We start from the raw sequence: 71,257 nt of genomic DNA on the forward strand, positions 1-71,257 counted from the left end.
GAAAGAACAAAACTCACCTTCATATGGAAAAACAAAAAACTCAGGATAGCTAAGACAATCCTGTGTAATAAAGGAACTTCTGGAGGTACCACCATCCCTGACTTCAAGCTCTACTATAGAGCTATAGTAATAAAAACAGCTTGGTATTGGCATAAAAACAGACATGTGGATCAATGGAATTGAATTGAAGAACCTGACATAAATCCACACACCTATGAACACTTGATTTTTGACAAAGAAGCCAATATTATACAATGGAAAAAAGAAAGCATCTTCAACAAATAGTGCTGGCATAACTGGATGTCAGCATGCAGAAGAATGCAAATATATCCATATCTATCACCTTGCACAAAACTCAAGTCCAACTGGATCAAAGACCTCAACATAAATCCAGTTACATTGAACCTGATAGAAGAGAAAGTGGGAAGTAGCCTTGAATGCATTGGTACAGGAGCCCACTTCCTGAATACAACACCAATAGCACAGACATTGAGACTGACAATAATTGGGACCTCCTAAAACTGAAAAGCTCTGTAAGGCAATGGACACAGTGAATAAGACAAATGGCAGCCTACAAAATGGGAAAAGATCTTCACCAACCCTACCTCTGACAGAAGGCTGATCTCCAAAATTTATAAAGAACTCAAGAAATGAGACATTAAAATACCAAATAATCCAATTGGAAAATGAAGTACAGATCTAAACAGAGACTTCTCAACAGAAGAATCTCATGTGGCTGAAAAAAAATTAAGGAATTGTTCAACACCCTTACCTATCCAGGAAATGCAAATCAAAACAACTCTGAGATACCACCTGTCAGAATGGCTAAGATAAAAAACATAAGTGATAGCTCATGCTGGAGAGGGTGTGGAACATGGGAAACACTCCTCCATTGTTGGTAGGAGTGCAAACTTGTACAGCCACTTTGGAAATCAATATGGCAGTTTCTCAGAAAATTGACAATTGATCAATCTACCTCAAGATCCAACTATACTAATCTTGGGCATATACCCAAAGGATGCTCAATCATAACACAAGGACACTTGCTCAACTATGTTCATAGCAACATTATTCATAATAGCCAGAATCTGAAAACAACCTAGATGCCCCTCAACTGAAGAATGGATAAGGAAAATGTTGTACATTTACATAATGGAGTAATACTCAGATGTAAAAACAAAAAACAATGATCTCATTAAATTTGCAGGCAAATGGATGGAAATAGAAAAAAAATCATTCTGAGTAAGGTAACCTAGACCAAGAAAGACAAACATGGTATTACTCATTCATAAGAATATTAGAAGTATAGGATTGCTGGGTGGTGGTGGCACACGCCTTTAATCCCAGCACTTGGGAGGCAGAGCCAGGCGGATCTCTGTGAGTTCAACACCAGCCTGGGCTACCAAGTGAGTTCCAGGAAAGGCACACAGAGAAAGCTACACAGAGAAACCCTGTCTTGGAAAACAACAACAACAACAACAAAACCCAAAACAAACAAACAAACAAACAAAAAAAGGAAGTATAGGATAACCAACCTACATTCTACAGTCCCAGGGAAACTAGATAAGGAGGGCCCAAAGAGGAATGTATGGATTTCCCCGGGAAGGGGAAATAAAAGAGATCTCCTGGTAAAGAGGGGGCCGGGGAGGGGGTGATAGAAGGATGGGAACTTGAGGGAGCAGTTTATGTGGGCTGGGTGTGGAAGGTTGATTGGAGTGGGACAGAGGGTGAAAGTAAGGAAAGAGACTTCTTGATGGGGGTGGGAAATTCTGGATTAGGGAGAAACCTATTGCCAGGGAAACCCACAAGAATCCAAAGATAAACCCAGCTAAGACTCCTTGCAATAGCGGAGAGGTTGGCTGAACTGGCCATCTACTATAATCAGATTAGTGAATACCCTAAACACCATTAGAGATACTCTATCCAGTAACTGATGGAAGCAGATGCAGAGATCCACAGCCAAGTACTGGGCTGACCTCTGGGAGTCTTGCTGAAGAAAGGAAGGAGTAATTGTATGAGCCAGGGGGGTCACGATGGAAGAACCCACAGAAACAGCTGACTGAGCTCATGGTCTCTGGACCAAACAGTTAGGGAGCTTCCTTGGGCCGACCTAGGTACTCTGCATGTGTGTGATAGTTGTGTAGTTTGGTGTTTTTGTAAGGCTCCTAGCAGTGAGATCAGGACCTTTCCTTGGCACTTAGCTGGCTTTGGGGAACTGTTCCCAATGCTGGATTACCTTGCTCAGCCTTGATCAAAGAGAGGTGAAGCATTTATCTAATTAATCCTTAACAATAAAAAATCAGGAGTCAAATATTGGAGTAAGAACCTGAAAGATCAGAGAAGCAGGGAGCAACATTAGTCACTTCCTACCTCTACTGTTCCTCCATCCAGAAGGGCTAAGGTCCCCTCTCAGCCTTGCCTTACTATTTCCTGTCTCCTCTCTGTCTCCAGTCCTCCAAATCTTTATGGTTAATTTTGGTCAGCCAGTGGCTGGCTCTGCCTTCTGACTCCAAACAAGCTTTATTTATCAGAACACATAGTATCACATAACATTTCCTCCTTTTTTGTCTAAACAAAAAGCAAAGGCTTTAACTAACATAGTAAAACTATATACAGTAAATACAATAACTATATACAAATATATACAGGCAACAATTAAATTAACAATGTCCAGTCCATTTGCATTTGACAAATAAGAGAAAATACTCCATTATCTATCCTATCTTGGTGAGTCCAAAGTGTTGTACATAATTCACTTTCTATCCTAACTTGTATTATGAACCCCAAACTATCTTTTATGACTCTCAGCCTTATTCACTTTATACCTCTTTTGTGAGTTTCTTTTCTCAACTTGGTAACAAGCAAAACTATAACTATCTAGTCTTCAGCTCCATCAGAGACTTGAGAAGGATATATTACCTGAGTTAACAGGAAGTGCAGAGCAAACAACTTCCAAAACTAAGAAATGACAGAAACAGCTGGTTTCCTGGACAGTCACCCAAGGTTCCCCATGTTGGAGCATCCATTTTTAGCCTACAAAAACAACATTTGCATTACATGTCTGTAGAGAACAGCAGAAACAAATATTTGTGAAGATTTATGAATTGTTATCCTGTTGGGAATGTGATGTATCAATAGGCCAATTTACTCTTTTTCTTGGGATATTTTTCTCTGGATGATTTGTCCTTTTTCTTCAGATGTCTCATTTGTCCAGTGGTCTTCAGATTCCTTAATTGGATGCCTTTATTCTCCTGGAAAGACAGAAACAAAACCCTGCCCCAACCCTAACTTCGAGGAGTTTCCCTTTTGGCAAATTATATCTAATCAAATGAAAAGCACTTCTTAGTCTTGTAAGTTAGTTTAGATTGAATGGTCATGCTGTTTGATGAACTATCGCCTCTTCTAATCAAGGTCTCTCCTGTTCGAATCTAATCTTTATCAATTTTGATGGTATCCATAGCTTTTCTTCTCCTGTGGAAACAAAAGCAAAACCTCTTCACCAGTGTAACACATATCCTGATTTCCATTCTGAGGTCAACACATCTTTAAAGTATACAGACTGATTTAATTCAGCAGTTTTTTTCTATTATCCAATGTCTCTCCGCAGCTGCCATTCCTTTCTTATTAGCATTTAGAAAATTTAAAGTTAATAAAGCATTGTGCAATCTATCTCTAGAGCTAGTCTCTGTTACCCCTTTCTGCTTAATAAGCACATTTTTAAATGTATCATTAGATCTTTCTATAACTGTTTGTTTTGTAGGTTTGTGTGGTATACCTGTAAGATGCTTTATGCTATAATAAGTAAAAAACTGCTTCATTTTCCCTTGTTCATCTGCATTCATTAGTCTAATGTGAGTCTTTGTCACACCTTCTGCATACTCCAGAAGGCAGAGAGACCTTCTTTTTTAGTTATCTCCAGAAAAAAAAAAAAACATTGTTTCTAGGAATGCCTTGCCTACAATCCCCATTGAAATGACCTTGCTTGCCACAGCCAAAACATTTAACAGTTTGTCTTTTCTTCAAACCTTTAGAGTTTACTTCTATTAAAGTTGCATCATAGGTATGAGATCCATTATCAGCCATATTTCTAATTCACTCATCTATTGGTGCCAATCTTGCCTTTAGTGGCCTGATCACCTTTTTGCATCCAGAATTAGCATTTTCAAAAGCCAAAGATTCAATTAATAGTTGTCTGACTTCTGAATCTGATGCTATTCTATTTACAACTGGGGGTCAATCTTTGCAAAAAAAAAATCAGTGAAGGCTTCTTTTGGGCCTTGTATAATTTTAGTAAATGATTCAGAACTCTTTTCTGGTTCTTTAACCTTGTCCAAAGCATTTAAGGCTGCTAACTGACACAGCACCAAGGTGTGGTCATCAAACTCAAATTGCCTTTGCAATTTGATGCATACTGGCCTTCAACTAGCAATTGATCTTGGGAAATATTAATACCTCTAGCCCTATTTTGTTCTATGGCCCTAGCTTCCTCTTTCCACCATATTTGCCATTGTAACTTCGGACCAGCTTCCAATGTCACTGATGCCAAATCTTTCCAGTCTTGAGGGATAATTCTGTTCTGAGTTGATCATGAGTTTAATATCCACTTCACATAAGGTGAATGCATACCATATGAAACAACATCTTCATTAAATCTCCTCAAATCTAATATTTCTAAAGGATTACATTTAACTTCTCCATAAAAATAAGGTTGGTTTTCTAATCACCTTGGGCCACCCCTCTCTAATTTTATAATGTAATGGTGAGATTGGTTCTCCTTCAAATTCCTTTGTCTTCATTTAAATATCTCATTGTCTGTTTCAGTAAGTTTTTCTAAGGCTTGTAACTTATCAGTCAAAATTGCATTATTTCCTTTAGTAACCTTTTCTAAGGCCTGTATCTTGACACTGATATCAACCAATTTTTTAAGGACTAAAACAAGAATTACCAAATAGATAATGATTATAATTGACATTATCTAAGTCCCAACTATGTTAATTATCCCCTCATTTAATTGTTCCACTTTCAAACCATCCATTGTAGAATCATACAGAGACCTAACTCCCTCCATCATAATATTGTTTCCCACTTTTAACGTGGGAATACCTCTTTTCCCTTTTTCTTCTTTTTTCAACTAATTCCCCCTTTTAAGAATCCCAAGTTGTCTCACCAAATCTGCTGACAATGACAGTGAAGTGTAAGGCTAGTACATCTGGGTGGAGAACATAGACAGTGCACAGCCTGGCTGAAGACAGCTACTTCTGATCCTGTACCAGCAGCTTAAGGAGGGACCCAGGGAAAGCCCATAACTCCCGTGAAAAGGAGCCAAAGAGTCAGCTGTCTGAAAGGCAGAAACAGGAATGTGTGAAAGCAGCATGTGTGACAGGTGGGAAGGGAGAGCACAGAGCTGCCTGAAGGCAGAGCTGGCCAGTGGTGAGGGGCTGACTCCAGTGGTGTTTGGAGCCCAGGCACCTGTGGAGTTTGGGGCTTGAGGAGATTGCTGTAGAGAGGTTGCAACAGAATAAATCCCAGACTCACTCAGAAGGCTTGGGGAAGAAAAGGAAAAGCCAGTCAGCAGCAGGTGCTGCTCCCACATGTAGCTCCTGCAGGGGTGGGCAGCTGCAAAGCCACAGGCAAGTGACTATCTCGTGAATTTGTGCCCCAAGAGTTGGACCTCAGATAAAGCATTTATCTAATTAATCTTTAACAATAAAAACTTGAGAGTCAAACATTGGGGTAAGAACTTAAAAGATTAAAGAAGCAGGGAGCAGCCACCAGTCATTTTCAACTGCCACTCCTCTCTCAGCTCTGCCTCACTACTTCCTGTGTCCTCTCTGTCTACAGTCCTCCAAACCTCTATGGTTAATTTGGGTCAGCTAGTGGCTGACTCCACCCTCTAACTCCAAGCAGGCTTTGTCAGAACACAATCAAAATATCACACAACAGGGAAGAGATTGGTCCTAGCTGAACTTGATGTGCCACGCTTTTCAAGCCCATGAGAGGCCTGGCCCTTTCTGAATGAAGGAGGAGTGGGAGGAGAGAGGAGTAGATGGGAAGGGTGGGTGCTACCAGGAGGTGAGGAGGGAGGGGAAACTGTGTTTAGTATATAAAATAAATGGGAAAAAAAAGTAATTTAAATACGATACAATAAAAAATGGCAAAAACAAACAATAACACAAAAGCATACTTGAGTATTATCACAAATAGGTCCCCACCCTCATCACACTAGCACAAAAAGGAAATTCCTCTTCAAAATTTACCAACTTCACATTTCTGCTAAAACCTCTGTTCAGTCTGAACCCAATGCAATTAGCTGTGTGATTCTAAAATTGTTTTTGGATGAAATCTTTTCCGTCTTTGATGTACTGTGAATGGAAATGTCTCAAGTGGGCATTAAGACCCTCCTTCTAGTTTCTCTATCAGGTAGCAATATTGTTTTTATTCTTGGGTTATTTGGTGTTTTACTGACTCAAATAGGGAAGAAATAAATTACAGAGTCCACTCATTAATCTTAAAGTATGCCTACACCAAAAATTTACATCCTAGCACTTGGGAGGTGGGGGCAGGAGAACCAGGAGTTTAAATTCACCCGTAGCCAGAGTTAGTTTGAGGTTAGTTTGGAATACATGAGACAATGTGTGTCCACCTTCCCAACTCTTTACACCAAAACTCAACCAGAGCCAATTAACTGTCAGGGAAAGAGGATACTAGTTAGGAGATTTTTCCACAGGAGGCAGGCACGGAGGGCAGAGGTTGGACAGGTGGCAGGCTAGCCCTACGGAGGCTCCATCTGATGTCTCAAAGAAATGTTAAGGGCAGCAGACAGTGCTCTTGGCTATCGAAGCTGCCCCTAGCTGCTGTATTTTATAAACGGCAGGAGTCACAGCCGGGCGTTGGTGGCTTTAATCCCAGCACTCGGGAGGCAGTGTTGTGCTCAGATCATGACCCCCAGAGAGACCACTGAGGACTATCGTGCCAGAATGCAAAAGCAAGGTTTATTTCCATTACAAGTCACGACAGGGAACTCATCTCAAGCACTCACTGGCCACAGCGCAGTGAGGCAGGGAGGAGTTGCTCTTTCTTGGGGAAGTTTGTTTTTATAGGCAAACCCCACAAAATTTCTTAGAGGGGAGGGGGTTAGTACGGGTCCATCCTTGATTGGTCCAGTTTTTCCCGGGGCCTGGACTTTGTCTTATTTCAGCTTATCTGTTTGCCCTGTCAGGAGTTTTACAACCCATCTCCGGGGTCTGGTCATGTTATCTCTGGTCATGTTATCTCCAGAGAGCATCTTGTGGTTAATCGGTCACCACCAGACATCCTGACTTTGTTCTTTTGAAAACACCTGACTTCACCCTCTCCAGGAGGGGGAAACTGACTCAATTCTGTTTATTTTAAGATATCTCAAGGCCAGGCGGTGGTGGCGCACGCCTTTAATCCCAGCACTCGGGAGGCAAAGCCAGGCAGATCTCTGTGAGTTCGAGGCCAGCCTGGGCTACCAAGTGAGTTCCAGGAAAGGCACAAAGCTACACAGAGAAACCCTGTCCCAAAAAAACAAAAAACAAAAAACAAAAAACAAAAAAAAAAAAAAAAAAAAAAAAAAGATATCTCTTCCCTCAGCTCTTCTGGGTTTTGGGGGGAACTGTGTCTGGACCTTTGGTGGGGGCCTTTCAGGCAGAGCCGGGCAGATCTCTGTGAGTTCGAGGCCAGCCTGGTCTACAGAGCGAGATCCAGGATAGGCACCAAAACTACACAAAGCCATCTTGAAAAACCAAAAAAACAAAAACAAAAACAGCAGGAGTCACACCATACGACAGGGCCCACGTGAGAGGTCTATTAAGGAAAGGGGAGAGAAGGGGGCGCTAACGGGCCAAGAACCACCTGGAGGAGCCTGAGGTGGCACATGGGAGCCACTCTTCTGCCAGACCTGATGGCATCTTGCTCCTCTTCCATTGCACATTTTAGAATTAGGGGAGGGTGGTGTTCAGAAGGTGAACTCGGGTCTGCGAATGGCAGCTTTTTGCAGGCTGAGCCAGAATGGTGGTGTTCCAGGCCAGTCTGGGTTACACAGAGGAGATACTGTCCAAAAAGAACAGGCTAGGCTCAGTTCCCCTGGAGAGCGGTTGCCTGACATGCACGGAACCTTAGGCTCTAGTGAGCCCCACCACCGCTAGACCGATGCTGACAGCAGCCTGGGGCCTTTCTGCCCAGTACCTGCTCAGTGCTCAGCTCAGGGTAGACCTCAGGCTGCGCAGCAGGGGGCTAAACCTTGGCTCCCCGCCCTGGTCCTCAGGCATTTCCGCCAGACTCTGAGCACGCCTCGGCATGCGCCTGCGCCTGCGCCTGCGCGCCCCATAATTAACCGTGCGGTTGCCGGCTGCTTCCGGCGTTCCCTCGCACACCTTCCCAGGCTGGTCAGTCGAGGTTCGGCCTCCTCCGCGTGGAAGCTCAGGGGCTGGAACCGAGCGGGCTAGAACTGGCCAACCACAGCGACAGAGGCCGGGCCGTTCGGACCCTGCGCGTGCGCGCCGAGGTCACATGACACGGGGCGGGCACGGGGCGGGTGGGGAGACTCGACCCAGTGAGAGGGAGGTTGCCTCAGAGGGACCTGCGGTGGCAACTGTACCATGGCCGCGCTCTATGGCGGCGTGGAAGGGTGAGTGCTGGACGGGCCGAGGCTGTCCCTTAGGGAGCGGCGGGTCGGGGGGCGGCCGCCTGCTCCACGTCCGGAGCCTCCGGGCTCCACGGTGCGACCACGCCCCTCCCGGCCGCCACCGTCCCGCTGTCTTGGGTCTAAGAGTTGTACAGAGCTGGGGTCAGGTGGGAAGTTGCCGGTCGCGCGTGGACATGGGAAAGAGGCGGAAGCCCAGACTGAGATCTGTGGCCAAGGGAAGCCGGGAGTTGAGCAGACCACCGTCTTGTCCTGGTGACTGGGACCCTCCGCCGCTGCTGGTTCCCACAGTCTCCTGTTGAGAAACTGGTCTGTTGGATTTTGGGTGGTAGCTCTGCCGGGCATGGCTTTGGGTGCGATGTCTGCCCTCTCTGGGCTTCAATTGCCACCTATGTAAATCAAGAACAAGGGTGAGCAAGATGGTGATTTGGCCTGTCCCCTGCGCATGATAAACTTTTTTTGTGGATCTGGGTGTGTCAAACCAGGACATGCTACGGGAGGGTCTGGTATCATTAACAGCTCACTGCTGACTTACCCTTAAAGTGTCTCCGTGAATTGCTAAGGTGGATGGCCTCTGGTGTTTTTTGTTTTGTTTGTTTTGTGACACCTTAAAAACAAACAAGGAAAAACCCTTAGCGGAATGTAGGAGTTTGCACTTAGCCTTGTTATAGTCATCTGGAAGGTAGAGCTTAATTTTCCCTAGTTTGTCAAGAAGTGATTTTGGATTCTTAGTCTGCTGTCTCGTTCGTTAATATCCCCTCCGAACTTGATTTCCTCTTTGAGTTGGATCATCGAGTTTTACATTCCAGGAAGTGCTGATCAGTAGGACATCGCCCCCTCCGAATGTCACTCTTCCTCTACGCCACTTAACTCCTGAGGGTTTAGTTGTTGAGGTCTGTATAAATTTCTCCCTGCCTGGTGATCATTTCTCCTAAGTGTCCTGAAGACCCTGGTGACAGGAGATGGGTCTCGAAAGTGGCTCTCAGCTGGTGCGAGAGGAGCAGGGGTCTGCTTTTCTCCTCTGATGAATTTACCCTAAGTTGCTTTGGCCGGGCCCTGGGCCGGTTAGGATATGGAATCGCTCAGGAGTTGTACCTAGTGGAGCTCATAGTGAGAAGCAGACACGAAACAACCTAATGCACTCCTAATTCAGAGCAGTCCTGCTAACCAGGGCTTACTGATGTCTGGAGAAGCCCCCATCAGACACGTTGTAAGGTCTAGGGGATGAGTGAGTGGGGTCTTGTAGGGGAAGTAGGACCTACAAGGAGAAAAGGAGCAAGGCTCCATTTCCCTTTCCAGAGTGTGGCAGACACGAAACAGGTAGGTTTGGAAGTAGAGGTTGGGTTTGCTAAAGCTGTCTCTCCCCCAGACTCTAAAATAAGGGACTGCTGTGCAAGCTTGGCTCTGTCTGCAGTGTTAGCAGGACTGAGTCGCCTCCCTCCCCGCTTGTGTTTTATAGGGGAGGCACACGGTCCAAAGTCCTTTTACTTTCTGAGGATGGGAAGATCCTGTCAGAAGCAGATGGACTGAGCACAAACCACTGGGTAAAAAGCCATCCTGAGGGGACCAGAGGGCTTGGTTCTTATTTAATGTGCTGTAACTCCTGTTCAGCTGGTGGCTGGGCCTCTTAGCAGCTGGTAGTGGCAGTACAGGTCCTGCCAGCCTTTTTAACTCCTCCTTCCCTGTTGGGGCCAGCTGATTGGCACAGACAAGTGTGTGGAGAGGATCAACGAGATGGTGACCACTGCCAAACAGAAGGCTGGAGTGGATCCTCAGGTACCCCTTCGAAGCCTGGTGAGTCGCCTGGAGCTGGGGCTAGCATCAGTGCTGAAGCAGGTGGCCAGTAGGGTTAGATGAGGTTGATGATGAGAGGAAAAGGTCTCTAGGGCCAGGACCCTCGATCTTATATAGCTGAGAATGTTTTTTAAGAGCATGGGGCTCCAGAGACCCATTGGTACCTTGATTTGAATCTCAGCTTTGCTACCCAGTGTAGTGTCCCTTAAATCAGTCACCTTCTCTCAGCCTCAGTTTCCTCATTTTGCAAATACAGATACTAAGAGTTGTTGGGAAAGTGAGATAGTGAGATTGTATTCCAAAATGGTCAGCACCCTGTAGCCTGGAGGGCTCTTTAAATGTTAGCTCTTCTTCTCCCAGGTTGCTGTGACTGTGGCTACTTCGCAGATGTGCAAGGGAGATATGCAGGCAGTTGATCCCCTGAATGTCAAGCCAAGTTGCTTTCTCCATATCCTCTCACCTTGCTCCTTTGCCTGGGTCTTCCTTTCTTCCACTCTTTCCTAGGCCAGGCTGTCCCTGCAGGCATGGCCTTCTAAGGGCTTACCGTGGTGGTGGGGGGCTAGAGTGGATGAGCAGAGTATAGCCGTATGGGTGTCAGGAGGAGAGGGGTTAAGAAAAGAGCTGGTCTGGGGCTGCTCCCTCCTTTCTCTGCTCAGCTGTCCCTCTCCCTTGTGGCCTAGGGCCTGTCCCTGAGTGGTGGGGAGCAGGCGGATGCAGTGAAGCTCCTGATAGAGGAGTTGAAGGGCCGATTTCCCCACCTGAGTGAAAGTTACATTATCACCACTGACGCAGCAGGTTCCATTGCCACAGCTACACCGAATGGTGAGGATGGGAAGGGGGTGGGGTTGAGAATGAACTGTCCGATGGAGAAAGCCCCTTACCTACAACTGGCACAACTTCTCTTACAAACATCTGGAAGGCAGCCACTGTTATTCTGTCCCAGCTGTCCTTTCCTGGACATATTAAAACCCTTGCTAGACCAGGGACCAGGGACATAGGAGGAAGGAGGGCAGGATAAGTGTCTGGGTGGGAAGTGAGGGGTGGAATCTCTGGGGGCAGAAGATGGCGGGTACTAAAGAGAAAGTGTAGGACTCGGTGGGTATGGTAGTATGCTGGTATATAACTGAGTCTCACCAGGCATGTCAGTGAACACCTTTTACTCCAGCAAGTTCAAGGCCAGCCTGCTCTACATAAATAAGTCCTAGGTCAGCCAGGGCTACCTTATGAGACCATCTCAAAATTGAAACTGGCTTAGGCTCTGACTTTTGAGAGGCCTTCCATCTTTGAGAAGTTGTGGAAGGGTTTTCACTTCTGTAGAAGTGGGAGTGGCTGGCTGTATGATTTAGGGTGTTGATGATGGTCACTGTAAGAACAGCGTCTGCCATAGTCTCTGGCATTAGGTACTCAGTAAACCAAGATCATTTGAAGTCTAGCTGGCAGGGAGCCATGTTCCCCTGAAAAGATGCAGATTTGTGTTCTTCCTCCATCCCCTGGACAGAAGCAAGTGGGCTGTTTGCTCTGGGAGGTGGGTGGTGATCCCTCCGCTGTGGGGCTGGTTTCTGTCCTCTTTTGCAGTGGGAAGCTGCTGCTCTATGCAGGCTCTTGGCCACACTGAGCCCCCATCCCCTCTCCCCAGGTGGGATTGTGCTCATCGCTGGAACGGGCTCCAACTGTAGGCTTGTCAATCCCAACGGCTCCGAGAATGGTTGTGGTGGCTGGGGCCACATGATGGGAGATGAGGGCTCAGGTGAGCACACGTAGGGCCTGAACATACCCCCTCCCTCTCCCTGCCCTCTCGGTCCCTAAACCAAAACAGATGTTCCTAAATAGCTCCTAAACCTGTTTCAGAGTACTGAGTAGTGATAGGAGAATCACAGTTACCGTCTTGCTCCTTAGTAGCCTCCCATGCCCAAGGTTCAGTTTATGGCTTGGTGGTGCAGCCTACTTCTGTTGACTTTTGGAGACCTAAGGGAAGGATTCAGACTGAGGGTTAAGGCCATAGGTGTCCAGAGATTCTCTGCCAGTGGGAAAGGGGTCTGGAAACACTGCCCACTGACACTACTTTTAGGGCAGCATGTATACATTTCTTTGGTGGCTTTGGGGTCCAGCTCATGATGTATCTGCAGCTGTGTATGACAGCTCACCACCCTTGTCTGTGAATGGGAGCCAGTGTGACAAGTTTACCTACTCAGTCTTTCCACCAGCTTTCCCTTGTCTGGGTCTGCCAGATAGTTTGGTTAAAAGCCCCCCTCCTACTGGGAGCCACTGATTGATCACTGACTTCTAACTGGGCTTGGGCTTGAGACTTCTTCTTGGTGAGGAGATGGCCTGTGATTGGCTGTCTTCTTTGCCCTCTGCTCCTGCAGCCTTCTGGATTTCACACCGAGCCATAAAAATTGTGTTTGACTCCATGGACAACCTGGAGGCAGCTCCTCATGATATTGGCTATGTCAAGCAGGCCATGTTCAACTATTTCCAGGTACTGCCTACCCCACAGTCATGTACACCTAGTGTAGGACACTGGGGAATCCACAGGAGAGGCTGCAGGAGAAGGGGATGGGGGTCTCCAGGTGGTCAGAACAGCAACGTGGAGAAGTGACAGGGAAACGACAGGATTTAGAGTAATGTGGCAGTGTGTTCAGACCAGTGTGGGTGCCACTGCCTCTTAGGAGTTTCAGCATTTTTGCAAAAATGTAAACAAAGCCAAATGAGACAAGTGTATAAAACACTTCGTAATGTTTCTGTAGACATATTTATCCCACCTCCACTAAAATGTACTCTGGAGAATCTGTATTTTTGGGGACTCAGAAGGGGGATGTGTTAGATTGGTGGCGGTGGAGGAAGACAGTTTGGGAGGTGAATCCATTTCTTGGTTGCAGCACTTCTCAGAACCCTGGTTTGCTACTCTGAAGTAGGGACTGTAGGGACTGCTCTTTAACTCAAGCAGTCTTTTTAAGAGTTCTTCAGTGAATTTGATCTTGAAGACAAAACGACTCAAGTGATAAATCTCAAATTCCTGTAATTTTTAAAGCTTTAAAAGTCTCAAAATATTTTGGTCATTCCAATGGACACACTGGGAAGGCCACTTGGGGTGACAAACTAGGGGTCTTCTGTGTCTGTTGACTGCTTGTGTCTCCTCCTCAGGTGCCGGATCGGCTAGGAATCCTCACCCACCTGTATAGGGACTTTGATAAATCCAAGTTTGCTGGGTTTTGCCAGAAAATTGCAGAAGGTACTGCAAGTGCCGGCTTGTTTGTAGCTTGGTTCCACAGAAGCATGTCTAATGGGAGGGTGGCGCGTGGTTAAGCCTGTGTGCTGGTGGCTGGCTCACCAAGTACCCTGGAGTCTGTGGCTCAACTTGGTGTGGTGGATAGGGCGAAGGTGGGACCAGACAGCACTGGATTGTCTTGTGTTTCTCTCCCTGGTGCCCATGTGGCTGATGCAATCCACAGGCCTGGGTTTGAGAACCTGAAGTGTGTCTGGTGGGCAAGTTCACAGAAGCAGGGATTGGAAAGTTCGGGCAGCTTGTATTGGCTTTGGGAGGAGCCTGCCTGTCACACCTTGTTTTCAATGTGAGGTCTGCCCCCCTTTAACTTGGATTCCTTGGCCCCAGGACTTATCTTAGAACTAAGGCTCGAAATACCAGCCAGGATGGGGCTGGCCAGCAGCACACTTTTGGAGTGCTGGTCACCAACAGGGGTATCAGCAGTCTTCTCAGGGTTCCTTGTCTGTAGGGCTGATACACAGCAATATGGTTTAATAGTTCACTGGAGTCTAGTCCTACTGCTCTGGTGGGGTGGGGGAGGATCTTCTCAAAGCTTAGTGAGCTGCTTCGGGCAGGGCACTGGAAGAGGAGGTATCTGGAATGGTGGGAAGAGGCTTGCTTTACCAATGTGGGCATCCAACCTAACACTGACTTGGCCTCTGCCTTACGGAAGGGAGAGAGCGGCTAGAGTAGATAGAGGCTGCTTCCTGTGTTCTCCAGCCCCTTCCTCTTCCATGCTCCAGGTGCACAGCAGGGAGATCTCCTTTCCCGGTACATCTTCAAGAAGGCTGGGGAGATACTGGGCAAACATATTGTGGCAGTTTTGCCAGTGATTGACCCGGTGAGTTGAAGCAAAACACCAAGGTGGGTGGCAGCTGGAGGAGGTCTGGCCCTTGGCCTAGGGTGGTGAGACTGCCCCATCAAACTCTATGTGCTTTGATGCATCTGAATCTGTAGAGACTGACTTCACGTGGTGCTTGTCTTCTAGGCTCTCCATCTTCCTACTCAACTTCTTCCCAATTGACCATTCCTTTCCTCTTCTCTGCCTTACTTCATGACTTCCGTTTTCCTCCTTGCCGCTCCTCCGTCCCTTTTTTTTCCTTGAGTCCACCTTTAGTTTCCCCACTAGAGGGAGAGTGTCTTGGACTGAAGTGGGTCTGAGGAAACATCCCAAGGTCCTGACAAGCTCTACTAGGGTCAGCTTGCAGTGTCCTATTTCTGCCTTCTTCCCAGGTCTTGTTCCAAGGGAAGCTTGGCCTCCCCATTGTGTGTGTGGGCTCAGTGTGGAAGAGCTGGGAGATGCTGAAGGAAGGTGAGTCTGCATGGGCATGTGTGGGTGAAGACAACAGATACAGCTGGAAAGGAGGGTGGCGTGGGGTCAGCGCCTGTGACCCCCTCCTGGGGTATGTGGTTGTTAAACCTGTGCTCTACTATAGAGCTGTACAGCTCTAGTTCTTGAGCTGGTGAAAAGATGTTCTATTCCAAGTGATGTATTCATCACTTTTGAAGATTTATTTACTTTTATGTTGTGTGGGTATTTTTGCCAGCATGTCTGTGCACCATGGGTGTGCAGTACCCAAGGAGGAGTAGAAGAGGGTTGTCAGAACTGGAGTTACAGGTATTGTGAGCCACCATGTGGGTGCTGGGTACTGAACCCAGGTCCTCTGAAGAGCAACAAATACTCTTAACCACGGAGCCATCTCTCCATCCCCTTATAGCTCAGGCCAGTGTGTGATAACCTGTGGTAGCCTTAGTCACCATTCTGGTCAGAAAGAATTTAGCATGGCAGCCTCAGCTCAGCCAGTTGCAGGGTTTACATTAGACTCTGAAACAGCTCAGGGTCCCTACCAGATTCTGGCACCAAGAAGTTGTGGGTGTTGCATGCTCTGGAGTTGAGTATGGGTTCCTTGGGCTGCTGGTCCCAAGACCCACAGCATCTTGGTGCCTCTGTGCTGGATGCTTGGGCATGGGGTCTCCAGCATCTCCACTGAAGCCCTAGCTGCTGATCTCTTCTCTATGTTCTCTCCAGGCTTTCTCCTGGCACTGACTCAGGGCCGAGAGCTGCAGGCCCAGAAATCCTTTTCCAGCTTTACCCTGATGAAGCTACAGCATTCTTCTGCACTGGGAGGTGCCAGCCTAGGAGCCAAGCACATTGGATACCAGCTTCCCCTGGACTATAGCATCAACGCCATTGCCTTCTTTTCCTATACCTTCTAGGGCCTGCACCCCCTCCCCCATCCAGCTGACAGTAAGTGTTAGAAGAAGGAGCTTTTTTGTTGTTAAAAACATACATGGAAGAAAATAAATGCACTTTACCCCCTCCCTAGTAGGATGGTATCCTCAACACATTGCTGTGCATGTCCTCAGCACTTCCAGCAGGTTAGCCTATCAGGTTCTGCGTTGAAAGATACACTCCAGGTGATTGTTCTGGTGCATGCACCTACCAGGCTTTTAAGCATATAATGGCCCCGCACTTCCCATTTCCACACCACGTGCTTTGGCTGCGAGGAGCTGGGACCCAGTTTCCTCTTGGCAGAGTTACTATTTCTTTCTTTTTTTTTTTGGTTTTTCGAGACAGGATTTCTCTGTGTAGCTTTGCGCCTTTTCCTGGAACTCACTTGGTAGTCCAGGCTGGCCTCGAACTCAGAGATCCGCCTGGCTCTGCCTCCCAAATGCTGGGATTAAAGGCGTGCGCCACCACCGCCCGGCTGAGTTACTATTTCTTATGATGGAACTAAGTTGTATCCATGCCTACCTCCCAGGGAATGACCCAAGATCTATCACATCCTCTCCCAAGGTTCCCAGTAGGATTTAGGGGACAGTACAATCCTAGTCTCAGTTTTGACTTAACCTTGGATTTGGGAGCTGTAGGTACACAAGGCATTTTATTGTTTCTTGTCTGAATGAATCCCTGTGGGCCAAGTAGCCTGCCTATTCCTCACTGCTGCTCATCTGGCTCTGGTTACAGTGGGACACTTCCTTCTCAGATCTTTATAGCGAGGCTGCTGCTGCCAGCCCTGGGGGGAGGGTCTTTCCTCTGGAGCTAATCCTTCTAGGAAATACTCTTGAAATGCCCAGAGACACTGTCATTCCCAGTACCAGTTGGCAACTAAGATTAACGAGGTCTGGATGTGCACAATGCTAGTTTTAACCTCTGGGTTCTGTTTTCCCTCTCTTCAACTCCGGCACAGTATACCTGTCCATACAGGTGGAAGGAGGGAACCAGGTTGAGCCAGGAAGGTGCTACCTCAGCATCTCAGCAAGTGCATTTATTCTCAGTGAGGTTTTAAACAGATGCCATTTGATTTGTAGAGCAAAACTAACTTTTCAGTAATCCCTCCACCCCCACCTCACCCCACACTTTTGGTGTTTTTAGGAAAATTGTTTTAAGGTTTCTGTGGTAATTTTATGTTTGGGTGTTCTGCCTACATTTATGAACACTGTGTGTGCACCTGCAGGGACCAGAAAAAAAATCAGATCCTGTCTGAGACTGGAGTTTCAGATGGTTGTAAGCCATCTGGGAATTGAACCAGGAACAACCATGCTCTTAATTGCTAAGCCATCCCCCCCAGCTTGTTTTTTAGATTTTAAAGGCCCTGTGAGCTTTTAAACATTTGCAACAGGGACTAGAGTCTAGAGTCTAGACCTAGGTTTACTGGAGGTGCCAGGCAGCCTGGGCATCAATAGGCTGCTTTGCTCCACTGGCTCCTCCATCTCCACTTTGACCCTCTTTCCTCTTGTGTACATCACCACCTCAAGAGTCTAGCATGGTGGACAACGCCAATACCCATGGACATGACTAGAAAGTTGCAGTCTTCAGCACTGATTCTGAGTGAAACACTCATGTAGTTTCATTCCTTGTCCACTTGTGCTCATTATTAAATGGGCCTCAGATGCTTCAAAGGTCTCAGAGAACTTGCCAAAGTAGATAGAGGTGGAGAGCCAGTAGAGCTGAGGAGGCTGAAACCCAAGCTTAAGGGGCTCTCTTACAAAAGTGCAGCGTATTCATCAACAGGAAACAGCTCAACATTGAAAGAACACCTCAAAAAAGGGCCAAATTAATTATAGTATTTGATACCACTGACATGAAATGTCCAGAAAAGGTGCATCAGCCACACCAGGGCCTGGGGACCAGCATATGAGAGAGCTGACTGAGAGAGACAAATGTGGTTGTTGCTACAGCGCTAAAGGAAATTCTTAAACTCAGTGACTTAGAGACACTTAAACCCGGTGAGTTTCATGATTTGTATGATAGGCATCATTAGGGAACTACCCCAGTTCAAAGCTGCTTTTTTTTTAGGGGCCCAGTTTGTACTTTTCAAGTACTACTTTATTTTTATTAACTTATTTATAGACAGTCTCATTTATGTAGACCTGGCTAGTCTGAACTCTGTGTTGGCCTCAAACTAGAGATCTACCTGCCTCTGCCTCTTCCCAAATCCTGATATTAAAGATGAGTACTGCCCACAATCTTTCTGAAGGCTCACAATTGGCAGGACAAAATTCTGTTTGTGTGTTTATAGAGCAAAACAAAAGTTACTACTTTACAGGAAATACATATGATAGTTAAGGGATATAGTTTGCTGTTGGAACACTTCCTCACCCCTGCATGACATCTTCCATTTAACCCCCAGCACTAAAACAATTTAGTAACAGTACAATATTAAGCTACTTAGGACAAACAGGTGGTCCACACCTATAATCTCAGCACTGGAGAGGCTGAAGCAGGAGGATCAGAGGTTTAAGTCTAGTCTGGACCACAGAGCAAGATTATGACTCAAAAAAAAATTTTTTTTAAAAATATCCTTACCCAGGGTAAGGATAGCTTCAGTGGTAGAATGCTGCCTAACTGTGTGAGGTCTTGAGTTTGATCCTAAGAACTACCCCTCCCCTTGAAAAAAATCTTAATATTATTAAGTAACCTGGAATGTTTATTCATTTTAAAATAAAAGTAGTCAGGTAAATTTGGAAGAAAGCTCAGCAAATTTTCCATTTAAATTATACTTTTATTGAATTTCTTCCTGTTCCCCAAGAACAGGAAAGGAAGTGTGGCTCCTAAGCTTGACATCTTGAAGAGTTCAGTGTGTCTTACGACCTAGTCCTGACTCCCAGGGAACAGAAACGTCTGGGGTCCAGCAGTGTGTTGGCTGATGAAAGCAGAGGACAGGTAGTATGTAGTCTAATGTGTCCCTGGGTAGATTCCTGTCTGTTCCCACCACTACCAGCGACTTCTTGGAAGATTAAACATGGGAAAAAGAAACCCACTCCTTCCAGATTGTGACCTATCTAAGTCTGGTGACATCCTCCAGGTAGCAGAATGGATTTTGGAAGGTGCTCACACCCACTGCACTGAGCTATCCCAGAACTGACCATTCCTGGGGGCAACGAGTCTTATGGCAATTGTGAATGGACAGGTCATTCAGGGTCCCTGCTTCACATCTCAGCATCCTTTCTACTCTCCCTACTTGATAAAACTAGTGCCTCCCACCCTTGCTCTCTCTCCCAGAGGAGAGTGGCTGGGATAGGCTTTCCCACCAGATGGGTACCTCCAACTTCTAGTTAAACTCCTATTCTTAACATCCTATAAACCTAGACTAATAGCACGTAATACCAAAACTCTTACTGAAGAGATCTGTCCCCTCTAGCAACAGGGGACAAACTCAGGAAGCCAGGCAGTCACATGCTTATCGACCACAGCCCCAATCAAGAGGTTCACTCTGGCTGTCCCCCTTTCCCAGCTCACTCATTGAAGGTGCTGATTTGCAGAGCTGTTTACCTGCATCTTAGTCTCTTGAAAGTCAAAACAATAAACCCTTGACATAACAATTATATGGAAAATGCTTAGTAGTTCACTAAAAACATTTATTTTTAAGACATGGTTAGCCTTACAATCTTAATGAAGCAATCATAGCTCTTCTGACTTTGGAAATAGGGGTGCTCCCAAGACCCAGCCTCTCTCACAGGTCTGGAATGCAGCCTGGTGTAGTGCTTACATAGCACATGTGAGATCTTAGTTCAATAAAAAAGATCCAATCTTTAGACTATTTTCTGGCTTGCTTATATGACAACCAAAAGTCAGGTACACTATAGATAGAAATTGGCCCCAGACCCTGAGCTTTGTACCCTAGTACCCAGGCTTTGGCTACCTCCATAATTTCTTATGCAGTCCAAAATGCCTGAAGAGACATTCCTTTATTCCTTCCCCCTCCACAAAAGAAAAGTTATAGAGTCAAATAATCACAATTAGAACTCAGTCTAATAAATGAAGACTGGGACCAGCCAGACCAGCAACTATTAAGAACATTTTCTATTGCTGTAAAAATTCTCAAAGGGGAAACAAAACCCACAAAAACCCAAAACTCTTCTGCTAAGCTGGCAAACTCGAAGGTTGAGCCTGAGGTCTGGGGGCACAATTATGCTACTTCACAACTTCGAATGATAGAGTTGGGTCACAGGAATAAGTCATTCCACATATTACTAAGGACCACCTACCTCACTGGCTGTATCCCAAGCCTGGAGTCAGCATGCTGCTCTGAGGTGGACCCAACACACCAGCGCTTGCTTTCAGGTACACCCAACAGCACTCTAGTAGTATTAACCAAATGCACCCTCGAAACCAAGACAGAGATTGACATCCAAGTAAAATGAGTCAGCACAGCAAGAGGGGAGGTAGGCCTCTGGGACCACACCTAGCAGCTTGGCTTCTAAAGGGCAAAACTTTAGGATGGAACAAAACCTCAGGCTTGCATAGGCTTCCCAGCCAAGTACTCAAAGAAGGGTACACTATATTCAGGTGGAGATTCTCAAGGATATTCCTGTAATCCTGATACATTCTGATCTCCATCAGCCTCGTGGAGACTGCAACAGAATCTTTTTATGCCCTACCCATACCCTTCTCCTTATTAGAAGTGAAAAGCCAAGCTAAAAGATGAAGCAGGAATAAAGTCCTCCCAGATGACTAGGAGTTCCTAGTTTCATTCTCTTGAGGGAGAAGCTTTGGGAGTCAATATGTGTCTGGACATACAAGTTCCCTGAGCTACTCACTATGATGTGACCTAAGGGAGAAGGCCACTGTCACAAGATGCCATCCTATGAGACTTAACAGGAAAAACAGGGAAGTTTGTGTTTAACTGCTGGGGCTGTTTACAAGTCAACAAGGGAGGGTTGAGAACAGCTCAAGGGTAGGACTAACCTGGCAAAAGTGACACTCTGGGTTCTATCCCTGGAACCAAAACAAAATGGAAAGTCAGAAAACTAGCTCATGAAAAAGGGAAAAGTTTCAACTTTCCAGACTCAATTCGTTCTTCCAGTCTCTGCCCACCTCCACATGCTGAACTGATAAGAATGGAAGCTACATGATCTTTCCAGACCTAACACACAGCACAGGAACAGCACTCTCAGGCCTCTCCAAATCCCTTGTCCTGGGAGTACAAACAGGACAGGACACTTGTTCTTTCACCCTCAACACTACCACCTTTACCTCTACTCACAACAGCAGCTCCCAGTGGAATTCAGTTCCACAGAGTATCAACAAAACCCTAGTGAGTTACAGGGAGAACTAAGAGTACACCCAGCCAGGCCCATGAGGACAAAAAAAGCTAGTTTGTGGGAGCAATAATACCCATTAACAGCTTCAAGGAGCTTTGTTGTGTTCTCAGGCATGACTCCTTAGCAGCTTAGTTTCTGGGAATCACTCTGTAAGGCAGGAGAAGCACCCAAACTGAGCTGAGAAGCTTACTAGTATTTGGAAAAACGTATTTCCTTGAAAAAAAAAAAAAAAAAAAAAGCAAACAGAAATCTTTGAGAGAATTAAGACACTGTAAAAGCCAGGTATTTATGGGACTAAGGAAAATAAAACAAAACTGTCCAAAAAGATTCAAGATGCAACTAACCCAACGAAAGGCCTGTCTCAGACTTCGGCTAACAGTGTCTTTTAGAGCTGTGAGGGAAAGAAGCCAGGAGTAGCCCCTATATGGATCGTGAAGGCAAAGTGACTCTATGTGACCTTGACTTGTAAATGATAAGTGACAGCTACACACCTATGATCAACACCAGGCCAGCAGCAACGAAATGACAGACACCATCTAGCCCTGCTCTTCTGATGTACAACTTGCATCCATCCAGAGTTACATTCATCCAAGAACTTCCAAATCTGTGTTTTCTTGAGTAGAGTTCAGGCCAGGAGACAAGGGCTTTGTGGGCCACTGGTACCCCAGTTCACTATGGAAATGTCAGGGGTTGGAGAGCTGAGTGTTGCATCTGGTTTACATCTCCTGTTCTGTTCTTCTCTCTTACCACTCAGCTGCAAACTCCTTAAGCTCTCCAGATGCCCTGCTCCTGGTAGGTACACAGCAGGGAGATTACTTCTTAAATACTGTTTTCCTTGGTCAGCTTATTTTGTTTGAATGCAGACAGAACATTCCTTACAAGGGAAAAACAACTCCAAAGAACTTCTCAAAAATAAAAAAAAAAATGGGAAACTGCTCTGAACAAGTCAGCAGAACAGAAGAGCCAAGTTCAGAGGGCTTGGAGAGTAGTACCTCGCACATTAGTTACTCACAGTATCCAGTTAAACCACCTTCCCAACCCAACCCGCCCTGGCCACACACCCTTGCCACCCCCCTTCAGCTCTGCCTTTTTGTGCATTGCTGACCCCAGGTATGGGGACAAGACAAGTCCTTCTGGAAGCTTCCAACAGCTCAGTACTTCACTCCTGGAATAAATTCCTTGGCATCTGGATTCAGGTTACTTTTGCTCTGAAATAAGAATCAAGAGAAAACATATCTCAAAGCAAGCTGTACTTTATTATACTTTTCATGTTTAAAAAAATTAATTTAGCATACAAAATATTGAGTTTCACTATAACATTTTATACATATGCAATACACTGACTTTGCTGATACCTGCCTCTTATCCCTCCCCATACCAATGGCCATCTTTCTACTTTCATGTCATATTATACTTTAAAACTTATTTTCAGGCTAGGGATGTAGCTTATTGGTAATGTATTTGCCTAGCATGTACAAGGTTCAAATCCCCAGCCCTGAAGAAAGATGAAAGTACAGGGAAAAAGAAGGGAAGACAGACAGGGACTGGGATAAAAATGCCAAATCATTTAAAACTTTGTTTTTGCAGTTCTAAGCTGTAAGTGTTCCACAACTGAGCCACACCCATAGTACCCTTCCTGGTAAGCCTCGGGAAAGAAGGAAGATTCTTAACACCCTAGGCTGTCACTGAATTATTCTCAGAGGCTCCTCCCTCTTTCTTCCCACTCCCAATTTCAGGATATTCCCCTGAATGACATTCATTCCAAAATAGCACTTCAAGCCATTGAACAGATTAACATGGTAAAAAAACAATATTCCAAGCCAGGTGGGATACCAGAACCTCTATTTTTCTCATCTTTCTGTGACCCTTGCTGGTCTTGTTGAGTCTTGGCTCACTGCAAGGCACTAACATGGTAAAAAACAATATTCCACGAAGCCAGGTGGGATACCAGAACCTCTATTTTTCTCATCTTTCTGTGCCCCTTACTGGTTTTGTTGAGTCTTGGCTCACTGCAAGGCACAGCCACTCAAAGCTATGTGGGAACCACAGTGCTTATAGGATTCCAGCCACATCAAAATAAAAGGCAAGGAACTCACTTCTCTGATTCAACTGAACTACAAACTGGCCTGTCAGGAATGTGTTCCTTCTAATAGGAACAGTTTTCCTAGCAGACTGAGAGTACATTAGATACAGATAGAGAAAGAGAAAGACAATTATCAAGTGGTCCTACTGAAGCCCAACTCAGACTTCTAATCTTATCCCAGTACAGAGCATCAGGGTAAATGAAGGCTGATGACTACAGTTTCACAGAGCTGGAGGCCATTTAAGGGGTGAAAACATGGCAGCTGAGAGGCTCCAGAGATCTGATGTAGGGTGTTGGGCCACACAGGCATCTACGACTCTAAACACTATATTGCTTACAGGATGTCACACGTGGAACTACTGAAGGCTCTTACCAAAATGTCTTCAGATTCGTGACTGTCGCTGACTGATAGTCCATTTAACTGCTGCTGTAAGTGTCCCACAGCCTGAGGCAGGTCTCGTGCTGGGATGAACCAGTCCTGGTCTTCTTCATCCAGCATCTCCTGGAAGCAGCGGTCCAAGAAGTCTTGCTCCTGCAGCTCTTCTTCTACCTGCCAAGAGAGGGGAATACTCAGAGGTACTATCCCAAAGGATGATCCCTCTGGGGTCCTCAGCCCTTCAGAGGTCCTCACTCTGCAACTCAGAACCATGAGCAGGAGAGCTAATGATGCTTCTAAGGACTATTGTGGTTTAAATGAGAAACGTTCCCAATTGGCTCATGTTTCTAAATACTTGGTCCCTAGTTGGTGATGTTATTTAGGGACATCACAGAACCTTTATGAGGTAGAGCCCTGATGAAGAAAGTATATCAGTGTGGGCAGGCTTTGAGATTTATGGACATACCCCATTGTTTTTTCTCTCTGCTTCCAATTTGCAGATAACATGTAATCAGCCAGCTTCTTGTTCCTGCTGCCAATGCTTATCTGCTGCTCAGCCCAGCCATGATGGACGTCACTGGATCTCCCCTAGAACTGTACGCTAAAATAAACCCTTTTCTTCCCTAAGCCACTTTTGGTCATGGTATTTTATCACAACAACAGACAAGTAACTGATCTGATAAAGAAAACATGATTTTAGTTACTTAAAATGGCAGAAAATTCAAGTCTTCATAAATCTTTATGGGACACTTTTTTTATTATTACTTTTGATTTTTTATCTTGCTTTTTTTATTCTCTACTTTTACAATGGTATGGAAAAATCATTTTATAGCTTGAATTCTTTCCTTGATCTTGTTAAAAGCATTCTTTCTAGCCAGATGTGGCAGCATGCTTGTTATTCCAGCACTTAAAAAGCACAGACAGGTGGGTCTCTGTAAGTTCAAGGCCAGCCTGGTCTGTGTTGTAGACCAGCCAGGGCCACATAGTGAAACCCTGATTCAAAAGAACAAAACAAAATTCTTAAATTTCCCACTTTACAAGGAACATGTAAAAAACAAAGGAAGTATGTAATTGGTCTGCTTCTTGGTTACTGAAAACTAAATCAAAACCAATATTAGCTCATGACCCACTTTTTTAGTAATAACCCCAAGGCAGAAAAAAATACTTTTAGAATCTTAGAGAGATACAGAGGACACTTTCTGGTGCATTACTAGAAATATATGTCACAATGCAGTCTTCTCTGAAAACAAGAACACAACAATTTAAACTACTCCGTACTTCCTAAACACTGTCACAAACGGAAGTAAAGAGAGCTAGGATTTTCCAGTCCTTTGTAAACAGTGTTTACTGGACAGATTTCAGTGACTTCACTGGCTGCTCCACACTTGCCAAATCTCTTTCTCACCTCCTGCTAGGTAATAGGTTCACAGCTCATTACCTCCACAAGACAGATCAAACATCAACAACAACAAGAAGTCACTCAACTGTGCCTCATATGTTAATAGCAAGTTTTTAATTGTTTCTATTGTTTCTAGACAGAATTTCATATATCCCAGGCTAGCCTTGAACTCTCCATGTAGCTGAGGCTGGCCTTGAACTTCTGATCCTCCTGCCTGTTCCCCGCCAAGTGCTGGGATCAAGCCATGTTCTATTACCCAGCTTAAGAAGAGTATCTTAAATTTGTAATTGCCCAAACATTTTAAAATCTCATAAATTACATAGTTATGAAGCTCTTAAACTACAACAAAGTATTTCTAAGCCGTAAGATTTTATAGCTTTGTGTTTGAAATGTTTGGTATTTATCCATTCTCTATTTCTCTTTGTGACCGAGCTGGACTAACTCACTATGTATATAGCTCAGGCTGGCTGTGAACTCACATCAATCCTCCTGCCTCGGCCTACCAAGTCTTATACCACAGGTATAAGCCACAATATTCCTGCTCTCCATTCTCTTACATATTCCCTTGCTCAAGTATTTTACTATAGCTGTTTCTTTTAGGACCTTGCCATGTGAGTCTATTTCTCTTATAGCAATATTCTATTTTCTTGTGAAAGAGTTGGGAAATGAGCACTAAAAACATAAAAGAAAGAAAAGAAAAAAGGAAAAGAAAACAAACAAAAGATCCTAAGTCTCGACTCTGAGGCATGAATGAGTATTGTGTCTGTTCTGCCTTTAGTTATTAGATACCCATGGGGAAATGATAGGAGCTTACAGACGAACAAAACAAAAAACCCAGTTAGAGAATATGTATGTAAAAGATCCCTAATACCCAACTAAGTGGTTTTTATCTTCTCATATTCCATGTCATACCTTGCCAGTGGCAACACATCCTACAACTTGCACAGAATTGGTGCAAAACTTAGCAAAACTCTTCTCTTTATAGTATTAAAATTATCTGTGTATGAATATAAATCATTCACAAATAGAACTAATTTGTTTCTTCTTATAAGAATCCTTCCCTTTCCTGAGTTATCCTCCTTTTAAAAAATCTTTTATTATTTTTAATCGGGGAGGGGAGGGTGAGTGCACATGAGTGCAGGTGAATGAAAAGGCCAGAAGAAAAGCACTGGGGCCACTGGAGCTGGAGTTACAGGTGGTTGTGGGCTATCACGGAGGTGCTAGAAACCAAACTCCGGTCCTGTGCAGGAACAGCAAGCACTAGACTGCAGAGCTGCCTCTTCAGCCCCTTGAGTTATAGACTTCTTGAAATTCCATTTGTTGTTATTATCTATCTGGGTCAGGGTGTCATGTACCTGTTTATAGGCTCAAGCTGGATAGGTAACAGAAGCTGACCTTGAACTGTTGTCGACTCTGCTCCCCCAGTGCTGGGATTAAAAGTATGTACCATCACATGCCACTACTTGCTGAGACCTCAAACAAGTGACATTTCCTTATTTAGGCCTTAGTCTTTCCCCCTTCAATATGACATTTCAGTCTAGTCCTAAAAGCCTCATATTTGTTCACCTTTTATTTTAAACAGAGCCTTGAACTCCTGATCCCCTTGCTTCTTCTTATAAATGTTGGGATTACACGCATGCACCACCATGACCATCTTTCAGTGAACATTTTTCCCCAAAGGGGGCTGGGGAAATGGCTCAGCAGGTAAAGTACTTGGGGCACAAACATGAAGACCGAGTTTGGATCCCCAGAATTTGTGTAAAGAGCTAGGTGTGGTGGTGTATGCCTGTCATCCCAGTGTCCAGTGGCAGAGACAGGAAATCTAAGGACTCACTGGCCAGCCAGTCTAGCCAATCCCCAGCTTCAGATTCACTGAAGACTGTTTCAAAAACTAAAGTGGAGACTGACAGAGGAAGACACATATTGACATCTGGCCTCCACATGCATAGGTGTCTGAGGATGTATATCTTCCGACCCAACCAATGGTAATTGATACTAGTATTAGGGATTACAGTTGTTGTTTTTTTTTTTTTTTTATTATGTTTGTTTACTTATTGTTGGAGGTCAGAGGACAACTTGTGGGAGTTTGTTCTTTTCTTCTACTATGTGGGCCCTGGGGATTTAATTCGGATTGGAAGGCATTGCAGCAATTGCCTTTATCAACAGAGCCATCTCACAGGCCCCATAAGGTGTTTTTCATACTATGCACCTTGACTTGAATCTTATGGTACAGAAATTGTGGCCTGACTGGAAACCTTGATATAGTAACTTCTTGTTTTATCAATTTTTTTAAACTGCATCTTAAATCTTGATTGTTTGTCTTGTCAATTTTAATATGACTTTCCAGAATGAGATACACAAACAGCAGCAAGGGCATGTCAGCAAAGTGTTGTAGTAGCCACCACCTTGACAATGATAGCAGCAATGTCAGTGGAGGCAAGAGGGCAAGGAAGGACTCCACACAAGCAGCAAAGACAATGAAGGACCATGGGGTGGAAATACAGAGACCCACAAAGGGTGGAAGGGAAGAGGGAGGGAGAGACTACAGCTCCTTGAGGGTTTAGGAGGATTTAGGAGCTATAATCCTGGCTGGTTCTGACTGTTGCTGCTTAGAGCCGAGGACTGCACTATGTCTTGAGGGTCAGGCCTTAGCTTAGAACCCAGAGCTACAGACTCTAATTTGAGCTATATGCCTCTGGCTGCTAAGATCTGGAATCCCTGTTCTCTGTGTCAGGCCTTTATCAACTCTAGAAGAGCCACCCTGTTCCTACAAGTACAGCAAAAGATTCCAGTAGTTCATAGGGAATGACGACTGCCTTCTACCTCTGCCTACCTGTCTATTGAAATCCTCTTCATTCTCCATCCACATATATTCTGCAAATGGGTTTTCCTTTTCCTCATGTCCATTTAATCCTTGGTCCTCCTTGCATTTCACATTGGGTGATGTACTTGCCACACTGGATCCATTCATTATGGAGATTCTAAACAGATAAAAGAAGGCAAAAAGTGAAGATAAGGACTAAGAAAATTTGAATCTAAACCATCCAGGTCCTTCCAAATGCTTCTCAAGTTGTAGGCCAATAACTTTAATGAAAATGAACACGACTGCTAGTTTGTAAGTGTTATGCTATCAATCATATCTATACAGTTAACAATTATACAGATGTATAGTTCTTTAAGAATTGAGGGGTGGGCATGGTAGTGTGGTGATATGAAAGAAAATGCCCCCCAAAGGGAGTACTATTAGGAGGTGTGGCCTTGTTGAAGGAAGTGTGTCACTGTGGAGGCAGGCTTTGAGCTCTCATATATGCTCAAGCCACTTCCTGTTGCCTGCAAGTCAAAATGTATTAACTCTCAGCTCCTGCTCTAGCACCATGTCTGCCTGCATGCTGCCATGTCCCACCATGATGATAATGGACTAAATGTAAGCCCCCAATTAAATGTTTTCCTTTATAAGAGTTGCCATGGTCATGGTGTCTCTACACAGTGACAGAAACCCTAAATAGACAGGTGGCTCACTCCTGTCATCTCAGCACTCAGAAGTCAAAGTAGGAAGACTGCCTCCAGTTTCAGGCTAGCCTGGGCTATTGTGAAACCTTTCTCAAACAAAAAACAAAAACAAAATAAAAAAACAAAAGGGATTAAGAAAAAAAATGTCTAAGCTTACTTTTCCCAAACAAAAGCCAAAGGATATGGTAATAGAAACTTTCCTATGCCAAATTCCTAAACATTCTAGAACCTATTGCAGATCAACTTCTTTAATATTTAAACAGGAAGAGGAAGTGCGTTCTTCTAAAAAATGTTTTTATTTATGCATATTTTCATTTATGTATATGTGTCTATGAGTGTATGACATGTGTGGGGATGCTCAGAGGCCAGGAGAGGGCAATAGATCACCTGGAGGAGCTGGAGTTATAGGTAGTTGTGAACTGCCTGATATCTGAGCTGGGAACTAAACCAAACTAGGGTCCTCTGCAAGAACAGCAAGTGCTTCTAACAGCTGAGCCATCTTTCCAGCATCCTAGAAACGCACTGGTAATGAACAGTGTAAGCACCTGCTCTTTATTCTGAGTATCAAATTCTATTTCTCTTTAAAATGTTTTTCAAAAATAACACAATTCATGGGAGGCAAGGTTGGAGGGATTACTATTATTCTGAGGCCTGGACTACGTAGCCAGATCATGTCTTTAAAAAAACAAAAACCAAACCAAACAAACAAAAACCCCACTATATTGCTAAGCAAAAAAGGGAAAGAAATCCACCAGCGCCTCAACCATCTATAGTTAAAAACAATGAGCAACACGGTGCACACAGCCTTCTTACACCTAAACGCCTAATGTGTGCAGCTACATACATTCTCCAGTATCTTTTCTTACTAGCATGATGACAGGACCATTTCGACATGTTCTATGTTAGCATGCAAACCTGTCTTGGGAACTGAGTCCAGTGTTTCTGTGTGACACAGTCTGAAAGAGCCTCTGTCCATCTTTCCTACTGATTTCCTGAGACTATCTCCCCGAAACACAGCTGCTTCGGTGTTGGTTATATTCACTTTTTTGAAGTTCTTGATTTGTTGTCACCCTGGCGAGATAGCTCAGAGGGTAAAAGCACTTGCTGCCAAACCTGATGACTGAGTTCTATTCCTGGGTCCCAAATGGTGGAAGGAAGAGGAGTAACTTCAAAAGTTATTCTCTAAACACACACACACACACACACACACACACACACACACACACACACACACACACACACGGGATGGAGTAGGGTGGAGAAAAAAAAAACTTACCAGTAGTGCCTATTTTTTTTACTTTCATTGACTATTTGTTTAACTCTTGGCAGTTTTTTTGGCACAGGGTTTCTTTGTGTAGCCTTGGCTGTCTTGGAACTTGCTCTGTAGATCAGGCTGGCCTTGAACTCAGAGATCCGCCTGCCTCTGCCTCCCGAATGCTGGGATTAAAGGCCAGGACCACTACTGCCTGGCTGGCAGCACTTTTATTCATCTTAATTTTGTCTATCTTGTGTATACTTTTTCTAAAAAAATTATTTTTTGACAATTTCATACATGTCTATAGATTTTTTAATTTTTTTAAACTTTATTTTGTGTGTGTGCATGCATACACACACACACACACACACACACACACACACACACACACACACACACACACACACACACACACACTATGGTACACATGTGAAAGCCAAGGACAGTTTGCAGAAACCAGTTCTCTTCTACTCTGTGGGTCTTGGAGATGGGACTCAGGTCATCAGGATTGGCAGCAGGTGCCTTTACCCATTGAGCCATCCCACCAGCTCTTTTGTTTACAGCTTTTAAAGGCATACATAGACTGAGTTTAGAGTGCAGTGGTTCATCTTCAGCATGGCAAAATTAACAAGTAAACTAAGTTGCAAATGTTTGTAACTGCTGACTTTGGCTTCTGTATTAGCTACTTTACATACTGCTGGGACCAAATACCTGATAAAGGAAGGGTTTTAAAGTACAGCCCATGTATCTTTGTGGTATGACTGAGCATTCCTTGGATATATGCCCAAGAGTGGTATGGCTGGGTCTTGAGGTAGATTGATTCCCAATTTTCTGGGAAACCACCATATTGATTTCCACAGTGATTGTACAAGTTTGCATTCCCACCAACAGTGGAGGAGTGTTCCCTTTGCTCCGCATCCTCTCCAACATAGACTGTCGTTAGTGTTTTTGATCACAGCCATTCTGAAAGATGTAAGGTGGTATCTCAGAGTCATTTTGATTTGCATTTCTCTGATGACTAAGGATGTTCAGCATTTCCTTAAATGTCTTTCAGCCATTTGAGATTCTTCTTTTGAGAATTCTCTGTATATCCCTATAGCCCCCTTTTTAATTGGATTGTTCAGTATTTTAATGTCTAGTTTTTTGAGTTCTTTATATACTTTGGATACCACAAAGATACATGTTCAACTATGTTCATAGCAACATTATTTGTAATAGCCAGAACCTGGAAACAACCTAGATGCCTGTCAACTGAAGAATGGAATAAGAAAATGTGATCGGGGGCTGGAGAGATGGCTCAGAGGTTAAGAGCACTGACTATTCTTCCAGAGGTCCTGAGTTCAATTCCCAGCAACCACAGGGTGGCTCACAACCATCTGTAATGAGATCTGGGGTACTCTTCTGACCTGTAGTCATACATGCTGTATACAAAATAAATAAATAAATTAAAAAAAAAAAAGAAAATGTGGTACATATACACAATGGAGTACTACTCAGCAGAGAAAAACAATGACAGCATGAAATTTGCAGGCAAATGAATGGAACTAGAAAAATATCATCCTGAGTGAGGTAACCCAGACTCAGAAGGACAAACAAGGTATGCACTCACTCATAAGTGGATACTAGATATAAAGCAAAGGACAATCAGACTGCAATCCACAGATCCAGGGAGGCTACCTAGCAGAGAGGACCCTAGGATGAATGTGGCTTATAATTAAGTTTTGGTTTTACCCAATCACTGGGCAAGCTTAATGAAACATTTCACTATTAGGATAAGAATTTGTACTGTATAAAGCTGATGAAAGAAAATGCTGGCCATACTTTCAGGAGGGGAGGCTAAAATCTTTTTAGATTATGGATTAGCCTATAGAAAAATGTCTGCCATAAATCAAACAGTGAAGGGGAAGATTAATAGGAATCTCACACAACTTAAGTAAAACATAGCTCTCTGAACAGATGAATAAATAAATGTATGTTTGAAAAAAGAAGTCCAGTCCATCTTGGGGGAGGCATGGTGACAAGCAGTAAGGAGCTAATCACACTGCACTACAGTCGAGAAGCAGTGAGTACTGAATGCTGATGACCAGCTTTCTTTCAGCCAGTCCTGAACCCTAGCCCACTGGACAATGCTATGCACATTCAGGGTGGGTTTTCCCACCTCACTTAGCCCAGGTTGTGCTGGGCTGTCGTTCCCAAGGCCTTAGTTGGTAGCTGTTTATAACAAGCAGTTATTTCTGCCCACCATAAAGAAACCATCCAGAGAAGTAGAGTAGTTTTCTAAAAAAAAAACCTACCCTTGTCCAAAATAAATAAATAAATCCTGTACACATGATTGTACTGATAAAAAGGCAGTAAAAGAAAAACTGTGGTGCAGAGCAAGGCAGAACACAGTAAATTCCAAGCTACACTTGTTCATGGAGTGGGAACAGAAACCAAGCACAACACTGGTGTGTTGGCTTTTGATTTTATGACAGACCCATCTTGGGACTCATCAAAGGTTTCTGGCTCATAGAACCACAGCCTTTTGGTTCAATCTGGCTTCAAATCAGTGCTCTGTTGGAACCTCCACTTCACTCCTGCATGGTCTGAGAAGCCCCATTCCTGTCTCTCCAAACCCCACCCACACAGAGAATCTCCAAACAAAGGGGAAGGCACCAAAAAGCCCAGTTTTGCATTCCCGGCAGCTACTGCAGCTCCTCCCCTGAAGTTGCCAGCCGGCTAAAGTGGTCAGCCTTTGACCATACTTGGGCACAAACCCAGCTTGTAACTGACACATCATCACCCCTTGCCTACAACCTATATAATCTCCCTGCTTTAGTTTGGGCATATGGCTTCTCCAGCCTCCATCTCTGGGACTGGAGAACCTAGCAGGGAGTTGCTTTGCTCAAATAAACTTGTTATACTTTTTCAGTTTGGTTTGATCTGGCTTACTGCATCAATGGAGATACCTATTGTGTGTGTGTGTGTGTGTGTGTGTGCATGCATGTGTGCAGAAAACCTATTAATAGGGGTAGAAGACAGTCCTTTATTCTTTTCTTCCTTCTTCAGTGCTGGGGATAGAACCCAGGGCCTTACACACATAGGCAAACACTCTACCACTGAGCTGCATCCCAGTCCTGGACAGTCTCTTGTAATGCTGAGGTGCTTTAGGCCTCAGAAACCACAGTTATCCTCTGCCCTTTTCTCCTCCCAGAAGGTCATAGAAACTAACATTCCTTTTCCCCTCGGCAAGTAATAAAAAACAAAGACATATTCTGAGCTTCCCCTCTCTTTCTGTCTCAGACTGGCCATAAACAAATTCTCTGATCTTATAGAATGATCATAAAACTCCATTTCAGTAGAGGTCCTGCCCATAGCTGGGAGGATAGACTGTTGCACAGAGGCCAAGAAAAATCTGGATAGACAGGCCCTGCTGGGTTTCCCTATGCAGTCTTCTAGCATTAGACCACACCCTTTAGGTCGTCTGGTCACACTGTTACAGGGTTATCCTGTTTCAATCATGCTTTTATAATGAAGACTTCATAAAGAATCCAAAGAGGTGAGGTTTGGAGCATTTCTGCACAGCTGAACACGTGGAAACTTGTAGAAAAGGAAATAAGAAATCATTCATGACCTGGGAGGGGGTGACCCCAGCTCCACAGGGATGGGAACTCCTGGGCCCAGGACATTTCCAAACCTCATCCTACCAATCTCTTTGTTTGGCTATCTGTCCCTTTGCTGTTGTCTTCTTTATTTTTGCAATGGGTGTCTCATTATGTATCCCTGGTTGGTCTGAAACTGGCTATGTAAACCAGACTGACCCCTACCTCACTGTGACTGTTTGACTCTGTCCTCCAGATGCTGGGACTACAGGCATTTAACACCAAACGCCATGGTATTTGTCTCCTACAAAATATCCTTTAGACCAAACTAGTAAACATCAGTATTTCCCTGAGTTGTAAGCTGGTCAGAATGGGGGATTGGGAACCCCAACTGACAGCCAGTTGGTCATAAGTTTTAGAGGTCTAGAAATTTTAACTGGTGAGGAAGCTATGTGTTGGGACTGTGCTCTCAATCTGTGGAACCTGACATTACTTCTTGGTAGACAGTGCCATAATTAAACTGCCCAGCTGGTTTCTGCTACAAAGCAGACTACTTTCTGGAGGGAGACAGGCACACACACTTTGAGATCAAAGAGGTGATCTACGCTGTAAACACACAGTAGTAGAAACTGGGTTCGTTTTCCTGTAATATCATCAGGTTATAGAACTAAGTATAAATACTTCAAAAAAAAAAAAAAAAAAAAAAGGAAAACACAGAAACAATTCTTGCAATTCTCAGTGTTCACACAGTCCTGATCCGTACTTTACATTCACCCTGCAGCTTCCACTAAGTGCAAAGGTGTGTTTTCCAAACAGCAGCAATTTATATATATAACACAACCATGCAACTGTACAGTGTTTAAAAACAGATGAAATACTATCACATCTATATTCTGATTGACTAGACATAATCTATCCAACAATATTTAATTTTTTTTCAGAGCTGGAGACTGAACCCAGGGTCCTGTGTATGGTGGATATATCCCTTACCACAGAGCTACCACTCCAGCCCTCAACTGCAATTTAAAAGAAGGTATCACACAGCGAAATGGCCAGGGAGGGCACCAGACTGAGAAGTTTTCTGTGTAAAAGTGTGTAACACTTTTCTGTGTTACAGGCTAGTTTAAGAATCACACTGTTGGGTGAGTGGGAACTGGTACCTTAATGTGTCCCTAACTTTGTTTAGTAGCTGGCTGGGAACAGGAGATTCTGCTGGAGATGGCAGCTCCTTGAAAGGCACATAGATGTTTCAGTGTGGGGAAGATATGTGATGATGGGGGATCACTACCCTTAACATCACTGACTTCTGAGCCAGTTTTATGCAACATTCTGTTCACAGCTCTTCCCCAGCTTACCACCCAAATGCTTAAACACTGCGCTGCTTCTGGTCATTCCACTTTGTCAGTCTGCTGTATCTAACATGACCCTTCTCCACACACTTAGGCACATTCTTCTGAAAGTCTAATGTAGTGCAGATGAAGAAAATACATCTAGAGCTGTCAGATTTAAAAAAAAAAATGTTTAGTTTCATAAACAGGATTAAGAATCAGAGTATCTGCCATGATGTCAGCCATGCCAGAGTTGTCTGTGTGACAGGGAAGTGAGCTGCTTGTGTGTGAGCTTGGAAGATCTTTCCACAATCAAGCTTTGCCCAGCACAGCCCCAGCTGACAGCCTTCCTGCAACCTCATGACCGAGTCTCAGGCAGAGGCACAGGGCTAGGCTGCTCCCGGATTCCTCACCCACAGAGTAAGTAGCTGCTGCTTTAATTCCTATGTACTGTGTGGTAACAAGTAAGTGTGGCGCAGGACAGTGCTTGAGAAGTGCTTCAAGATCAGACCCTACTTAAGGAAGATTTCAGGTCTAGCCTGGGTCTACACTGCACTCCAGAAATCCAAGAATGATATTAAAAGTTACTCTTCCTCTGCATCTGAAATAGGCAAAAGAAATACATTTGTTTTTTGATGTAGTCACAATATATTGACAAACATCTTAGAAGAGGAAAGATTTATTTTGGCTCAAGGTTTCAATCCACTGCCAACTGGCCCCACTGTTTTTAGGCCTATGCCACAGTGGAAACATCAAAGCAGGACATGGTTGAAGAAAGCTGCTCCCCTCATGGCATCCAGGAAGCAGAGAGAAGTTGGGCTGTACAGGGGTTAAGACAAACCCTTGAAAGGCATACTTCTAGTGACTGACTTCCTCTAAGCCTTAACAGCCCAATGATCAATAAACTCAACAGCGGATTAATTCACTGATGAAGTTAGTATCCTGGTGATCTAATTACCTCAATAGTGACACTAGCTGGAGACCAACTCTTCAACCAAGCCTTCTGGAAAACACTTTACATTCAAACCATCAACAGGAAACATGCTGAAAATGGCAACTGTTGTTACAGATAAAACTGGGAAAGCACAGGAGATGCAGGGTGTGCAACCTTGTCCACAGGAGGCAGGAGCATGGAGGTTGCACAAGACCTGAATGATCGCAGTCAAGAGTTTAAAAATAGGGGTCTCAATTCCCAGCCATAATGTGTTTCAGGACTGTTAATGTATCTAGGACTGTTTAAAAATACATGCTTTGTCAGTTCAACACTATGAACTTGTATAACTCCCAGATCAATATGTTAACACCCAAATCTGGTTGTTCTCTGAACCAAATTTAGTGTATGTATATACACACATACACAAACACATCTGTAATGTGGTACCATAGAATCAAACCCAGGGCCTCTAACATGCCAGGCAAAATGCTGTACTAACTGAGCAGTGTCCCTGGCTTTTCAGGAGCTATAGCCTGCATCATGTCCATGTTCACAATTTCTCTGTGAAGAATATTTAAGATTTTTGAATGAATTACTATTAATGAAGTATACTAAAGAGTTAATAAAAGTAACATTTTCTAACAAAGTCCTGGGCTTAATACCTGCATCACATAAAACAAAACTAGGTACAGTGGTATACATCTGTAAATTCAATATTCAAGAGAATACAATATTCAAGAAACTCACCATATAGACCAGGCTGGCCCTGAACTCACCCTGCTATGCTAGGATTAAAGGTGTGTACCACCATGCTTGGCCCACCTGTTATTTTTCAATAGCTCAGCTATTCCCATGATCTAAAGTCCAAATGCCTGGAATTCATACTAGGAACGGATGGTGTCATGGTGAGCAATGAATCAGAATGAGAGGAAGAGCATGGAGAGAGAGATCACCTACTAGAGAGCCACACGAGACACTCCACTACCCAGCTGCCAGAGTACCCCACCAAACTCCAGCTCCCTGGTTTTATCTTTTGGTTTCTCCTAATTATTTGCAGGGTCATATCCATACACATGTGTGGTGGTAATCTAATTGTACTGAAATGTGATTTTGATTTTATGTTAATAAATAAAGTTGCCCGGGGGTCAGAGCTATTAGAGCCATAGCAAGAGTGTGGCGGTGGTGGCACACACCTTTAATCCCATAGAGATCTGTGTGTTCAGGGATATAGCCAGCATTGGAGACATATGCCTTTAAGACCTAGGGGGCTGTACATTCAGACAGTGACGAGGCAGTCACGTGTTTGACTCTAGCTCAGTCGGTAGAGCATGGGACTCTTAATCCCAGGGTAGTGGGTTCGAGCCCCACGTTGGGCGCCAGATATAGATGTAACCAACCGTCTTATTAAATAAGAAACACAGAAACAATGCAAAAGAGAAAGCCGAGAGGTCAGAGCTCAGAGCTAAAATCTCACCCTTCCGCCTGCGGTGTTCCAGCTTCCCGAATGAGGGTTCTATTTCCTGTCTGTTCGTCTATTTAAAGTATTTTGTTCTGCCTTCTCATTGGTTGTAAACCCAAACACGTGACTGCCTCGTCACTGTCTGAATGTACAGCCCCCTAGGTCTTAAAGGCATATGTCTCCAATGCTGGCTATATCCCTGAACACACAGATCTCTATGGGATTAAAGGCGTGTGCCACCACCGCCATACTCTTGCTATGGCTCTAATAGCTCTGACCCCCGGGCAACTTTATTTATTAACATACAATCAAAATCACATTTCAGTACAATTAGATTACCACCACACACATGCTTGCATGGACACACACATTTTCTTTTTGAGACAGGGTCCTACTATGTAGCCCAAGCTGGCCTTGAACTTGAAATTCACTTGCTTCATCTTCTCAGGTGCTAGACTCAGACACATACTATATAGGGTTCAATCTGTGGTACTAAAAGAAAACAACAACAACAACAAATTTATAGCCTGGTGTGATGGCTTACACAGTTATCCCAGCACTGTAGGATCATAAGTTTGAAGCTAGCCTGTGCTATAAAATGAGATACTGTCTCAAACAGTAACACACAACTTCATAAGCCTTTTATGCAGAAGATATTTTACTTCATACTATGTGTTTTTCTCTCTCATCATATTTGACAAAGCCTTTCTTTATTAAGTATACAAACTCCTCATTTGGTGGGGGCCCAGGCAAGACAAGAGCAGGAGTGGTGTCTTGTTTCTGTAGGGTGGGGAGGATCAGAAGAATATATATGCAGAGATTGAAAAACCAAGTCTCAGATACCCTCTAATTAGAATGATTTTATCTTCCATATTTCCATTTTTATGAGCGCTTGCTTAGACTTTAGCAGAAAACAAGTATGGAATTATCCTGTTAGGCCTTCCTATGCTGACCACAAGACACAAATACTCCAATACCCTCCACCTAATACAAAACAGCACTTACAAACACACTGTTGATGTGCTTGTCAAAATCATAGAAACTCAATTGTCCTGTAATTACGTTGACAAAGCCAGGCTGTAGCAGGAATGTTAAAGAGTCTTATTAATAAAAATCAAACCTGAGGCCAGTTATTGGGGTGAATACTGGAAGATCAGAGAGACAGAACGAGCCACACCTAACCTCACCTGGCCAACTTCTCAGCTGGTCCTATTTTCTCAGACTGGAAGCCTCTGTGTCCTCATATCCAAACGGCTCTGAGCTTAACTGTGCTTCTCGAAAGCCTGAAAGCTTAAACAGCCAAATGCTTAACCAGCCAAATGCTTCTAGTTTCTAGTCCTCATGCCTTATATACCTTTCTGTTTTCTACCACCACTCCCTGGGATTAAAGGTTTGCTTTCTGGGATTAAAGGCATGATGAGTCACCATGCCTGACTGTATCCTTGAACACATGGATTTCTGCCTCTGGAATGCTAGGATTAAAAGCGTGTGCTACCACTGCCTATCCTTTATGTTTAATATTGTGGCTGCTCTGTCTCTGACCCCAGATAAGTTTATTAGCATTCACAATATTTGGGGGAATACAATACCACACCAGGCCTGTGGTATTGGCCTGTAATCCCAGCTATTAAGGAAGCTGAGGCAGGGGGGTTGGGAAGTCAAGGCCTGCCAGGACTATAGTGACATCAAGATCAGACTGAGGTATTTAGTGAGATACTGCCTCAAAATTAATATATATATGAAGAGGAATGGGAATATAGTTTAGTGATAGAGCCTTGTCTATCATGTGAAAGGCCCTGGGTTCAATCTGTATTACTAAAAGAAAAATAAAACACAACTTTCCACCTGCTGCTGGTGGTGGTGGTGGTGGTGGTGGTGGTGGTGGTGGCGGCGGCGGCGGCGGCGGCGGCGGCGGCGGCGGCGGCTCATGCCTTTAATCCCAGCACTTGGGAGGCAGATCCAGAAGGATCTCTGAGTTCAAGGCCAGCCTGGTCTACAGATCGAGTTCCAGGACAGCCAGGGCTACATAGAGAAATTCTGTCTTGAAAAACAGGAACAAAAAACAAAACAAAACAACAAAAACTACAACTTTCAAAAACGTGTTAGTTAAGATATCTGTGGTGGTACATGAATGTAATCCTAGCACCAGAGAAGATGAGGTAGGAGGATAGCCAATTTCAGGTTATCTTGGATTATACATACAGCAATACAAAACCACAACATCCCCAAACAACAAAGAATTACTAGTGGATGAGAAAGTCAAGAAACAGAAAAATCACTTTTGTGATTCCTAAGAGAATAATATAACAAAAAACAAAGAAGAATTACAGAGGCAGCTTTTAAAGTGAAGACTCCCAGATTAGAAAGACAATATAACCATTTTACTGATGTTACACTCCACCCTATTCTAGATCTATAAAGAGCCCCACATGGACAGACTGATGCAGACCCTCTGGGAAGAATCATCACCCTAAGCTTAGGGTAGCAAGCAGTTCTGCCCTTGGACCAGAGCCAAGAACACAAAACATATAGAATTTAAAAAGCATTTGAAAAGCATCAAGAAAGCACATTCTAATCCAAAGTTTTCTGTTAGGAATGTGTCACCTGGAAGCATTTCCATGGCTTCTTCACCCCCTCCCAATTCTGCTTTGTCAAGTCTAAGTCAACACTTTTATTTTTGCTTGTTAATTTGCAAAAGATCATTCTGATAGAAAGACTAAAGAGAACTATAGACCATTCCTTTAATACAGTGGCAAAATTCTATGTGGAACAGAAATTCTAATTAGTCTAATTTCTACAACAATTCTCAAATTGACATTCTTTAAACACTAGTCTAAGGAAAACTTTGAAACAAAATGTCATAGCTAAGTGCTGGAGAGATGGTTCAGTGGGTACAGCACTTGCTGCGTAAGCCAGAACCTGAATTCAATCCCCACCACCGATGTAAGAAGCCAGATGCACTGGTATGGGCCTATAATGAATGCCAGGGCTGGGGCAGTGGAAACAAGAGATCTCTGAGGCTTGCTGGCAAGCCAGCCTTGTGAAATCAAGGAGCTCCAGGTTCAGAGAGAGATGCTGTCTCAAAAAATAAGGTAGAGAGCAACTGAGAAAGATATCTAATGTTGACCTCTGACCTCTGTATGTGCGCACATGGAATTATATATGCTTACATGTGCACACACACAGTCATGGAACACACAGCTAAGAAGTCTTGTTCAATTTAACAAATACTTCCTAATTTTAGTATTTTAGTCATTTCTTTTATTTTTATCTATTAATTTATTACTGTTATGATGTGAATGTAGCTCATCCAAAATTCAGGTGCAGATTTACCACGTAACAACAGTAAGAGCATCACCTTGAGGAGGGGATGAGGCCCAGGAATTCCTCTCTCAAGTGGATTAAAGGCTTTCCAAGGGGTTTCACACAGCATCTGGCTCTCTCACCCTTCTGCCTTCTACCTTGTGAGGAGAGCAGAGAGGATGAAAGGTGCCATCCTGCAAGCAGGACAGCTTCACCAGAAAAGCAAACCTGTCACTGCCTTGATCCTAACATCCAGAGCTATAAGGAATAAAACTTATGTTCTTTGTAAATATCCAGTCAAAAGTATTTTATTGTAACTGCACAATCAGACTCAGATACCTGTTTGTTTGTTTGTTCAAGATCCGGTCTTTCTATTTACCCATGGCTGTCCTGGAACTCACTAAGTAGACCAGGCTGGCTTGGAACTCAGAGATCCACCCACCTCTGCCTCCAGAGTGCTGGGATTAAAGATGTGCACCGCCACAACTAGCTATTTATTTCATTTTTAACCTAATGCCTATTAACAGACCATAGACTTTTATCAACAATGCCCTGAAGAGAGATGTTCTGTGACATATCCAATTGAATATGTACAAAAATAACAGGCTTCATAACACAGTTAAAAGCCCTTCCAAAGGCAGAACCAACAGATTCACCAATACTTAATGACAAGATTGTACCGAGACCCATCTTGAAATTTTCCCTAGTTGAAGGCAGTAATTCATCTTTCCAGGAAAACATCAAACAGGGGTCAGCAGAGGGGCCTGATTTCTCCAGCTTAGCTCCAAAAAGAAACACACCATTGTATAAGACAATGTCTTTTAAACAAAGACTAATAAAAAAACATTAATGAGCTGGGTGGTGGTGGCACACATCTTTAATCCTAGCACTTAGGAGGCAGAGGCAGGTGGATCTCTGTGAGTTCGAGGCCAGCCAGGGCTACAGAGTGAGTTCCAGGAAAGGTGCTAAAGCTACACAGAAAAACCCTGTCTCAAAAAACCAAAATAATAATAATAATAAATAAATAAATAAATAAAAATTAAAAAATAGGGGTTGAGGATTTAGCTCAGTGGTAGAGCGCTTTCCTAGCAAGCACAAGGCCCTGGGTTCGGTCCTCAGCTCCAGAAAAAAAAGAGGCAATTATTACATATAAAATATGTGTTACTTTTCTTACCAAGTCTCTAATGTTGTCAACTGATAACAAAAGCGGAATTGTCAGAAATGATAGGACAGAAGTCTGGAAACATCTCTGCCAGGGGTCTTCCCCACTTTAGAAGTCTGGATACAGTTCTGCCAAGGATCTCCCCTGTAATCACCTCCATTTGACATCTGACCACACATTTGAGAAAACAGGACTCAAATTATTTGTATTAGGAATAGTCTGCTTGTAACTTTGAAGGTTTCCTGAGAGTCAGCTTCTAGCATACATGTGTGTGCCCACCTCCTGGTCCTCAATAAAGGATTTTGCTGACAATCTGTCATTTCTAGACTTCTCAAGGATGTCTGTGCTTTTCAGGGTAAGAATCTGATCACTTTGCATTCTGCAACACTGATGCAAATGTTTCTGACAGTCTCAGTTACTTAAAACTGACTTTTACGAAATGTTTATGTATTTTTGTTCACCATTTAGCACTCAATGACATTAGTGGCTATGATCTTCTCATGAGCTAAAGCCCAGACATAAAAGCTACCACAGTGGAATCATCTGAACTCAAAAAGAATTCTACACTGCCAAGACCAACCAAATAACCATTGTATTTGATACAATTTTGAGAGGGAGGGAAAAAAAAGAATTGTCATAACTAAGAGAGGAGAAGGGAGCCTAAATATTTTATAATGAGACAGAAACGTAGGAGATACACACACACACACACACACACACACACACACACACACACACACACACGTTCCCTGGGAAGAGCCATATTTTAAGTGGGACAGACTTTCAAAGTTAACTATTGATGAGATCTTGTTCAGGAGACCAAGGTCAGGGCAGAATTGCTCTCTGGGAAGGAGGAGGGTGCTTCCCTCTGCTGCAGCACAGTGAAGACAAGATCATCAGGAATGGGCAGGTTTTAGAGAGGGAAAGGCTTCGGTGGTGGAATGTGAACTACACCTCAGGACCTGAGGGAAAAACTGCTTAGGAGTCTTGGAATATGTAAACTGTAAGAACAGAACTAACGTCACTATGAAATGAGAAAGCATTCAATCAAAGTTCCCCTAGACCAGCAGTTCTAAACCTGTGGGTCTCGACCCCTATGGGTCACATATCAAATGTTTACATTATGATTCATACCAGTAGCAAAATTACAGTTGTGAAGTAGCAATGAAATAATTTTATGGTTGGGGGTTCACCATAACATGAGGAACTGTAATAAAGGGTCGCAAGCATTAAGAAAGTTGAGAACCACTGCACTAGACTTTTTAGAGTAGGCCCCTTCCCAATAACTTAGTATATACAAAAACAAAACAAAACAAAAACAAACAAACAAAACCAGCCAACCACTAGAAATCCAGGGGACAGAACAAGGATGAGGGCTGGAGAGATGGCTCAGTGGTTAAGAGCACTGGCTGTTCTTCCAGAGGTCCTGAGTTCAATTCCCAGCAACCACAGGGTGGCTCACAATCATCCATAATGAGATCTGGTGCCCTCTTCTGGCCTGCAAACATGCATGTAGGCAGAACACTGTATATATAATAAATAAATAAATCTTAAAAAAAAAAAAAAAAAAAGAACAAGGATGAAGTTACAGCTCCTTCAAGTACTTGATGGCTGTCCTCCTTTCATAGGCTCTTCCAGAGGGTCAATCTGTCTGAGGTGTTAATTCACCCGTGGAAGTGCCAGAACCTGACTTCAGCTTAGACCTTTCTTTCCTGAAGCCCATGCTGGAGACAAGTGTCCTACATGGAGCTACACTGATGCTCCTTTTCCTTTTCCTTTTTTTTTAAATTCTAATACAGAGTGTCAACTCAGTATGTCAACATTGGCTGGCCTGGACCTCACTATGTAGACCAGGCTGGCCTTGAATGAGATCTGCCTGCCTTTGCCTCCCAAGTGCAGGAATTAAAAGCATGCACCACCATACCTGGCTTGTTTTGTTTTTTGAGACATCATACCTGGCTTGTTTTGTTTTTTGGACAGGGTCTTGTTAAGTTGTCCACGATGGCCGAAAACTTGCCATGCTCCTGCCTCAGCCTCCTGGGCATCTGGAATTAATTGCATGTTATCACCTCACCTGATAAGCCTATGCTCTTAATGACTACCCATTTACTTTCAGAAAAGCTATAAAAACAAACTGATTTTTTTTTTTTCAAATACTGCAAATTGCCAGGAAATAAGAGCTGAAGAAAAATGCTATTTGGTAAGAGAATTGAGGTAGTTGAAAGGAACACACTCACATTACTCATTAGTACATTTAAATTATAATACACATTAACCCTTACCCTAAACATTCAAAGCTGCATTCAATCTGATGCTTGCTAATACTTTCAGAATCCTATCATCTCTTTTTAAAAAATATTTTTAATGATTTACTTATTCTTATTTCATGTTCACTAGTGTTTTGCTTGCATGTATGTACGTATGAAGGTGTCAGATCACCTAGAACTGGAGTTACAGACAGTTGTGAACTGCCATGTGGGTGCTGGGAATTGAACCCAGGTCCTCTGGAAGAGCAGTCAGTGTTCTTAACTGCTGAGCCTTCTTGCCAGCCCCCACCTATAATCTTTTATAGACAACTCTTAACATCCCAAAAGCTTTAAAAATTTAATTGTTCCCCCATGTATTTCATGTCAGAACTTAGTTGGTAGTAAAACCTGATCAACTGATGTGAGGCATTCATTTACCCACCTGGCACAAACACTCTTGTTTGCTCAGAAGTATGAACACGTCTAACAGTGGTGCCCTAGAAGCTGCAGAGTATTACATACCACAAAGACACTTCTTTCTAGACTGAGTCTCATCTGGCCTTACAGGTTTCAGAGACTCTACAGATTCACTTTCCAAAGGATCTCATTTCTGAGAGCTACTACATTTCTGAGGTACTCTACTGTCTTTAGGAACTCATAAACCAGTAATATTGAAGTATCTTTAGGAAAACAGGATTACAAGTTTTTTAAATTGCAAAATATAAAAATCTCCTTATTGATGTCATTTTATAAGGGACTATTTAGCATTGAAAAATGTAGGGAAGTCTTAGATAAGCCATATGAATTTAGTTTTATGAAAAACACTCTGAGGTCCTCATTTTTCTTATTCTACAGGCTGGTGAAAATGTTCACAAGAGACTAGCACCATCTGACCCAAGATTTTTTTTTTTTTTTTTTTTTTTGGTTTTTTCAAGACAGGGTTTCTCTGTGTAGCTTTGCGCCTTTCCTGGAACTCACTTGGTAGCCCAGGCTGGCCTCGAACTCACAGAGATCCGCCTGGCTCTGCCTCCCGAGTGCTGGGATTAAAGGCGTGCGCCACCACCGCCCGGCCTGACCCAAGATTTAGCACTAACATGTTTATTTATATAAAATTACTTTAGGTCGATGGGTTGAAGAGATGGCTCTGTCGGCAAAGTGCTCAAGTATGAGGACCTGAGAGTGAGCCCCAAAACTCATGTAAAATGCCACTAACCCCAGCACTGGGTAAGCAGAGATAGGAAGATCCCTGGTGACTCACTGCTAGTCTAGTGGAATCAGTGAGAACCATATAAAGTGAGTATGAGCTGTCTCAAAATGTAAAGTGGACTGCTGTGAAATCCAGACCAGCAGTATCTACACAGAAAGTTCCAGGACAGCCAGGGCTACATAGAGAGACTGTGTAAACAAACAAACAAACAAACAAACAAACAAACAAACAAAGTAAATAGTTGACCTCTGGCCTACAAACACATCCAGGCACACTTACACAATTATTGAAGTTTCTAAAAATGTAGGCTCTGAGGCTCCACCTTAAGGGATTATAACTCAGATAGTCTGGAGAGGCCCCAGAAACCTACACTGGTTTTTAGAAAATGCCTGTGTTGTTTCTGATGTGCTGCCAGACTTCAGAACAGTGGCTAGCATACATTCTAATTCTCCCTTCCCTTTCCTCACCCAAACTGTCCCCTGGGAGGAGGGAACAAAGTGAGCATGTGCTCTCTCAGGAAAGCACCAGACCACTGTGCACAGCAGCTACTTTTCCACACAGTCCATGTTGACCTAGCTGCTCAACTTGAAAAGGGAGACTGAGGGAAGGTAAGGAGACATTAGAGAGCTGACAGGCCAGAAAATCTCACTGAAGCAAAACTCCTCTATACAGAGGTGTGGCTTCCAGAGCTCCCCTTATCCTCACCCAAACATCCTGCCTCAGTTCAGACAGTACCATCTTCTCTGGCAAACAATAAGAATCTAAAAATTATCTGTAGCTGGGTGTGCTGGCACACACATGCAACCCTAGCACATGCTGGCTACACAGAGTTCCAGGCAAGTCTCGGCTACATGAGACTAGCCACAAACAAAAACTTGAACATGTACACAGTATTTATGTATCTAAACATAACACACTTATGCAGTGTGTGTGCAACACACACTCACACACTCCTTAAGTAATGTCTCCAGTTTTCAGCTTCTATGTCAGGCCTGACTTTGGCTTCATTTTTCACTTTTTCTTTCCTTTTTAAAAATATTCAATTATTTATTTTTATATGTGTATGTCTGTGTATCATGTGCATGGCTGATGCCCACAGAAGACAGAAGAGGGCATCAGATATCCTGAAACTAGAGTTACTGACATTTGTGAGACACAATGTGGGTGCTAAGAAATGAACCTAGGTATTTGGAAGGCACCCAGTGCTCTTAACCACTGAGCCCTCCCTCTAGTTCCATTATAGTTTCAAAGGGTTTTCAGGATGTACTGTTACCACTCAGTGGAATGACAGACCACTTTAAAACACAAACACACACACACACACACACACACACACACACACACACAGAGAGAGAGAGAGAGAGAGAGAGAGAGAGAGAGAGAGAGAGAGAGAGAGAGGGCTCTAGCACTGATCTGCACTCAGCCCTCAAGCTTATTTCTAGACTATTTTCTAGATAAACAAAAACCTTGAATTAGCATTTCAAGGAGACTAGCAGGTGCAGGAGGCACAGATATGAAAAGATGATGAAGTTTCCTGAGCATGGCTGGCAGATTAAAACAAATCACAATAAAAATAAAAAATAAACAATGAAAATTTACTCAAGGGAAAAAAAAACCCTGCATATGGCTCAGCCAGAAAGCATGGTCCAAATAAATTAACCATGACTGCAGAAACTTACAACAGAGACAAGTTTTAGGGGGAGAATGTAAAACTGTGGTTGGGGCTGAAGGGTCTGCGACAACTTATAATGCAGGTATTAAAATTCTGCAGTCTGTAACACAGTGACATTGTGTTTACTCACTCACTACCTATGAATCTCCCATGCATCATACACTGTTTAAGTGGTGAAAATATAATGAAACACATTCTTATAGAGCTCACAAGCCAGCGAAGAGACAGACGAACAACTGATTTACCATGTAATGTGAAGTAAAAGAAACAGTGAAATGCACTCTACATGAAAGGAAAGGAGTGATTAGTAACATGCAGATTGCTGAGGGATGCTTTTTCAGAAGTGCTCTTTGAGCACACAGAGTTACCAGACAGATATGCAGATAAGAGGAGTGAGTGGGTCCTATTTTACTTGAATTGGTATTTCAATTAAAATTTTATAGTACAGAAATAGCACATACTGTTGTAAAAATTGGAAAGCACAAAAAATTAGGATAGACAAAATGATGGGAGCCTACAGAGTACTACACAGAGCCACCTTCCTCAGACAGTAATTATTTTATACTTGCTCTGTATGTTCATGTGTGTACATACAGACATATGCATTTATAAAATAGAAATGGGTTAATCTTTGGTGTTTAGTCATTTTGATGAGATACATAAACATCCATTAAGTGTACACAAGCTTTGTCCAAACAAGTCTTGCTTCATGTTTCTGTACATAATAAGAATTATGAATGGGGCTAACTTTTAGCCAGGTAAACATGTAACCAGTTGGGAATCTAATCTAAACTATTCCAGAGGCTTCACCAAGGGCCCAAGAGCATGAACTGGACGCGCGGTTGTTTGTAATAGTACAATGTTATCCACCAAAGGGAAATGGCTACGTAAACCATGGTACTCTGTGAAGTGCAGAGGAGAAAGACGATCTATGTGCTGAAGAAGAAAAGATTGGGAGAGGTGGCTGAGTGCGAGGGGGGAATCAATTTACATGACACCTTTTCTGGGAAGCCTGTAACCCTGCTCTCCTCCACCCCCTCCGCCCCTGCCCTTTCAGGAGGAGTTGAGAAGTCCCCAGATCAGATACCTGTGCGACAGTTGCCATACATCAGATTCTCAAAGGCAGAAGGATGACTGTGGAACCTGCTATGGAGCTCACAGGGCAGTAAGGAAGACAGCAGCCACCTGAACAAGCAGTTCTACCACAACACAACTAGATGCAGCACCAGGAGGAAGAAGAAGATGTATTGAACATTTGACATGTGCCAACCATTTTGCTAGATGCTTTATCTGACAGTATCTATTATCATGTAAGATAGTGTCTAAAGAAAAGCCCACAAAATCCTAGGACACCTCAGTTACCCTCTGAAGAAAAGTAACTATCTCCAGAATCCTATTCAAATATACTAGTTTGTGAGACCGACAAATACATGAAACAATCCCTTTTCTTTGTCTATGAGAGACCAGACCAGGACTCAGTACCTCAGCTAAAGATGACATACAGGTTAAACTTGGAGATCAGGAACCAAGAACCTGGCTTGACTCAAAATTCTGCCCAATAGGACTCTTCCATTTTAGAAGATGAAAGATCACGTAGTCTCCTTTGGAAAATAAAAATGTTAGGTGGACAAAGCATGAGAAGGTGGGTATCCAGGACTAAAACAGTATCTTAAGTACTGTCAAGTTGTTGCTCTCTATCAGTGATTCTCAACCTGGGGGTCACAATCCCTTTGGAGGTCAAATGACTCACAGAGGTCACATATTGGATATCCTGCATATCAGATATTTACATTATGATTCATAACAGTAGCTATGTTTGAGTTTTGAAGTAACAACAAAAATAATTTTATGGTTGGGGGTCACAACAACACGAGGGTCACAGCATTAGGAAGGTTAAAAACCACTACTCTGTACAGTTTTGAAAGCATTAAGGTCTAGACAATACGGATGCTGAAATGATTTCCCATTCTCCTTTATATTCATCCCCCATCACCACAGGTAGCATGTGTATGCCTCTCCCTTGAAATGTAAAAGTGTCTACACATCATCAATCTTGAAATTAGGACACAGGTTCAAAAGTCCAAGTTGTACCACAGCTGTTTAATTAGTAGATGGCAGATCCAGATTTCAAAGAACAGATCAGCATTATATCCCACAAGTGAGGAGATGGTTAGTTAGGAAAGTACTTGTGTTAGAAACATAAGGACCTGATACTGGTCCCCAGAACCCACCTAAAAAGGTAAGCATGGTGGTGTAAGCTTGCAATACCAGCCCTGCTGGGGCAGCTGGGCAGATCCTGGAACATGCTGGCCAATCCACCTAGTCTAATTGGTGAGTTTCAGGCCAGTGAGAAATCCTATGCTTTCTCCCCACACAAAAAAAGGTCGTAAGGAACACTTAAGGTTGCCCTCTAGTCTTCATATTCACATACACACATACATACCGCCCCTCTCCACTCCCACATATGCGCACAGCATACACATACACACACACACACACACACACACACACACACACACACACACACAGATACAGGTTACTGGAGAAAAGCTCAAAATCTGAAAAAGAGTAGAAGTGGCCTGGAAGTTCTCTTGGGCTTTGAAGCAGGAAAGAGTACATTTGGTATCAACCCAGATGAGATAATCTCTAATTTCAACCTATGTAAGCCTTAGCTGTCTATCTCTCTAACTCAAATACAAGACCTAGAGGACATGACCTTAATCTATTGCTCATTTGCTATCATCTAGAGTACAGCTTATAGTAAGTGCTTAATAAATATTTGTTGAATGAATAAGTGAGAAAATTCCCAATACATCAAAGGATTATTCTAGATGGATTTGGAGGCATGGAATACCATGAAATGAGGACTAGGGATCACTCACAAGTACAATTCTATATGCAAATCTTTTTACTTGCTAAAATTTGCATGTAATCCCCAAACTAATACTGGTGGTGCCTTTGAAGTCATTCATGGTGTAATCATTATTTTTCATTGTTATCTTGACTAGTTTTAGAATCACCATGGAAATGTGAACAGCCTGAAAGTGAGCAGCAACATCCCAAACTAGGGAAGAAAAAAAAGTGAGCCGAGAGCATTCATTTCTCTGCTTACTGACTGTGGATGCAATGGGACCAGCTCCTTCCAGCTCCAGCTGCTAAAACTGCTATGATGACCTGTACCCCTCAATGTGTGAGCCAGAACAAATCCTTCCTTAAGCTGTTTTTGTTAGGTATTTGTCATAAAAAGAAAACTAGGGCTGGAGAGATGGCTCAGCCGTTAAAGGCTAGGCTCACAACCAAAAATAAAAAGAAAACTAAGTCATGCACATGGATATGTGAATAGGAGCACATGTCTACTGTTCTTTGTGCTTGTCCCAAACTGGGTCAGTAAGGCAAGGCTGGGCTTTCTTGGTTTGGCGCTCACACAGAGACGGCCGGAGGACAGAGGCAGTCTGGTAGTTTTGTGCTATAAACTTTAGTTTTGGGGTTAAACGGACAGAGTTTGAGTTTTAACTCTGGCACCTATTAGTGGGCAAATCACACTTCTGAAAATCATTTCCTGTTGTGTAAAATACGGGGAACAAAAATCTAGCAGGAAAATGGTTTCCAGGACTTAAGATTATAATCTACATGGGTTAGGTAGGTTAAGGAAATGCACTTCAGGAAGCCCAGAGCAATGAAAGAAGCAGTTAGAACGTGGAAGAACAGGACTTCTCCCTTGTCCCACAACCTGAGCTGCAGAACCCTCCATGCATTGAATCCTTGGCTTATCATCTCTCTTCTACTAAACTCTATGATCAAGGTCAGCTCTCTGGGAAGGAAGCAAAAGCTACCATCTAAACCTCTAAACAAGTAACCACCAAGTACAGATTTATCCGAAGACATGACACATACATTTGGTTTTCAACTGCAGACTGACAACCATTGATAACAGTGACCAACTCAGAGATCTGCAGTTTGCCCATGACTCTGACAACTACTGTAACTGACATGAACTACACCAGCTGTAAGAGCCTGCTCCTTCCAGTGTGTTTCACTAACAAGGCTCAAACATATGGCTTATGAGACAATGCTGTCACCTCAGAGTAAAGACTGCTTTTAAGTCACGGGAACAGACTTACTTCTTTCTCTATTAAGACTAAAATCTTACCACAGCAAAACACAAGGAACTATATTGTTATGTACTACAGGTCAGGTAAGCAAAACAGTAAAGCTTTTCCACAAAAGCCTACAAACTCCAAAACACAGTGAATCTGATGCCAAATTCACAGCTTATTCTTCTCTTTTGAGAGCTAAGAAAAACAGCTCCAGACAGTCATGAAATGACATGAGAACAGTGCAGTTTTGTACACACTTATATTCTCATTTTCCCTCCCTCTCTGCCCAAGGTACTGGGCTCTCATTCCAATGTTCAATTTCCTCCAGCTTCCAAAATAAAACCCTCACTGTCCAGTATTCTTCAACTTCGAAAACTCAAGCCAAAATTACGAGTGATGAGCTAATTTCTTCCCAGTAAGTGTCTGGTATAATTTTATTTGGGTATAAGATAGTGTAAAAGACCATCTAGAAACACGGCTAGAACTGCTACCGGACACCAAACATCGCCATACTAGGAAGGTGCAAACATTCTCTGTAAAAAGACAATGCTGAAGGTCGTCTCTGAGCCGTTGTAATTCACTCAGGGGTTGTGTGTGATAAATGTCCTGTATCTTATGGACGTCCTGGATGACCAGGCCCTTCCTTACAGGGTGAAACTCATGCTCTGGCTAGCTCTGTCAAATAGAATCCAGTTCCATCCACGTAACAGATTTCAAATTGGTTGCTGCTGGGAAGCCTTTCCACCTGGATTTTCAGCAGTTTTGAGCAAAAGCACTTTCGGGGGACAAAGATTCTAAAAGAGGAGAGTGATCAAATGACATGGTAAAGGGAGGGGGGCAGAAATAGTTTAAGCAAGCCCATTCCAGTTCCGTACCTTGCAGAGCCTGTGTTCAGCGTCGTCATCTGCCTCTCTCGCCTTCACCCTTCCAGGTGCCTACAAGAAGCAAAGTGAGAGACGTTAGTTTCCAGGGAAAAAAGGCTGAAATCCCGAGGTTGAGGGGGACAGTCACGGAAGGCAGGAGGGAGGAGAAGCGGCCTGAGAAGGCGGGTCATAGCAAGGATGGTGAAAGAGGATGAGGTGAGAGAAGCTGGCCGGCCGGCGAGCGCCAGAGCGTTGGAGGGCTGGGCCCGGGCCGCGCCGGGAAAGGGGATTTGCGCGTTCTCGGACAGCCCGCGGGGAGAGGGAGAGGGGCTTTGCGCGCTCCCGGGAGGCCCAAAAGGAGCGAGGCTGTGCGTGTCCCCGGGCGGCCGAGGGTCCAGTCCTGACGCCCGAACCCACCTGGCCGCGCGGACAACGCCGCCCCGAGGTCCCTACCACAGCACAGCGCCGCCTTCTACCAGCGCGAGCCTCGGCGCACAAACGCTCAAGGTACCTCGGCCGCACACACGCGTCTCGCCCCGCCCCCTGACGCCAGTCATTGGTTGCTGGACACCGCCCCATGCACCTATTGGATAGCAGAGAATGCCGCTCACTGACCTGGTTTTGATTGGTCTAAATGTGAAACAATGCCCGCCCACCTCTTTCAGGAGTTCCAGCTTGTGATTGGTCTTAGCATCTGTCCATTCGCTCCGCCCTCACTGGAGACCACCATTTCTGATTGGTTGAGAAGGCGCTGGTCACGCCTAGATTTCAACCCTAGGATGAATCATCCCCACATCGGGGAGGAGCCCGAGCGCCGCGACTCCGGGTTTGTTTACAATGGTTTCGGCTTCTACTTCGCCCATTGGCTAAGATGGCAGTCATTCTCGCCTGTTTTGGTAACTCAGGAAGAGGGAGGCGGGTCTCTAAGGGGTTTCCTCTGCTGTCTACTAGCTAGAGCTGAGTTTTCAGAGCTATGGAGCCGGGATTTTCCTCTGTGTTAGGTCCCGAGGTTAAGAAGTGGGACTACTTGGAAGAACGGAGAGTGACGCTTCCACGTTTTTAGAAACGAACTTGACTTTTTCAGTCCCAGCAGGCTCGAGGCTGAGGCAGGAAGATCAAAAATTACTGGGCCAGCCTCAGCTACATTGTGTGACCAAGTCTCAGAAAAACAAGGCAATCCACATACAAAAAACCTTGTCTGTCCTTTGGATTGACGATATCCAAATCTTGAGTTATGTTCATAAAAGGAAATGGAATATTGGTGGCTGGAATGGTGGATCAGCAGTTCAACGCATTTTCTGTTCTTGCATAAGGGATTTCTAGCACACAAGGTGGCTCACAACAGGCGCTAACTCCAGCTCCAGGGATCGAACGCCCACTTCTGGCCTCCAGTGGTACTGCACGCACATGGTACACAGGTAAAACACTCATGCACATAAATCTTTTTATTTTTATTTTTATTTTTATTTTTTTTTCTTTTTTTGGTTTTTCGAGACAGGGTTTCTCTGTGTAGCTTTGCGCCTTTCCTGGAACTCACTTGGTAGCCCAGGCTGGCCTCGAACTCACAGAGATCCGCCTGGCTCTGCCTCCCGAGTGCTGGGATTAAAGGCGTGCGCCACCACCGCCCGGCACATAAATCTTTTTATTAAAGTGGAGTTTTTTTTAAAACATGAAGCTCTTTATATATCTTTTTCATACACTTTTAAACTTCATACATTTTTTAAAAATGGAACTCTTCATACATCTTCCTATCTACTACTGTGCTAATTAAAACTACAACACTGTGGCTGTTATGTAGAACTGAATGGTATTGTAAAATAAAATAAAATTAAATTAAAAAAAAAGAAAAAAACTACAACACAAAGTATACGCTTAGTAAAGGAGTGGATAAAGATAATGAAGATAATTGGATAAATTCATCATCTGACATTAACTTTTCCTTTCTCCCTCCTCAGGGAATCTCCTACCCCGATTGGTCTCTCTGGGTACTCCAGGTCTATCACCCATTCTTTTTCTCATCTTTGGAGAACCTAATCTACTTCTAAGGCACAGATTTTTTTTTAAATGTACACATTTGTTTGCTTATTTATGTATTTATTAATGTGTGTGGGCATGTGTAGAGGCCAGAGGACAGCTTGCAGGAGTCAGTTCGGTCCTTTCACATGTGGCAGGTACCCTTTATTCTTTGTGTGTATGTGGGTGCCTGTGTGTGGGTAAGTACACATGAGTGCAGGTGCCCACAGAGGCCAAAGGCATTGGATTCTCCTGGAGCTGAAATTATAGGCAGTTGTGAGCTGCCCAATGTGCTGGGAACTGAACTCAGATCTTCTGTAGGAGTGGTATGTTCTCTGAATGGCTGGGCCATCTCTCCAGGCCCTAGGAGCTGAGTCTTAACAACTGTGTCTACCTTCATTTTATGTCCACCCAGAATCATATTTACAACTGCCCAGTAGAAATTCTAACTCGGTAGCCTGGGAGACAGAACAAAATAAAATGATCTGACCCCAAAGTCTTGCTCTTATGCCTCAACCAGGGTTTTCTATCTACATAAATTGTACCACTGTTCAAAAATACTACCCTGGAGAGATGGCCCAGAGGTTAAGAGCACTTGCTGCTCTGGCACAGGACTCAGGTTTGGTTCCCACATGGTGGTTCACAGCTGTCTGTATCTCCAGTTCCAGGGGATCTGATGTCCTTTTCTGACCTTAGGCACCAGACATACATCTGGTACACATACATATGTGCAGTAAACACTTAAATATATAAAAATAAAAGAAATTTGGAAAATACCAAAACTCCCAAGTAACACTTTAAATGAATGCATTAGATATATACTTAAGTGTTAAATATTATAACAAATTATACTAATGAATAATAAATACACGAGTAAATCCATTGATTGACTAAATATTCCTGAGCATTTACAACATTCCAGGCTCTGTGCAAATGATGTGGCTGAAAGAATGAAAATATGTGGATTGTGTGCAGTGGCTCTGATTGGCAGCAAAGAAGTAACCCAAGATAATTCAAGTGCCGTGTTACGAGTGCTAACAAAGAAAAGGCAGAGAGTTACTGAATGGCCGGGAAAAATGGCTATTTTAAGTAGAATTGTTGGTTTAAGAGCCCTGCAAAGACATCATTGAACACAGAGACACAAATTAAGTGACAAAGTGAAAGTTGGGGAAGAGCCACTAAGATACACATCTCCAGAATCTCTCTTACGTGGCCTCATTTGTTATGAAGCTTTGTGGTTAGGTAGTTAAGCAATCCACCGAAGAATACCTACACAAGTTTAAGAGTTTATTTGATCATCCTTTGACTCCTAACTATGGATCCCTGCACAAAATCCATGCACACTCAGGTCCTGTCCTAGTTAGCTTGAACTGTCAACTTGGCATGGCCTAAATCACCTGAGAAGAGATTCTGAGGGATTGTCAAAATCAAACAGACCTATGGGTCTATCTGTGGAGGATTGTCTCCATTGTTAATTGATATAGGAGGGCCCAGTCTACTGTAGGCAACATTATTCCCTGGGCAAGTGGTCCTGGTCTGTACAAGAAAGCCAGCTGAGCAGGAAGCTGTCAGTGAAATAGGAAGCAGTATTTATTCCTCTAGTTCATGATTAAGTTCTTGCTTGAGTTCTGTCCCAACTTCCCTCAGTGATGGACTTTGATCTGGAAGTGTAAGCCCAATAAATCCTTTCCTTCCCTAAGTTGCTTTTGGCCATAGTATTTTATCACAGCAACAGGAAGCAAGCTAGAACAGGTCCCTTAGGTTGGCCCTCTGTTTTCATGGGCACATGGAATCTATTACCTTAACTCCTTTTAAAAAGATCTGTCTGTCTCTCTGTCTAGCTAGCTAGGTTTTTCAAGACAAAGTTTCTCTGTGTATCCCTGGCTGTCCTAGAACTTGCTCTTAAGTGTGTATGTGTGTGTGTTTATGTACACACGGGTGTGGTGCCTACAGAAGCTAAAAGAGGGCGTCACCTGGGTTTCTAGGTGCATTGTGAGAAGAGTGGTGTGTGCGGAGCCCAAGCTAAGTGGAGTCGCAGATGCTAAACTAGCCTCCTGCTTGCTGCCTCAATTCTACTTCTTATTTCTGTAAACTTAAGTACTATGGGGAATCTCACATAAGTGAAATCACGTGGTCTTTGTCCTTTTGTAATTCAACGCCATCCAAGTTCGTGTATTTGTAGTTCACTCCCTTTTCAGGCTTAACAATATTCCGGAGCTGGATGCATTGCTCATATCCATGATGGATGTTCTTGTTTCAAATCCTTTGTTTACTTTAGAATCTGGTTGTTTTGACTCATAGGAATTTTGTTTTGTTTTTCAAAATAGGATTTCTTCCTGTAGCCCTGGCTGTCCTGGAACTCATTCTGTAGACCAAGCTAGCCTGAACTCAGAGACCCACCTGCCTCTGCCTCCTGAGTGCTGGGATTAAAGGTGTGCGCCACCATGCTTGCCTAGGAATTATTTATGTATTCTAGCTATTATTGCTTTTTAGATACATTATTTGCAGATATTTTGTTCTGTAAGTAGCCCTGGTCTTCCCTCTTTTTCTTCCTTCCTTCACTCCCTTTTTTCTTTTTCGAGACAGAGTCTAAGTACATATTCCCAGGTTATCCTCAAACTCACAATTCTCCTGCCTCAGTCTCCTGAGTGCTGTAATTAAAAGCCAGTAGCATCAGGCCTAGCTGGGTTGTCTTTATTTATTTATTTTTGTCTGTTGACAGTGTCTTTAATGTTTAAAAAGTATCTGATTGTGTGGACACAGGGAGCCTGAGATCATCTAAGCCATTCTTTCTCAGCACACACCAACAAGCACCCCAGGAAGAAGCAGAGGCCAACAAGCACCCCAGGAAGAAGCAGAGGAAGGCATGGGAAGCCTGCTGTGGAGACAGAGCTTTTCTTCCTCTCTAAGAGTTGGGAGTTCATTTGACAGGCTGATGAAGTTTTCAGATTTGTTCATGTATATATTCATTGTACATGATACTGTGTTACACAAGGGTATTTTCATACACATGTATATTGTATGTCCAGCATAGTCTGCCCCCTGCCTGCTTTCTCACCACTCCCCTCTCCAGATAGCCTCCTGTGTCCTCTAGACAGTTTGGCATCTACTTTCATGTCATACACACCTGCATTATTTATGTGTTTATATAAAAATCTAAGAACCACATATAGAGAAATCATATGATATTTACCTTCCTACAATTGACCTAATTTGTTTAATATGATCATCTCCCGGTCTATCTACTTTCCTACACAATTTTGTTCTCTTTTACAGCTGAAAAAACTCCATTGTGTATGAATACCACATTTGCTTTATGCATTTCTCTGTTGATGGACATCTGGATTGTTCCCACAGCTTAGCTATGATGAATAGAGCTGCAGTGAGCATGGATGTGCAAGGGTCTGTGATGTGCTGACTTGCAGTTCTTGGGGGCAGTACCCAGGAGCGGCTTAGCTGAGCCAGACGAAGATTTAAACTATAGTGGAGAATCCAGAGTCTCTCCAGATTTCAGGAATACACACACACACACACACACACACACACACACACACACACACACACACACACACACGGGGGTGGGGGGGGTGGAGACTGGGCTGTACAATCCAGCAAGATGCCTAGTAGAAAATCAGATCAACTCAAGAGGTCATATGAAGACATGGATGGATGCTCACTGGATCTGGATAAGGTGCAGCCACACTGGGGCCTTGCAGTACATCCCCAAGATTATGTGGCTTCGTAGTGGGTCCCCAGGGAGAGCCCTTTGACCTTTTTTTCCTCCCCTTGCATACTCAAAACAAAAAGACTATTACAACTCAGGTCGCCAACCCTGGAGGAATATGTTTTTAGTAAACTTTTTTTGTTTGTTTGTTTGTTTTTTGTTTTTTCAAGACAGGGTTTCTCTGTGTAGCTTTGCACCTTTCCTGGAACTCACTTGGTAGCCCAGGCTGGCCTCGAACTCACAGAGATCTGCCTGCCTCTGCCTCCTGAGTGCTGGGATTAAAGGCGTGCGCCACCACCGCCTGGCTTAAACTTTTTTTTAAATAAAAAATTTTATTATGAGATATTACATGTTTGTGTAAGAAACTGAGCACATGTATGTGCTCTGCAGGTGTCCTTAAGGCTAGAAAAAGACATTATATTCCCTGCAATTGGCATTATGCTTGGTTGTGAGCCACATGATGTGCATGGGGGTGGGGGTGGCCGGTGTTAGAAAGAGAACCTGGAACCTCTGTAAGAGCAGCAAGCACTCTAAGCCACTAAACCATCTCTCCAACTCCCTACAACACTTCTTTTTGATGTTTCATAATTCACTCATCCGATGACTGACAAGTCTAGGCAGTCAAGATTCTACCACCAGAATCTTCCCGCTGAGACATTGACTAACCAACATTGACTAACCCAACGGAAAAGACCTGGAAATGCAGTATTTGGAGCTTTTCAATAAACATCTGGGTGCCACCTTGGTCCTCACAGACAGATCAGTGGGTCAGCAATCCTCTTTCTGTACACTTGATTTTATAATGCCTGTTGGTTCTATTTTCAGTGTTAGAGATTGAAACTCTAGTCTCATGTATGCTAAGTAGGTGCTCTGCTGAACATGCCAGAGCCCTTTGTACCCCATTCTTTAATATCCACAGTCAGTGACAGCAGATAATTGAGGAAAACCAGTCACCAGAAAGACGAAGGTAAGCATAGAGAAACAGACAAAAATGAGTTCAGTGAAGACAGAAACAATGTAAAAAAATAGGACAGTGGGGCGGGGGGGGGGGGGGGGGGGGGGAGGGATGGTAACAACCTAGCCATGGTGGTTCACACCTGTTACCAAGCACCGGAGAGCTTGAGGTAGGATGATCCCAAGTTCAAAGCTAGTCTAGATTGTACAGCAATATAAGATTCTCCAACAGAAACAATGAAAAAGTGAGACAAATTTCTATACTCTTTAAGGACAACAAAGTAAGCTCTCGAATGAGAAACATTCAGAAAATACCAAAGAGTTCTTGAAAGTTGGAAAAACTCCCCAGAATCGAGAGCATTGTTTTACTCTAAGACTTCCGAGGAAGAGAGCACGTTCCCATGTCCTACACGTCAACAGGGACAAGGAGGCTATGTGAAGCCCTAGATTCCACCTCCAGCACCGCCTGGACCAGGCATGGCGGCACACATCTGTAATCCCAGCAGTTGTAAGGTAAAGATGAGAAGATCAGTAGTTCAAAGTCATCCTAGGCTGAATAGTGAGTGAGTTCAAGGACAGGCTGCAATGAACGAGACTTTCTCTCTCTCTCTCTCTCTCTCTCTCTCTCTCTCTCTCTCTCTCTCACACACACACACACACACACACACACACACACACACACACACACGGAGTGTGACTTTAAGAACTCTGTTTCACCTGAAACTTGCATTTCCACTGACCACCCAGAATTAGTCATCATGGACAAACTTAGCTGCATGGAAATCTAGAAAATGGAATATTTATGAACAAGTGGTTAAGTAAAATGAGGAAAATGGGCGTAGAAGATGACAAAAGAGCTGGGAACTTAAAGTTGATTAAAGGTCTCACAGAGCAAGATAAAAACAAAAACTTACACAGAAGATATGAGAGACATGAGAAATGTTGTAGGAGAAAGTAGTTTCTTTCCAATAGGGAAAGATAAAAATGATAATGAAGACATCTCTTAACTGAAATAACTTAAGTCCCTTGTTAAAATGAACTCCACAGTTAGTCTAGTGTGATGGCACACAACTATAAACCCAGAACTCAGGAGAAAGGGGGATCTTGAGTTCAAGGTCATCCTAGGCTACCTAGTAGGTAGCCTACCTAGGCTACCTACTTTGTCTCAAATACAAAGCACAGACTAACAAAAACCACACATTTTGAGTGTAGAGGGCCAATATCAGTAATGATCAATACTTGATCAGTTTTAACTATGAGTCAAATATGACTTTAAGCACTAAATATGTATGACCTCATTACATCTTCTAAGCCACAGAAGGAGTGCTGGATGATGGCCACTTTAGAAACAGCCAAGCTGAGACAGATCATGCCGCTGGAGGCACTCTGTGTTCCCACAGAGGAGGAATGGATTCAGATAGCATACTAACAAAATTACACGCATACCAAGAGGCATGGAGAGATGTGCTATAAATCCAGCAACAGTTCCTGTGTCTAAGCTCCCAGGCGGATCAGAAATGCCCTGAGAGGACAAGACGTGTGACTGCCTTCAGGTTTAATTCCGCTCAGATGGAAATTGCGCAAGGATTTTCATAGGTATGCTTGCCAACTTAGAATCTCTGGAGGAGGGGGCATTAGGGCTAAAGGAAAGCACTTCCTACTTGTTTGGGAGCAAGAGGGGTCAGAGGCTTCATTGCTCCAACTCAAGTCAAAGCTTCATAAAGCAGAAGAGAAACAAAGATCCTGTAAACTTCCAGAGCGGAGACAGTCTGATAAAGATGAGTCAGGGGAGCTGGGGAAACGGTTTCTTCCATAAAGCGCTTCCTATGCCAGCACTGAGGACCCGAGTTCAGATCCCCAGCACCTTTGGAAAAGCTAGTGTATACCTCTAATCCCAGCCCTGGGGAGGGAGGAATAGGAGGAACTTGGAACCTGCTGGCCAGACAGTCTAGCTGAATCAAGGAATTCCAGGTTTGGTAAGAGGAACTATCTCAAAAACAAACAACAAACAAACAAACAAACAAAAAACCCAAGTTGGAGAGAGACTGAGAAAAACACCTGATGTCAATCTACAGCCTCCACGTGGGCATGCACAGCTGTGCATCTACATACATGTGCGCACACCTGCACAAATTCATCCACACCAGAAAATAAATAAATACATGAGGTTGGGCATGGTGTCACATGCCTGTAATCTCAGCACTCCACCGCAGTGGCAAGTTTGAGGCCAGTGTCATTACTTGCCAAGTTCCAAGCCAGTCAGGGACATATAGCAAGACTCTTGTCTTAAAACATCAAAACAAAAATTTAATTAAAAAAAAAAAAGAATCAGGAATCAGAAGAAAACCACACTTTTTAAATCCAAAACAGGAAGACAGAAGCTAGTGGGGGAATACTTTCAAAACTCTGAGGGTTGATTCTTCTGAGCTACAAATCTATATTCAGCCACTTGATCGGTGCAGTGTGGGAGTGAAGTAAAGACATTTACCGACAAGCAAGGGGCGGGGAATATACCTCTCAGGGACCCTTTATGTATACCATTATGTTGACTCTATTTTTAATTCTCTATACAGTGTGATGCATGACATTGGGGAAAAAATCTGGTAAGAGAGAAACTACATTTCCTTTAAAAACACTTATTTTTATTTTATGTGCATGAGTGTTTTTGTGCATGCACGTATGTGCAACTTGTATGTCCTTGGAGGCCAGAAGAGAGTGTTAGATGCGGTAGAATTGGAGTTACAGAAGGTTGTGAGCTGCCATGTGGGTGCGGGGAAGAAAACCCAGGTGCTCTACAAGAGCAGCCAGCGCTCTTAACCACTGGGTGATCTCTCAAGCTCCAAGTATTCCCTTTTCTTTCAGACAGGGTCTCTCTGTGTAGCCCTAAGTGGTCTGTTATCATTATATAGATAAGGTTGGCCTTCAACCCATTACTATCCTCCTGTTCTGCCTGACGCTGGGACTACAAGTCCCTCACTGCTCTTCTGTTCTAGGTGTTGAGTTTATTAACTCATGTACTGCTCCCATCCGCTTATTTTGCAGAAGGAATCTTCAGCGCAGAGGCTGAGGAAAGGTATACATCTGACAGAGAGCCCACAGTGCGCCAGCTCCTTCTTACTGAGTTGCTTAAAACAACACACCTGTACAGGTCTGAGAGGCAGAAATCCATACGTTTTGGGGTTTGTCATTGAGATAAGTGGTGGGACTCGAGGCTTGATACATGCTAGGCAGGCACTCCATCACTGAGCTACATCCTCTGCTTTTGGAATGTTCTAGGAGCTAAAGTTAAGGCAGGTCTGAGTACCTTATAAAGGCTCTCAGAGAGCACTCAGTTCTTTCCTCTAAAGGCAAAATCTCAACCTTCCTAATGCTGTGACGCTTTAATACAGTCCCTCATGTTGTGGTGACCCCCAACCATAAAACTTTTCATTGCTAACTGTAATTCTGCTACTGTTATGAAGCATAATGAAATATCTATGTTTTCTGATAGGTGACTCCTGTGAAAGGGTCATGGGACCCCGTTGAAGGGGTCACAACCCACAGGTTGAGAACCACTGATCTAGGGGTTACCTCCTATTCCTTGGCTTGTGCCTTCTTCCTTCATCTTCAAGGCCAGAAATATAACGACTTCTCACCTTCTGCTATCTGCCTGTCCTCATACCTCTTGACTGACTCTTCTCCCTTCCCTTCCAGGACTCTTATGATGCTGCTGACCCCCTCCCCTCAGCAACTCAGGATAATCTCTCCAGCTCAGAATCCCAAACTTAAGCACACATACAAAGTCTGTCCCACACTGACAGACCTCCTGGTTAAATCTCCATAGCTTCTGGGGCCCAGTATGTGGTCGTCTCTTCACAAACATCCTCCAAAATGCAATGTGAAACTCTGGGGAAAAGCCAGACCCACATCAGGAAATCTAGGTCCAGAGTTCTTCATTGCTGTGCTCTGTAGCAGTGTTTACATATTGTGATCTTGTGCATATCGAACATAACAAAATTTGGAGCTATCCACATGGAGAGGATAGAGAATAGAAAACTATGAGTGGCATAGGAGAGCCGACTTTCCATAGTTCATTGCAGAAAGGCAATAGATACATTAGGTAGCTTAAAACTAAAACAATTACAACAGTAAATATATACGCATGTTATTGAAATATGAGAATATCTATGTATCTACCCTCCGCCTATTATTATTATCTATGTAGCTATCATATATATTCTATCAATCAATCATCTATTGATCTATCAATCATTTATCTATGTATCATCTGTTTATCATCTATCTACATATCAACCTGTCACCTGCCTAATGTCTATTACCTACCGACTTATAATCTATCTCTCTCTATATATACCTATCTATCATCAATGCCTCCATGGAGAAGAAGTAGACTGGTGATTTTTCACTATGGGCCTCATAAAGCCAACTGATTTTACAAATTATCTCTATTGCTTTGGCCAAATGCAATTCCATAGAGAATACCAAGGTGTGACTCTGGGATGGTTATGGAGTTTCTATCTGTAGGATCTTCTCTGCTAATACTCACTCTCATGTTTTCCAGCTCCCTGACCTTGTTTTAGGATCTCATTACTTGCCTCTGGCTCCTTGTATGACAGATGGCTTTGGCAGAGTCACCTCAGCAACATCTACTCTTGGACAGAGCCTTGGAATCTGTCCTCTACTTATAGGTTATGAACATGGAGTTTCTAAGTCTCCTCCTCTATTACATGGGGGTTATAGAAGAACTAGCTTGGCTTTGAAGGGCTCTAGGAATGGCCTATAAAGAAAAATACCTTTTTCTATGTTTCCATGGCATGGGGCCAGAGGGTTGAGATCAGCATCAAAGGCTAGAAAAGAGACCATACACAGACTGTTGATTACTGATGGGAAGAGCAGTAGCCTGTAGAAGGAATCTTAAAAGTTCTTATTAATAAAATCAAACCCAAGGCGAGTTATTGGGGTCCATGCTGGTAGATCAGAGAGACAGAACAAGCCACAGCTATCTCACCTCACCAGTTCCTCAGCTGGTCTTGTCTCCTCAGACTGGAAGCCTCTGAGTCCTCATCCGGAATGGGTCTCAGCTGAACTGTGTTGCTCCATAGCCTGAATGCTTAACCAGCCAAAATCTTAACCAGCCAAATGCTTCTAGTTTCTGGTCCTCACGCCTTATATATCTTTCTGCTTTCTACCACCACTCCCTGGGATTAAAGGCTGGCTTTCTGGGATTAAAAGTGTGTCACCATGCTTGGCTATTTCCAATGTGGCCTTGAACTCACAGAGATCCAGAGGGATTTCTATCTCTGGAATGCTAGGATTAAAGGTGTGAGTGCCACCATTTTCTAGCCTTTGTATTTAGTGGCTGTCTGTTCTCTGACCCCAGATAAATTTATTAGAGTACACAATATTTTGGGGAACACAATACCACCACAGTAGCCAGGTATAGAGACAATGTGGAATGTGTGCACAGGTATGGAGAATGGCCTTTTGTCTTAGTTAGCTTTGACACAGCCTAGAGTCATCTGAGAAGAAAGCCTTGATTTGAGGACTTGCCTAGATCAGATTGGCCTGCAGGTATGTCTATGGGGGCTTCTTTTTATTGTTGATTGATGTGGGAGGACCCAACCCACTGTGGGCAGCATCTTCCCTGGGCAGGTGGACCTACTATAAGCAAGGCAGCAAAGCTGGTCAGTGGTGGTGCACGCCTTTAATCCCAGCACTCGGGAGGCAGAGGCAGGAAGATTTCTGAGTTCTCAAGAGGCCAGCCTGGTCTACAAAGTGATTTCTAGGACATCCATGGCTACACTGAGAAACCTTGTCTCAAAAAACAAAAAACAAAAATAAAAGAAAGCTAGCTAAGCATGAGCCTTGACAATGCTACGAGCAGGCAGTGTTCCTCCATGGTTTCTGTTCAGCTCCTGCCCTGGCTTCTCCAAATAATGAACTGGGATCTGAAGTATAAACCAAAGAAACCCTTTCCTCCCCTAAATTGCTTTTGATCAGAGTGTTTTATCACAGCAATAGAAAGGAAACTGGACCACAAGAAGAAGGAGTGGCTGGCAGGACTAGGATATTGGGCTGGGCCCCGATGTGGCTCACATAGTGGGTGGTGCCTGAATGTGCCTGTTCATCTGGAGCATTTGCACACCTCCCAGCGGTTTTTCTATTTAGTAAGTGGTGCTTGTAAGCAAAGGTGCAATGCAGCTACTGAACTAAACTACCTGTGGGTAGAAAGAAACTGCCAGAATCTCTCAGCGGGCAGAGAGAACAGCAGAAAGGGGAGAGCCTTGCCAGTTTTAGGGAGAGCAGGTAGGAGCAGTGTGTGTGTGAGTGTGTGTGTGTGTGTGTGTGTGTGTGTGTGTGTGTGTATATGTATGTGTGTGAGGAGAATGTGTGTATATATGTATGTATGTGTGTGAGAATATGTGTATGTGTGTGAGAGTGTGAGTGTGTATGTGTGTGTATGAGTGTGTGCATGTGTGTGAGAGTGTGTGAGAGAGTATGTGTATGTGTGTGAGTGTGTGAGAGAGTGTGTGTATGTGTGAGTGTGTGTATGGGTGTATAAGTGTGTATGTGTGTGCATATGTATGTGTGTGAGTGTGTATATGAGTGTGTGTGAGTGTGAGTGTGTGTGTGTGTGTGTGTGTGTGTGTGTGAGAGAGAGAGAGAGAGAGAGAGAGAGAGAGAGAGAGAGAGAGAGAGAGAGAGAGAGAGAGAGAGCGCTGGAACAGCCTGGGACTTTGACCTGTTACCGGATGCCCTTGCTGGAGGTAGCTGGCTGTAGGGGGCAGATAGGGTAAGTAATAGTTTTCACAACAAACAGAAACCCACTTCACAAAGTTCCTGAGGAGTGCTGAGTTTAGGTAACAACCCTCTTTACCCTGTCAGAGTCCAGCCTGAGCTGAGCCGAGACCGTCATTTAGGATATGGTCAGCAGCACTGCCATTTGGGGGGCCCACTTTGTACCTCCCAGTACTTTCCTACCTCCTTGAAGTTAGGCATGAGCATAAAATGTGAGTAGAGATATGTGTTCTTTTCTGAGGAGGTATTTAATTAATTATCTAATTAATGTCTTGGGACAGGGCCTCACTTTGTAGCCTTGGCTAGACTGGAAATCGCTATGTAGACCAGGTTAGCCTAGAACTTGTTGCATTCCTCCTGCCTCTGTCTCCCTTGTGCTGGGACTATGGGTATGAGCTGCCGTGGCCAGCATATATCACAACTTCCTAGCACAGCCACGACATAGCAGGTGTTGATATAGAGTCCCCAAGAGTCTGGATCTCCTGATAAACAATGAGCGGCCCTATACATCATGTAGATGGACAGACAGTAGCAACCTCTTGTATTTAGGCTTCTGGGCTGTTGATATATACTGTTTACTACTGTATCCTGCCCTAACCCAACAGGGCTGACATAGGTCCTTGAATACCAGAGAAGTTAACACAATGTATAGTCCTTAAGAACTTGACGATCAAGTCTAGAAAATCAAGTTCACTTAAAAGCCCATAGAGCAGCCGGGCGGTGGTAGTACACACCTTTAATCCCAGCACCCAGAGGCAGAGGCAGGAGGATCTCTGTGAGTTTGAAGTCAGCCTGGTCTACAGAGCAAGTTCCAGGACAGCCAGGGATACACAGAGAAACCCTATTTTGAAAAGAAAAAAAAAAAACAAACCCAAACCAAACAACCACCCCCACCCCCACCACCCCCTAAAAAAAAGGAAAAAAAGAAAGAAAATCTATAGAGGAGGAGCAGGATTCGAGCCTCACATGATGACATTGTTGAGTTAAAAGCTGAGAAAATGTAGATAATTGTGATAACAGAATGCAGTGCTGTCAGCTTCTGGGAAGGAAATAAACCAAACTGAGCGGGCTTGTGTTTAGTGTTCCCTCCGTTCTGATCCACAGGCTGATCACGTGGTTTGGAAGGAGTGCTGGAAGCCCCTCCCCTGCAGAGTCAGCGGAACTTTGGTTGGTGGCAGGAGGAATGTAGGCGCAAGGTACAAGTGCTCAGACTAGAGGGGAGGTGACTGTGGAGAGTGGTGAGCAGCTCCCTGGAGGCACAGCATCGATGGCAGCGCTGTGCTAGCCTTTGGGTGAGACGCTCTTTTCTTCATCACTGTGTGTGGTGGGCAGAACTCAGATGGACCAAAGATGTCACCTCCTAAACCATGAGGCGAGTGAGAGACCAGCTCTGAAGTCCAGTGGTGGAGACTTCTGTGTCATTACAGAGGTCCAGCTGGAGGCTGTGTCCATCGCTTCCCATCACCTTGACAGGCCAGCTGACAGAAACACCTTCAGGGGGAAGGGTTTATTTCGGTTCATCGTTTCAGAGAGTTCAGTCCATCATGGTGGGTTCCACTGACCCTGGGCCCATGGTGAAGCATGCTCTGGTGGAGAGCTGTTCATGTAAGCAGGAAGTAGTGAGCATGACAGGAAGAGATCACAGACAGGACATCCCCAAAGACCCCTTCTCCTGTGACCTCCTTCTCACTAGGCTCCAGTTTCAAGAACTTCCCCCTAACAGCACTAACAGCTGGGGAGCGAGTGTTCAAAACATGAGCCTGTTAGGGGGACATTTTGAAATCAACCCACAGCATTGGCTAGGATGGGAGATGACCTTGTTGGGGGGTTGAGCGAGACACACCCAGGGAAGTATTGGTAATAGAGATGACACAATAATTCCTCAAGTTTCCTTCAGTGTGGAAGTCTCAAAAAGGTGTCCATTTTTTTTTTTTTTTTTTTTTTTTTGGTTTTTCGAGACAGGGTTTCTCTGTGTAGCTTTGCGCCTTTCCTGGAGCTCACTTAGTAGACCAGGCTGGCCTCAAACTCACAGAGATCCGCCTGGCTCTGCCTCCCGAGTGCTGGGATTAAAGGCGTGCGCCACCACCGCCCGGCAGGTGTCCATTTTTGTTGCTGCGATTGGAGACTAGTCAAGAAGCGCAGTGACAGAGCAGAAGCCCTGACGTGTGTACCTCAACTTCTGGGAGAGTGCCCCCTGGTCATTTGGGCAGAATATACATAAGATTGAAAACTCTGACCATTAAAGAGGCAACCTTCTTGTTGTGAAGAAGAGGCCATATGTGTGGCGGCTGCCACAGCCTGTGATGAGATATGTGTACTAGCCTCAGTGGCTGAGCCCTTAGGAACGATACCAACAAGCTTTAACCTCCATACTATCTTGGGATAGTATGTGACCTCCCCTAGGGTTAGTTTGCATGAGAAATGGTCCCAGAGTTGTGATCAGCAGACTTAATGTTCTTCTGGGATACCACTGCCCTTAAAACTTTGTTACAGGCTTAGAACTTGTGGTCTGAATGTGAAGTGCCCCCCACAGGTTCCTGTATTTAAAGTCCCCAGCTGATGGTACTGTTTTGTAAGGTCGAGGAACTTCTAGGAGGTGGCACTTTAATGGAGGAAGTAGGGCCACTGGGGGCTGACCTTGAGGTGTTATAGCCCAGGGCTTATTTCCTGTCTGCCGTCTGCCTTCCATTCCTCTAAGGTGTGAGACGGTAAAGGAGTTCTGCAGGCACTCCCAGCATTCCGGAGACCCCGGCTGCCATGCTTCCCTGAATTATAGCTATCTCCCCTTGGATTAGGAACCCAAGTAAACGTTTCCTCCCTTTACGCCACCTTTTTGATGGGATCACAACAGTAAGAAAAAGTAACTAGTACAAGACTGTAAAACACCACACCGGTGCAGACAAGTTTAGAGAAGAGAAAGGTAAAGCCTCCAGACTGGATTATAGAGCAACTTTGAGGGATCTTAAAAAAAAAAAAAAAAAAAAAATCACCATTCCAGGGCTATGGAGGTGGTTCAGCAGTTAAGGCTGTTCTAGAGAACCCAGATTCGATCCTATGCACCTGTATGGTGGTTCACAAGGGGGATCCGACGCCCTCTTCTGGTCTCTGAGGGGACCAGACATGCAAATAGTATAAATATGTACATACAGGTAAAACACTCATACACACAAAAAATTAAGAAAAATTTTAAAATCAATCCCCTCCCCCAGCAGGGTGGTGGTGGCACACACCTTTAATCCCAGCACTCAGAAGGCAGAGGCAGGCAGATCTCTGAGTTGGAGGCTAGCCTGGTCTACAGGGTGAGTTCCAGGGCAGGCAAGGCTACACAGAAAAACTCTGTATCTGTGTGTCAAGACACAGGTGTGTGGGTTCATACAGGTCTGTGGAGTGAAGACTCAGAGGCATCTTAAGAATGAATATAGCCTTTCACAGCTGCAGGGGGGTCCAGCCTCGAAGGGCTGAAGCCTTTCCCTTTGCCTAGGGCATATTTATTTACTCTCTATTACAGTTTAGCTAGTTAATTTCCGTACCTTCAAAACAACTTAAAAGGAGCTCCCAGAGACCAAAAGCCAAGTGCAAATTACTTGATTTACGTTTTGCACAGGCCTTTGATCCTTGGGGGATTCTCTGATCCTTGACTCTCAAACAAGATTCACATAGGGCAATAAGAGAAACAAAAGATGTGGTTAAACAAAGGAAGGATTAGGGCTAGGTGCTACTTTCTGGAACCAGGCCAGGAGCTCAGCAGGAATACAGTACAAAACTCTATCTCAAAAACATAACAAAAAAACCAACCCTCCCTTTTAAATGAGTTTATTCACGGTATTGACAATAGGAAAAGAGTGAATGAACCACCAATACTATCCACTGTCCCTAATATGATGATGTGCTACACTGTGACCATGGACATTTCTGAAGCTTTTGACAAAGGCCACTGGGGTCTGCATGAGGAATTGATACACAGACTGTGAGAAAGACTTCCCCCTCTGAGAAGGAAGGACAGCTGCTTGGTTAGTTTCAGGAAAGCTAGCACAGGGGTTCAAGCAGACACGTGGACTGGAGAGGGCTGGGATTCAAATGAGTGTGTATCTGAAGCCTCTGGGACTGACACAGCAGGAGAGCTGATATCCAGGCTGGAAGGCAGGTATACTATGGGAGATGTTTTGACCATTGATCTTCCTGCTGGGGAAGCCGGAAAAGCCCAGACAATGTGAGCGGCATGTGACTCACAGCAGCTGGCCCTGGACATACTGCTTCCATAGACAGCTGGATGCCATAGCCTTCTGGTGCTTTTCTGTCGGTCTCAAATCATAGCAATGCTTATTCCCTCTTCTTCCTAACTTTTACAAAGAGTAGGTTCATTTTATCTCAGGCTTTGTTTTGCCGAGTCAGGCAAATACAGGTTCGGGACCTGTATAGTCTTTCTCCATGCTTCACTATATAGCACCCCTTCTCCTAGGAACACTGAATGTATGTGCTGTTTTGATGGGCCTTCAGATTGTCAGCGTTCCTGGATGTCCAGATCTGGCCGTTGATAGTTACCCTAAGAACTAAGACTGCCCTAGTACAACCAAAATGCAGAAACTCTTTTGTAGTGAAGCCTAGAGTGTAACACCAAAAGGATAGTCCGATGAATCTTCCGTTTGAATCTCCCAGAGACATGGGAGACAGGGAGTCCATGGAACAGTGATTAGCCAAAGGGAGGCAAGGAAAGAAGGACCGAGCTCGAGCTGAGCAGTGCAGATCAATGGTCCTTGAGAGCTCCTCCATCTCTCTCACCAAGAGCTAAATGCAAAAATGCCCACCTCCCTCCATGGGGCCAGATACACCTCAATGACATAGTTAGCCAAATTAGCATTGGTTAAGTCGGTTAGGATAAGCAGCTGAAAGAGAGATTCAGAGGGAAGTTTCAAAAGCTGCTGAAGAGAAGCACTGTGTTCTCTCTCTCTCTCTCTCTCTCTCTCTCTCACACACACACACACACACACACACACACACTCTCTTTAAAAAACAAGTCTTAAAAAATTCTTCCTAGGGGCTAGAGAGGTGGCATAGAGGTTAAGAGCAATGGCTGTTCTTCCAGAGGTCCTGAGTTCAATTTCCAGCAACTCACAACCATCTGTAATGAGATCTGGTGCCCTCTTCTGATGTACAGACATATATGCAGGCAGAACACTGTATATATAATAAATAAGTAAATTTTAAAAAATTCTTCCTACAAGTCACAATACCACCATTATAGCAAACAAAATTAACATTTTTAAGATATTTAGTAATATTTAATTCCACATTCCTCCAAATGTATTTTATAGCTGCTTTACCTTATTATTTAATCAATCATCATTATCATTAAATAAGTAGCATCAGTATCACATATATTCTTATTTATATACCACGCCATCATGTGCTTTTTAAACCTGGGTAACCTACTCAGGCACTGTGAGGCTAAGGATGAGCTCCACTACAAAGGTGGGTGGGTATCTCAGCCTTCTTCAGACTTGGCCAGACCTTTAGTCACAGCACTTGGGAGGGAGAGAAGTCTGTGTGTGTGTGTGTGTGTGTGTGTGTGTGTGTGTGTGTGTGTGTGTGTGTGTGTGTGTGTGTCTGTTTCTCTTTCTCGTGTGTGTGTGTGTGTGTGTGTGTGTGTGTGTGTGTGTGTGTGTGTGTATTCAGTGTAGTTCCCATGGAGGTCAGAAGAGGGCATCAGGAGATTGGGCACACTTTAATGACCTTTTTATCCTTTGCAAACCATTACTTTTTACAGTATTACATCATATACACTAAACACAAAGCTCATCCAGTCCCTGAAGATGGCAAGGATTCTATTACACTCTGAGAACTGAAGTGCCAAGGATCCCTTCTAGGTTTCAAGTTCAGCTCTCTTGTCATGGAAACTCCAGTGGGGCCTTCCCAGCTGTGGAGGTAGATTCTCACTGTACAGGTCATTCCCTAACAGGACTGCAGGAGCTCAAATACTCCTTGAGAACTTCTCTCTCCACTGGAAATAGGCTGTTTGTTCAG

At 43.9% G+C, this 71,257-nt stretch overlaps 2 protein-coding genes and 1 long non-coding RNA gene across 16 annotated transcripts; 2 read left to right on the plus strand and 1 right to left on the minus strand.

Moving 5' to 3' along the window:
* The first annotated feature begins 8,511 nt into the window (after positions 1 to 8,511).
* Nagk (N-acetylglucosamine kinase) lies at positions 8,512 to 24,358 on the plus strand. 6 transcript variants are annotated; one of them, XR_006070449.2, is made up of 12 exons: positions 8,512 to 8,650; positions 10,125 to 10,209; positions 10,361 to 10,459; positions 11,140 to 11,281; positions 12,096 to 12,206; positions 12,826 to 12,938; positions 13,604 to 13,691; positions 14,468 to 14,565; positions 14,958 to 15,036; positions 15,754 to 15,972; positions 23,696 to 23,931; positions 24,232 to 24,358. XR_006070449.2 is itself a non-coding variant. In XM_042273534.2 (11 exons), exons 1-10 carry the CDS (start codon positions 8,622 to 8,624, stop codon positions 15,939 to 15,941), a joined length of 1,032 nt encoding a protein of 343 aa, XP_042129468.1. In that variant the 5' UTR covers positions 8,512 to 8,621; the 3' UTR covers positions 15,942 to 15,972; positions 18,758 to 21,521. The 6 variants fall into 6 exon arrangements, 3 of the variants coding, with proteins under 3 accessions (XP_042129468.1, XP_006991582.1, XP_076423146.1); XR_006070450.2 differs by lacking the exon at positions 8,512 to 8,650 and adding an exon at positions 8,828 to 8,974; XM_042273534.2 differs by lacking the exons at positions 23,696 to 23,931; positions 24,232 to 24,358 and adding an exon at positions 18,758 to 21,521.
* On the minus strand, positions 19,566 to 52,295 carry Paip2b (poly(A) binding protein interacting protein 2B). 9 transcript variants are annotated; one of them, XM_076567034.1, is made up of 7 exons: positions 52,165 to 52,224; positions 51,760 to 51,819; positions 47,875 to 48,000; positions 43,618 to 43,707; positions 27,964 to 28,111; positions 23,729 to 23,905; positions 19,566 to 22,480 (listed from the first exon to the last, which is right to left on the minus strand). In XM_076567034.1, exons 5-7 carry the CDS (start codon positions 28,099 to 28,101, stop codon positions 22,424 to 22,426), a joined length of 372 nt encoding a protein of 123 aa, XP_076423149.1. In that variant the 5' UTR covers positions 28,102 to 28,111; positions 43,618 to 43,707; positions 47,875 to 48,000; positions 51,760 to 51,819; positions 52,165 to 52,224; the 3' UTR covers positions 19,566 to 22,423. The 9 variants fall into 9 exon arrangements, with proteins under 9 accessions (XP_076423149.1, XP_042129471.1, XP_076423148.1 ...); XM_042273537.2 differs by lacking the exon at positions 47,875 to 48,000 and having other exon boundaries at positions 52,165 to 52,275; XM_076567033.1 differs by lacking the exon at positions 47,875 to 48,000 and having other exon boundaries at positions 52,201 to 52,267.
* Positions 52,296 to 52,467: 172 nt separating this feature from the next.
* On the plus strand, positions 52,468 to 58,462 carry LOC143272414 (uncharacterized). The gene is made up of 3 exons (XR_013049946.1): positions 52,468 to 52,643; positions 53,061 to 53,165; positions 53,703 to 58,462. It is a non-coding gene; the product is annotated as an uncharacterized LOC143272414 (long non-coding RNA).
* Positions 58,463 to 71,257: the final 12,795 nt, after the last annotated feature.

Source organism: Peromyscus maniculatus, chromosome 3, assembly GCF_049852395.1.
Source record: "Peromyscus maniculatus bairdii isolate BWxNUB_F1_BW_parent chromosome 3, HU_Pman_BW_mat_3.1, whole genome shotgun sequence".
NCBI classification, from domain to species: Eukaryota; Metazoa; Chordata; class Mammalia; order Rodentia; family Cricetidae; genus Peromyscus; species Peromyscus maniculatus.

Coding starts and splice junctions, on each gene's coding strand:
- Nagk (XM_042273534.2), top strand. CDS start 8,622: ATGGCCGCGCTCTATGGCGGCGTGGAAGG. Junction 13,692..14,467: donor TTGCCAGAAAATTGCAGAAG/GTACTGCAAGTG, acceptor TCCATGCTCCAG/GTGCACAGCAGGGAGATCTC. Junction 14,566..14,957: donor TTTTGCCAGTGATTGACCCG/GTGAGTTGAAGC, acceptor CCTTCTTCCCAG/GTCTTGTTCCAAGGGAAGCT.
- Paip2b (XM_006991516.4), bottom strand. CDS start 51,788: ATGACGACGCTGAACACAGGCTCTGCAAG. Junction 28,112..51,759: donor CTGAACACAGGCTCTGCAAG/GTACGGAACTGG, acceptor TTATCTGTTTAG/AATCTCCATAATGAATGGAT. Junction 23,906..27,963: donor AAGAGGATTTCAATAGACAG/GTAGGCAGAGGT, acceptor CTCTCTTGGCAG/GTAGAAGAAGAGCTGCAGGA.